A 72,089-nucleotide genomic window follows, 5' to 3' on the forward strand; every position below is an offset into this window, starting at 1 on the left:
CAAGATAAACTAATTTAAGCGTTTTTATAGCTATATATTTGTAGTTTTTTGAAGACCGGTCCGCGATAAAAATTTTAGTTTCAAAACGGTCCGCAGTGCAAAAAGGTTGCCGACCCCTGGTTTACATCATTGCTATTCTCAACACTAATTCATAGTGGTCCACCACAAAAAATTTTGTTTAAAGTTGGCTGTAAATTGCATAAGCTCGGAAAACACTGCTTATATAAGAAAGCAATGTAATTTGTAATGTGGTTTCAGCTGATTTGTGGACGTCGCATGACAAACAAATACATGGAAAAATGGATAAAAGAGGAAAAGGTATATAGCCAAACCCATTTTATCATTTCTTAACATCGTAATTCGTAACGATGTAACCAAAATGTCTGCTTTCTGTTTTTTTTCAAGGATGAGTCAATATTTTAAGTTTTGAACCAAATTATTACCCAGGTAGTGTTTAAAACAACTCTTTGGTTTTAAGGACGGAGCACTTCTTACGGTTGAAGGCGAAAAGAAGTTTTTGAGTCGAGCTAAAGATTTCATAATCGAGCTCAAAAGTAAAGTCACAAATAGAAAAACACGAAAGAAAATCATTAAAGAAATGGTTCAATACCTTTCAGGCTTTTGTTTTTCAAAACTGACTAAAGAAAAAAACGACCAAACCCTTCGGTACAAATGCCTTCAAAAATTTTACGAAATCTTTAACATGTACAAACAACTAGACGATTTGGATGAACAGAAAAAATTAACTTTTTTTAAAGAAAGCAATGTAGGGTCCCCGATTCAAATCGCAAAACAACTCTACCAAAAGGTAATTGAAATGGACGATGACATATAGAATAGTTCATTTGGTTAGACCAGTGTTCGGCAACCAGCGGGCCGCAGCCCCGTGCCGGTCGGTAAGGGGTTTGTTACAGGGCAGCAAAAAACTTGCTTAGGGTTCACATTGAATCAAAGTTGTAATAACTGTAGTTACTTTTATGTGCTGAACATTTGTGGGCTTTAAAGGACGGTATGTGATAAAAAAATTTAGTTTTAAAACGTTTCGCAATGCAAAAAAAGGTTGCTGACCCCTAGTTTAGACATGTTGTAATTTTAGATGTACTTGCTGCTTTCAAGGTGACTTAAGAATGTCTCTTCTGGCAAACTAAAATGCTTGCTTATAAAATATATATGTCTAAATGTAGAGATTTATAACCTTGCTTGTACATACTGAACAATACAGCATTTAAAGTCCAAGTGACTGAGAGAGATAAGTTTATTTCGCTTGTTCAACATAGCGACACAATATATTAGCACTGAAACAATCACCAAGCCGGAAATTCACAACGTTAAAACGTTATGGAGTGCAGAATAATTCTGTTGACATGAAGTAAATAATGTTGTTTTCAGAAATTGTGTGGTGTTGCACACTGCTGGGAGGTAACTAGCCATTATAAACTTAACTATGAACAGATAAATTTAATAGAGGTAGGAAGAGATCACTAGAACTTAAATGTTTGTGTGCTTTTATTCCCCACGTGTACTTAAAGCGGAAATTTCTCCGTAAAGTATTCTGTTTGTGGTCTTGTGGAAACCAACATTATCAATGCACCTTGTGTTGTATTTAGACTGATCGGCATTGACACATTTGTAGCGGTTGCGACATAGTTTGTGCAAATTCTGCAATAGTTGTTTACCGAAATAGCTCATTTTGACTCGCTAGCTCAAAGCTTGCGAGGAAGTTGAAATGTGTGGCAACCAAACCCAACCGTATTGACAAATCATTCGGACTTTGTAATATTTTCTGTCGCAGTTAAATAGGGTGCAGATAAGCTTTTACCGTATGTTTTTTTCTCGTGCTGTGATTGGACGCTGCTTTGTGTGGGAATTTGTGCAAGAGCAAATTGCGAGAGCATAGTTGTGCAGTTTTATGCCACATGTTATGAATTTATATAACGCACCGCTGATGTATTTGTTCACAGCAGTTTGCACCAAATAGCAGTTAACTTCTTTTGCTTGCTGCTCTAATTGTTTGCTTTACAGTAATGTGTTTGTTGCTAGTAAAACTTGAACTTATAAGTAAAGGTTGTTATTACTAATTTCTAACGATAAGCTTGTTGATTGAATAAGACAATAAACAAACTGAGGTGCAAAACCCTTGTTTATCGAGACTCATGACGTTGATTGACGAGGAAGACTCTGAAAGTGAGGACGAAAGTACAGGTCGCCTTTAACTACCACACATAACACCACTTGTCATGCCACCGCGCGGTTCGCTGGTTTTCTATTTCTACAGAAACGTGCACAGAGACTCGTGCGCTAGACTGCTTGGTGCCTATAGGGAAGAATTCATTGAAGATGTGTTGACTAGAGACATTGCCGTGCAAATAAGTTCATCAATACCGACAGAAGGTAAATCACCACAACGTATAGTTTCAATCAACTGATCATTCAAAATCCGGAAGAGGCTGATCATCATCACGATCTATATGCTATACGTAAATTTACCAACATAAGCACGGTGTTGTTAAGCAGGTTACTAAGGCCATTTACTACACCGCGCCATTTACTACACCTTTGTACCCACACATTGTTGGAAGTCAACAGCAATAAGTAAGTTTTTCCGTAACAGTTTTGGTCCTGTTTTTAAAATATTTGCTGGTTTCTACCCATGTAGTTTTGTGGTCATGCGTTTATTTTGCAAGGTTTGCGTTTATACGGCAGGGATCGGTACTCATTTTTGAATTTTTTTTATCCAAAATATTGGCAAAGTCGTTGTTTCAAACGTACGTTTATACTCACTTTCATTCTGTATTTCCAGCAAATGCTCCTGTTGTTGCAGAGGAATTGTCGACTCGCATGTTTTTTTATCGTACACTACGCGTCGCTAATCCAATATTTTGCAATTTTTCGGTCTTTGGCGGTTTGCAGATATACAACGCTATTTTAACGGTTTACGTTATTCAAAACTGTCTGTTTAATAATTTTTCTAGATATAGCTATCTTGTTTAAATGGATACAGTGGCGCACAACCTTTTCGATGTGACGGCCGCATCGCAGATCCTCATTTTACCAACAGCCGCCAAGTGTTTGTGTTCGTTTAAAAAATACGGAGGTAATCAAATGGATTTATCTCATAAATATATACCGTCTAATTTAGGGTTGCCATATTTTATGATACACAATCCCTGACAAAAATTATCTCGGTTACGTTAACCCAGTTTTTCTCAAACTTTTTCGTTATTTTTTCTAAACGGCCCCTTCGCCATTATTTCGAGGGCTCGCGGTGCGTAAGCTTGAACCCTTTGAGGTCCAAGCTTTTTCTTCAAAAAAACTCACAGAGATCCAAATTCTTTTTTTGCTTTTTCAAATACCACAATACATACAAAACACGATCTAAAAGGTTTTATTCCAAAGTTCAAACGATTTATTTTTTATAGACATTTTAAATATGGCTTATTTCTATGTAGCCAATGCTAAAACAGCCTTATTTTTTACCAAACCAAACAATTCTAAAATAAACAAAAACCATACGCCAAACAAAAAACATGAAGTTTATTGTTCAGTCAACACACGTAAATGATAATATTGCTTATAAAAAGTCACAGTTTGTAACTTTGAAGCGTTTGGTACAGCTCAAAACAATACCCAGGTTTCTGTTGCATAGATATCAGCAACATTTACCCCTTTGCAACGCTTGAGTTGCTCCGTTGCTCCGCGCCGTTGCTCCTCTCTGTTGCTCCGCGGTAGCTACGCTGGCGCAACTTATACCTCCAAGCGAGGCATTTGGACTTGTAAACGCCGTCGCAAACCGAGGACCTTCCAGGGAGGTACTTGGATCTTATTACATAAAACATAAGGACCTCCCAGGGAGGTCCTTGGACTTGAAAGGGTGAATGTGTATTTTAGAAAAATGACAGTTGATTGCAGGATTCATAACAATGATCCAATATGACATCACAGACAAGACAAAAACATTACGATTGTGCACGAACAATTTCATTTTTGTCAGTTGTCATGCTGCAATAAAGCTTATTGTTTAGCAATGGAGAAGGTCGTTTCTCACTCTCACTTTGATTTAAACTCATTCAATAGCACAAACTGACGCCAAATAAGAATATAAAACTACTTCCATCTTTTCGTGGTTCCCGCAAAATGCCCTAAAGCAGGGGTCACCAAACTACGGCCCGCGGGCCGGATCCGGCCCGCGAGGTCATTTCATCCGGCCCGCGACCACATTTTTTAGGTTGCCAAATTGTATTAATAACTTTGTAACATTGGAAGTTAATCTACTCTTTACAAAAGTTTTTCTGTGGGGATATTCAGAATTAATATTACTGCGTTTCATAGGATTTTAACGTCCAGGGTTGACCCAAAGCCAGTTTGTTACGTCACAGACAAGACTACAAGTGTTAATTGTGCACAAACAATTGCCTTCTTTTGTCACTTGTGACGTAATATACAAGCATTGCTCGTAACATGAGACTAATTATACAGTTTAACAGTCGCATTACCAGATTTTGAATAGGATTGTAGAAGGACCGTAACTTGGCGCCTCTATAAAAATTGCCTCGTTGGGTAGGGCATAAGCTATGCGGCCCGCGCGAATCATTGTTATCACTCATCCGGCCCGCAGTGAAAAAAGTTTGGTGACCCCTGCCCTAAAGGACCGCGGACCCCAGTTTGAGAACCGCTGTGTTAACCTTTTTTGGGATCTAAATACTTCTATTCCGCAATAAATTTAGAATATTCGGAAGTCATACGGACGGCGACACTAGAAAACGTTAGATACGATACACTGATCCTTGTCAAATATCTTTCTGCGTAGGCTTCTGTTTAGTTAAGTTCATCAGGCTAAGCTCACTACTCTTTTACTATCCTTGAAACAATAAGCACATATATCAGGGGTCGCCAACCTTTACCACTCTAAAATCCCATTCGGACCAATTTCACACAGAAAAAAGCAAAAAAATGGGAGCCACAAAACACCTTGAAAATAAAATGCCCCGTAAAAACGTTTTTATGTCTCACAATATTCGACTTTTTATTGTTAGTTAGTTCCTTGCATACTAGGTACACAGTTAAAGCAAATCAAATTTTCCACGTCCCCACGTAGCATCGAATGCTGTGTTTTCTTGGGACACGGATTTTTATTTGTGTATTTAACGCGTATTGTCAGGTATTGTTACGCGCGCACACACATTACAAAACGAAACCTTGTACGTTAACCGTCGCGCCTGTAGTTTGCCGCTTTACGTTTATGGAAGCGGTTGTAGCAAACTACTAGAAACTTTCTCCGTTAATACATTAATTTCATAGCATATGTATTTTTGACTTTTGTCTCAAATTCTTGACTTTTGAGTACATTTTAACATTTCTCCCTGATGCAGATTTAAACACTAAATTCCCTGACATGTCAGGGAAAATCCTGACGGATGGCAACCCTAGAATTGTGCCTAAAATGCCCCGATTCAATTTCTGTCTGAGGACCAGTCTTAAGTGTTTATGACGTGTCATGTATATTGTGATGCTAAAGAGGTGTCGGTTTTTTGAATTGTTTGCACACAATAGGCATACAAAAGTGTAACGCATTTGGTTTGCTAATCATACGAGTAGTCAAACCAGAAAGACTATGATCTCCCGTATTCTTCAGTAGGCCTACATTCTAAAGATTCAAGAAATTTTGTCGTGCCGATTACAATAAATAATTAATGTTTTTTTACTGGTTCGGTTCAGGTTCAACAACAAAATATGGTAAAGCTGCTAACACAGGAACTACTACTTTTGCCATCGCAAACACCTGGGAAATCTACTTACGCCATAATTTACGTCAGCCACACGGTGTAAGTAGCTCTACCCAAAGACCGATGCTTCGTTGCTTTTCGGAAATTAGCAGGCCTGTGCAGTGAGTTTACTGTGTTGGGGTTCAACTCCGGTTCGAGTTATGTTGAAATCGTAATTCACGGTTCGGGTGTAATAAAATAAACCGCTAAAACCTGTGTGCAGGTTCGAGTTCAGTTCCGATTTGTCATGAGAAAGCTCGAATTATTACATCATAGTCCAAGTCAGAAGCATGTGCAAGAACTTACGTTTCGTGCAAATAAGGCTGTCAATTTTTGTGTCGTATTTTTTGTTATTTGTGTTCGATCAAAAGCTGACCAATAGAGAATAAAAACAGTAACAAGAATGATCCCTTCTTTGGCATTTGAGTGTGGGGCGTTCGCATTAAACAACTAAAACAGACCGTTCAAAACATAGAAATTAAATTTACCTCACCACTTTTTAACTGTTATGTTCAATGAACCGTGACAGCTAAATTGCGCGCGTTTTGTTGCAATTTTTCACGAAGGTTAAGGATGTGAACATTTTTGTTTGTAGTGTTTTCAGTTCTGAACTTCTGACTGACTGACTGTTACCTTACTTTTGGTTTAAAGATATTCGTTTTATCGAAACATGCCCCAAACTGACACGTAAACATGAACTTTGTTATTCCGGAAAACAGGGAAGATTTGCAGAAATGTGCATCAGGTCAATATTACGTGGAGGCCCTTATTTCCAGCAGACACATTCCTATTAAACTTCAAGGTAAAATACGTACATGTTAATAATTATTCGTTTAGCTTGATGCCTTTAAAGAATGTAACGCACTTTAAATTTAAATGTGTTGCCTTTTGCCTATATTTCATTTGACTTTTTGTCAGGGAAAAACATACCTAATGACCTGGGAGCATGAAGACTCAACTGAAAGCCCAAAGTGTATCCAAAAATTTTATGTTGCTGTTTTGTTGCATTGTAGAGGCAAAAACAAATTTGCTTAGATCAGATGGAACAACGATTGACCAATATTTTGACGTCTTTTTTACCATCATTTCAAAGTTTCCTGAAATAGACAGCACAACAAAAGTATTGGCCTGGACTATTCTAAAAAAAGGTATGCATCTGTCACGACTTTTTATCATGCATTTACTTGATTTCAAATTCATGTGTTTAGGTTGTGAGACATTCAGTGGAGTTTTGGGAAAATACCTTTCCGACCTCTTGGCCAATGATGCCTCTAATTCCACAGACAAAAAAGTCCAATTGTGTGCTTTGAAGATGTATGTTTATTTGGTTGTGGAAATGATGCGTAGCTTTCAAAACCAATCTACCCAACACTCAGGAATGATGGCATCACCACCCAAGGGAAGAAAACAAACAAAACCAAAGTCCATTGCAAACTTAGGTATATACAATTTACAAATGAGAATTTCTGGTATAAGTGTCCTAATGTTTTTGGCTTCAATGTAACAGCGTACTCATAATAAAATGGTTGCAATTTAAATCTAATGTTGTTATTTTGTATTCTGCTTTGTGTAGTATTGTGTATATATATATATATATATATATATATATATGTATATAATAATGAATGTTTACAATATGTATAATAATGAATGTAACTGTTTAAAAATAGAACTACCGAAAGCCATGTCAAAGCGTAAAAGCTTGTGACTTTGATGGGGTGAAAACGAGCACAGGGCAGTGCTCAAAGTATTGGTTTCATTAGGCAAAAGTAATTGTTTACTGGCCCACCTGGGCATTATTAGTCTATCGCTAATATAAATAAATTACATCTGGTTAAATGATACAAAATAAAAATATGCATGTAGTTTACAATATATATACACAAAAAAAATTAGACGAATAATCCTACTTTTGTTTTCTTACTGAATAATGGGTTTACTGGCATTGTGATTTGTTTGTCTTTTATCTAGGTATGGATTGGGAAAAAGAATGTCAACATGGTTTACAGCTGATGATGAATTTTGTTGACTTGGACATTCATAGATTATGGGATTCACAAATTGTAGAAGACGAAGTTCCTAGGTCAGTTTCATTTTCCTCCTTTTGTTTCATTTTCCTGCATGACTTTATACTTCTCACATGCTGCTCTGCTATGATTTTGAATCGATTTAAAAAATCTAGTATAATAACAAGGTATATTTTTACAAACAAAAATATTTGCTTACACTTTTTTTACGTTTAGTTATGTTATGATTTACAGTCTAATTAGCAATCTTTGCTACAAACTGATGGAAGATCCTACTTTAATGAAGGCAAAACCACTGAAGAGTGTACTCTTTCACCTACTGGGATGCATAACAAAAAAGTACAAAAAATAGTATAAATATTTTGGTCACGTCTAAAACTGCGGCCCCACTTGGCCCGCTTGGCCCCTTTTTCCCTGCGAGAGACAGGCCAAGCAATGGATATTGTGGGGCAGCAGTTTTTCCTTGCAAGAGATGCGACAAGCACTGGATACAGCGGGCCCGCAGTTTTTATACTTGCGAGAGACGCGACAAGCACTGGATATATAGTGGCCCGCAGTTTTTCAATTGCATGAAGTGATCCAAGTGGGCCCGCAGTTTTAGACGTGACCGTAAATATTTATTTTATATTATATACATGATAATAGTAGCCTATTGAAGGCCTATTGAACACATCATACCAAATGATCCAGTCACCAAGCACTTTCCTATGACAAGATGTAGGCTAAAAAAGCCTGTGGTGGGATTGAAACTATGGGTTCGAATCCCACTACAGGCTAGTTTTATTCGCACTGCTATATGGGAATGTTAGGTGGCCAGCTGATATGAGTGTTCTATGATTGCTGGTGTGCATTATGCTCCAGTGCTATATGACATTCTATATAAAAGTACTACCAACAACAAAACTACCTTGCAACCAACAACAAATCTTAATATTTGCTATTACTAGGGATGAGCCGAGCCGAGCCAGAACCCGAGTACTCGGTACCGAGCATCACAGATTTTGATGCTCGGTGCTCGGCCGAGCAGTTGCACAAACTGACCCGAGCGTTAAATTTGCATATTCATGCCCTGTTAACATACGTAACTAGTGTTCTAAAGGGTATACAGGAAAAAAAAACGAATGATTTTTCAAATGTATTAGATGATGGAAAGCGTACTTTGTGAGCATGTACAGCGCAATAAAACACCGCCGGTGACATAAGAGACCTTGCAGAGCTAAAGCGTAGAAAGGGGATTTTTTTGTGATGTCATAATGTACCGAGCATGCTCGGCCGAGCACCGCGCATTAAAGTGAGATGCTCGGTGCTCGACCAAACAGAACATTTGCAGTTTTGGCACATCCCTAGCTATAACCTTATTTTGTTTGTTGCTTTTGTCATCTAGAGCAGTGTTTCCCATTTTAGTTTGTGCCTCACAGACAAACTACATTTTTCAATGTTTATATCACTAAGAAAACAATTGTTCTTTCCCACAGACACAACCAATCCCTTAGTGCAGCACTAAAGCTGTTACAATTGCTTCAACATTTTGAGCATGTAGCAGTTCCACTATCTGAAGCTGTACAACTGTGGGTAGAGAGCTTCAAATGTAAAACTTTGGTGTCTGAGATCATGAGGTTAGTAGTACTTGCATGCATGTATAGTGAAAATTGTCACATTTATTTTTCTACATATATGTGTGAACAAGTGGACCAAGAGCTTTTTTATTACCGACTTTTTTAATGCTTTTTGATACTCTAAGTGACGTAGGAACTAGTGATGGGACGAGCACTCGGTACTCGGTATCGATAGTATCGAACGATTTCAGTGGTATTGATACTCGCACTCGGTATCGAAATATTATGTCTCAGTTTTCGATACCAACAAGCGAGTACCAAAGGCTGATTTACACCATAAGAATATGGGCAACTTTTGGCCAATATTTGCTTCGGACAGCACAAAACCCCGACCATGGCAGATAAATTAGCAGGTGATATACAACTATGTACAACACTACACTTAAGTACTCGGTAATCGTACTCAGTACTTGGTATCGAAGGTATATACATGTGGTACTGGTACTCCTAAGCGATACTCGCTTCAAAACCTGGTATCGTCCCATCACGAGTAGGAACTGTCAAAACACTTTGTCAGATTACAAATGAAAATGATTTTTATACTGCAAAGAATTTAGTGATGGGACGATACCAGGTTTTGAAGCGAGTACCGATACCGAGTACGAGTACCACATGTATATACCTTCGATACCGAGTACTTAAGTTTGGTGTTGTACTTAGTTGTATATCATTGGCTAATTTATCTGCCATGGTCGGGGGCACACACACATGCCGAAAAATGTATCCACGTGATAGCGAAAAAGATTATACGCAAACTGGCGGAACTTTTTTCCAATTTTGTTCTGTCCGATGCAAATATTGGCATAAAGTTGCCCGTATTCTTATGGTGAAAATCGGCTTTCGGTACTCGCACGTTGGTATCGAAAACTGAGACAAAATATTTCGATACCGAGTACGAGTATCGATACCACTGAAATCGTTCGATACCGAGTACCGGGTACTCGTCCCATCACTAGCAAAGATACTGTTTTACAGAGATAGAGTTGGAATTCATTGGTTTAAAATGATTAATGAGCTACAGCATACCTGGCCTAATGTTATCTTAAATGGTGTTCTTTTTCAACACTTTTCCATACTATGTTTTTGTGGTGTAAATAAAAAATATTCATGCAATAATTTCCCCTAATCGACATATCAAACAACAGTTTTGTCCATAAAATTGTGGCAATGACCCTTAAAAGTGTTTTAGCTATTGCTTGCAATGAAAAACTTACTTCTACCCATAGATTATGTCTTTTTGTGGGTATGTTTGCATTAATATTTTTTATGTTACAGAGAAGTGAGCAACATTCCTGAACGTGAATTTACTAGGGATACAACAAGCACCAAGACCATGTGCACATTTATACTTGAGCTGGCTCGATTACTGCCTACAGAATTTCTCAGCAATATAAGTTTACTTTTGCAACGAATGGATGAAGAGGTAACAGCCTTTAAGTCCCATTAAACGCGGTCAGCAAAATTACAAAAGCATGACTTGTTTGATTGAATAATTATATTCAGAAGTATCCCATTTTGTGCCTTATTCCTACAAAAACGAATGTATTTTCAAATATTTAAAGAAATCATATATTAACTTGAATGGGACAAATCTTCTTAGCTTTTCTTTGTTAACATTAGTTAAAAAAAAATTGGGCACAAGTGGTCATTTTTTTGTTTACATTATTACCAGCTTAAATGGCCAACATACTGATTTGTAATGTGTGCGTCAAATATTGGAATTAGTTTTGCTACATAGCGTTGACAATGCTATATTTGTTACAGTCATATACCATGCGGAACACTGCACTGGGTGTCATGGGAGAAATCCTAGTTAGGTGTTTAAATGGTGAAGGCTTAGAGAAAAAAGCAAAAGCTGCAAGGTAAGAAACTGCTGGAATAGCAATATTCATAATGAAAGTTTGTTAACAATTATGTCAGTCTTGACATAATGTTTTGAATGCCTCTTGTTTTAAACAGGGTGTGTAAAGTGCATGCAGATAGTTCAAGTAAACATTTGGCTTTTGTAATTGATTTTTATAAAATTACCATAATATTTTCAGAGATCAATTTTTTGACATCCTTTACGATCATGCCAATCTTGACACGAATGCATTTGTCCGATCAAAAGCCATTCACATCTTTGTCAACCTTGTCAAAGAACAAAGTCTACCTGTAAAGAGGTATTTTATAATTGTTTAGTATTTGTATAGCTTGCACTGGGTATCTAACTTGCTAGGTAACCTGGTAGTCGGATTAACCTATATATCAGGGGTCACCAAACTACGGCCCGCGGGCCGGATCCGGCCAGCGAGGTCATTTCATCTGGCCCGCGACCCTTTTTTTGGTTTGCCAAATCGTATTGATAACTTTGTCACATTTAAAAATTAATCTACTCGTCACGAAAGTTTTCCTGTCGCGATATGTAGAATAACATTGCCTAGTTTCACAGGATTACAACGCCCAGGATTGTTCCAAGGCCAGTTTGTTACGTCACAGACAAGACTACAGGTGTCAATTGTGTGCAAACAAATGCCTTTTTTGTTACATGTGACGTAATATACAAGCATTGCTCGTTACTTACGAGTCGTAAGAGACGACCTATACAATTTAACCATTGCAGCACCAGATTTTAAATGAGATAGTAGAAACACCATATCTTGACGCACCTAGAAAAATCATCTCGCGGGCTAAATTTTGAAAAGGCGGGGCTAGGACATGTAAACTATGCGGCCCGCGCGAGTCATTTTTAAACTTATCCGACCCGCAGTGAAAAAAGTTTGTTGACCCCTGCTATATATGAAAGACATTTGTGTTTTGATACACTGCTTACCAAACTAGGGCAGCTTAAGAAACTATAGTGTGTCGAGTATATACCAACTATATGCAAGATGTACCATGAGAAACATGTCATCTTGTCATTATATTGTTGTTAGTTAAGCTGAGTAAAACAATGTATGAAACATAATGGGGTGCAGAAAAAAAAATTTTTAGGCGTTGAAACACACATTAAAATGAAGCCTAATTACACCTATTGGAACTTGCTGAGTTAAATTAAATTGGTCTGTTGGTTTTAGATACCCTGATGTTGTTGAGCTTGGAGTCAACCTTTTACTGGACAAAAGTAATCTTGTTCGCAAAACCACTGTACAACTTCTTGAAACACTGCTTCGATGCAATCCATTTGCTGCAACAGTAGGTTACTTGTATTGTTTATGATTTTAAAAATGTAAAGCAACAATACAGTGGTAAAATTGATGTATTGTTAGGTTTGTGCAACATCAAGTGAAATGTGTGTTAAACATGTACGTGGAAAGTTGCTAATGATTTCAGATGATCTTCCACCAAAGAATTTTTTATCTCTGTAAAAATTAATAAGCTTTGTTTTGTTTATGATGTTGTTGATTTATTTATTGTAGAAACAGTCATAAATTATTTCTATTGATTAGTGAACACTATTTGTTTGGAATCTGTTTGTGCATAGATAGAAGTGCTAGAACTGTTTGTTCAATTGTTTTTGGAATTATAATTTTATTTGGCTTGTTTTATTGTTTTGATACACTTCAAAAATGTTATTAAACTCATTGTTTCAGCTTCCGATATCAGTTCTTCAGCAGCAACACAAAGAAGCTATAGAACAACTGCTAGCCTTACAAGCTTCAGGTACTTTCGTCAAATATTGACAACTACTTCAATAGACGTCGATTTAGGGGTGACATGTGTAGTCTACTTGTAACCAATATATATCTTGTTGAGCCACTTTTTTATTGCTTGGCATTTAACATTGATAATATGATACTTTTTTTTTTTTAATTTAGCAAACTTATTTGTTGTAAAGTGACTTTTCAAAACACACATGTTCACCAGCACATTTTTTCTGAAACTGAAACTCTTGCTTTTATTTGCAGTCCCTGCTGCATCACGAACAGAACAGGAAAAAGAAAGTAATGACCAACAGGAGCCTTCTACTGTGGATCAAGATGTTGAAAGTTCAATGGATGCAACAGAAGAGATTGAAATTAATTCAGAAGAAAAGATTCCGGAAATGCAACATGAAAGTGAGGAGGTGGAAAAACAAAAGGTAAACATCAGTTTGTTATTTCTCGACCCCATGGACAAGTTTTGATATATAAATTATGAATGCAGTAAACCTCTGTTGAACCGATTCAGTTAATCTGGATCTTCGCCTAATTTGGACAACACTTGAGGTACAAATGAATTTCAATATGATAAGGCCAGAACTAACAGACATCGGCCAATCTGAAACTTTGTCTAATCCCGTAATTCAGACACTTCTTTTGGATGAAATGTGTCCGGATTAATCAAGATTTATCATAGCTTGGCAAAACCTGTGTGATATCATGAAGTTGTTTCTTTGTTGTGAGATGCCTTATTTTCCATACTTTTAAATGTTAATGGTTTGCAAAGTTGTTTATCACAAAAAAAGTTGTATTTGGTTTGTACCTATCTTGAGCCAATTTGAAAATGCCAATGACTAAAATCATCTTTGTCTTGCTTTTAACCGATATTGATTGGATGTTTTAGACTTTTTTCCTCTTTGCATAACCTATCCCTGCATTAGCACAATAAGTTAAAAATCCAGATTTAAAAAAAAACATCATCAGAAAGCTTTCACATTTTCGTGAATTTTGAGCAGTTTGTTGTGTCAGCCATTTGATAGTCATTGTACAAATATATATTATGGCTTTAGAGCGTAGTAACCTACTATGAGGAGTCCATACAATTTGTGGAAAAACTGCAAGAAGCAGTTCCTGTTTTGTGTCAACTTCTACATTCTCGAACCAACACTGATGTTCTGGAAGCAATCAACTTTTTTACCGCTGCATGGGAATTTAAGATGAACTTTGCTCTTCAAGGTATGTTATAGCCGAACAAAACAAACTGCTAAGTTTCTGACTGGTTTCTAATCATTACACCCAGTGGCATACAACCCTGGGTGAAGCACTTTGCCGCTTAACACACAGATTTAAATTAAAAAAATAGCACTGACAACAAATGGCTGTTTGATGTGCAAATTTAGCATGCCGCCTTGCACATTTGTAAGGGAAATTTCCCAAAGCAGAACAAATGACGTCTAGAATAGGGTTGCCATACGTCAGGATTTTCCCTGCCATGTCAGGGAATTTAGTGTTTAAATCTGCGTCAGGGAGAAATGTTAAGATGTACTTAAATGTCAGGAATTTAAGAAATATATATATATATATTTATCCTATGAAATTAATGTACCAACGGAGAAAGTTTCTAGTAGTTAGTTACAACCGTGTCTATGCCATGAAACGTAAAGAGGTAAACTGGCGGCGCACAAGTTAACGCACAAAGTTACTGTTGCGTTTTGCATTGGATCACAAAAATGGTTAACGCAGCGGTTCGCAAACTGGGATCCGCGGCCCTTTGGGGTATTTTGCGGGGACCGCGAAATGGTGGAAGTAATTTTATAATCTTATTTGGCATAAGTTTGTGCAACTGAATAAGTTTAAATCAAAGTGAAAGTGAGAATCGACCGTCTCCATTGCTAAACATTAAACAAGCTTTATTGCATGAATGCAATTGTTCGCGCACAATTGTAATGCTTTTTGTCTTGTCTGTGATGTCAGATTTGGATCATTGTTATGCGCAAATTTGCATAAAGCTAAAATCCTGCAATAAACTTTTGTTTTTCTGAAATACACATTCAGGCTTGCGGACCGCAAGCCCTCGAAATAATGGCAAAGGGATCGTTTGGAAAAAATAACGAAAATGTTTGAGAAAAACTGGGTTAACGCAACGGAGATAAATTTTGTCAGGGATTGTGTATCATAAAATATGGCAACTTCAGTCTAGAATAGAGCGTCATTAAGGAACTTTCCAAATCAAACTGTTGGAGCCCTGTGAATTTCTTGGTATGTCCCGGAATACACCAAAATGTAGATTAGAAATTAGGAACTTGTGTGATATTGAGTTAAAACTTGAGTGGTCTGTTAGCTGCCTTCACAAGTGTTGTTTTGTTAAAATGATTTTTTTATTCTTATCAAGATTGATGATAGTCGGAGTAAGTGTTCTAATTTTATGTTTACGTTATGCTTAATAATTTATTTGAGTTCCTGTTTTTGTGTTTTGAAAACTTTGGTTTTTAATGTGTATTTTTTGGTTTATAGGAATTGGTGAAATGTTGAATCAGATTTGGAATGAGGACAGCAGGATTCGTGAAGCTGTTGTTTATGCTTACAAAGAGCTGTACTTCAAACAGAAAACCTCGTCTAGGTGTGTAGAATGTTTGTCATACATCTTTTATGGATCTGTTGTCTTTTAAATCAAAGGAAACTATCAAAATGCCCAGTGCACTTTCTCAGTGGTTTTCAAACCAGAAGGAATTCTCCCAATGGAAGAATTTTAAACTGTAGAGGAGGAATTTACTTAAATTTTGGAATATAACATGTTAAAATAGGGGACCACTGCGTCTGAAGGTTGTAGCAATCAAATTGTTTTTTTATATTTTTTTTAATGTTTGAATTTGCAGTGTATCACACCCAGCTCAAGTGACAGACAACATGATTATGCTGGTAGCAAGTTCATCAGGAAGCAAACTTGGTGCTGTACAAGCATTAATCGGTGAAATGCAGAAAGCCGATGACATTTCGCGTAGAATTTTACCAGTAAGTTGCTTTTTTTTTTTAAAAAGGCACTATTGTATTTTAAGGAAAGTGCCAATTTTACCACAAGAATAATTATTTGTAAAACGGAGGCAGTTGGAGCCGGAGCTTTTGTCAAGCAGTGACCACAATAAATAAATATTTGTGTAAAATAATCACCGCCCCTCTTTTATCTGTGCGGCACCTAGTTCCATGCCTTCTGTTGCTTTTTAATTCTGACGACATGAGGATGACAATAGCACTTGTCAAAATGTAGTCATGTTTCATACACAAATAATGCCCGATTTTTTGCTCATATAATACAATAAATGTTTACACTAAAAGATAACATAGTGTCCCAAGGTTCATTTAACCATTATTTTCGATTTAATATTAACTGTTTTTGCCAACTTAGATTTTGTGGGAGAGATTGGCAGACCCACCAACATTTCTTACAATGGAAAAAGGAATAAGTGAACTGCAACAACAGAAAGTCATCACTCAACTTCTTGCAATGCTTAGCCAGTAAGTGTGCCTTTTTGGCATTTTGTGTGTGATTTTATTTTTTAACTAGTCCAAAAGTTGGCTCTATATGCTTTTACATAGTCCAAAAGTGTTTTAACAAATTTTGTGTGTGCAAGGCTCACCTAATTACCCAAAACATAAATCGCCTCATATTTAGCTTTACCATTTTCAACGTTTTGTTACACACCATTTTATATGTAAGGTGATTTTAACTTTTCGCGATCATTTTATAAAACCATGTTTAGTTGTATAAACTTCAGTTTTAGTTTTTTTGCAGTTTACAGTCTTTATGTCACGGCATGATACATTGGCATTTGCAGATTTTAGCTTGAAAATTACAAAAAGTTTCTGAATTGTGTCAATGAAACCGAAAACTGAAGCGCACATCACTAGGCATGTATTTCCTGCTGTAAACTACATGTTGTTCAGTTATAATGTCAAAAACCTCATTATTGACCAGTTCCTGTTTTTCACAACCAGCAACATGCTGTTTCCACTTATTGTTTTTCGAAAAGGCGTATTGTTTCAAATGAATGACAGATCAACATTATTTTAAGCAACATGTAATATGGCTTTGCACTGGTATTTTCTGCCTATCAGACATTGCCTCACAGGAACTCATTGTTTTAAGTGACAACCCAAGCATAATAAGATCAAAGCTGGATACTTTGGTTGACGTTGGTCTTAACGAAGCCACAACAATTGAAGGTTCCCGAGAAGTTTTTGATTATGAGCTGCCATACAACACTTGCGTTGCTCTATCAAAGTTGGGAACTCGCAAACAGGAGGCAGGAAAATATGAGAAACCCTTTAGACTTCCTGATGATCATGCAGCCATTGTAAAAATCAGCAGTTTGCTCACAGCAGGTAAAATATCTGTTTTGTAAATGTGTCAAATTATGTTTACATTTTAAAATGTTTCAAGTTTGGCTGATAATTAGCAAAAAAATGCTCTCAATTATAAGCTTTTCAACGAGTACAGTTTTTTCTTAACATTTAAAAATTAAATATTAAAAGAAAAAGCCTAGTTTATTGTTATGTCATAATTGGTTGATGCTATAACATCTATATTTGGAGCATGTTCTGTTGAGTATCACCATGTAATGATTAATTACTATGCTCAACCAAATGAAGCATATTACAATGCATCATTTTTTTTCTTTATTTTTTCTGCATGTAGCATTTTTAGCCTAAAACATAATTTTCCAGGTTTTGAAAAAGAGTCAAAAAGTTGGATACGATTTGCAATCCAAGCAGTTGGAAGTATTTTTCAGCTCGCTTCACACCCTGTTACCATTATCACATCCGTTTTAAAGCATATTAAAGCAACAATGCGAAAACACATGAGTAGTGCTGAATCAAGTAAGAATGCACTGTTGCTTGTCGTTTTCAGGTTGTCTGCTTTTGTGTATAAGTGATGGTTGGTTGCCTGTGGTATATATATACATGGCTGCCAATTGTTGTTTGGTTTTAGATTTAAATGAGATGGATTTTTTTTCTTTTTCTTAAATTCTCACTTTACTATATCATATAATACAGGGTGGTCCCAACACTGGCATGTAGCCTGCAAACACTTTCTCCGTGCAGTCATCTTGTGTATTGCGGTTGACATAGGCCCACATAAGACGCTAATCATCAAATTGCATGTTAATACACGTCTATTGGGTGGTATTGGGGGCTTCGATTTTTTTAATAACTTAAGGGTCTCAAAACATGAAGTCAAATAGGAAGTGCAAAATTCTCTCCTTTAGTACAAAAAAATTCAAACCCTAACATGGACCTCCATCCTCTTAGTCTTGGACCACCCTGATATAATTTCCTTTAATGACTTCTGTTGTAACACAATACAACTACAGTTGTAGGATTTTTCATAGCATAGGTTGTATACACTTGATACTTAGCAGTGTTCTTTATTAGTCCGTTTTGTATGCAGTTTGTTTGGTCACATAACAGTTTTTGTATGGCTAACTGGTAAAACTCTGAAACTGTTTTATTTACAGCAAGTTTGATGAAGCAGGAACTTCTTACTCGATTTTTCCACATCTGTGGCCAGAGTGCTTTGAAACTTCTCATTTTTGTTGATGGTGATGTCCAAGCTGAACTAAAGCAGCGAAGGTGTGTTTGTTTAATATAAGCTACTGCTGCCAGGCATAATATCAAGTTTGTAGAGCTCTTCTGGCAAATGCATTTTTTTGCCAGAAGAGCTGTACAAACTTGGGGTGTCTATTTTTCGGATATTAATGTTCTTATTATTTCACACAAACTGCAAGTGTGTATAATTATAGACAAGTCAAACTTGTTTAAATAATTTATTGTTGTTTATTTAGAAAACTGCAGGAGGAAAAAGAAGAAAAGGAAAAACAAGAAAAGCGAAGCAAAAAACAAGAGAAAACACCAGATAAGGTTGATAGTGCAAAGTCTTGTCTAGTTAAAAAACCTGTTTTCGCTTTAAACTTCTGTATCTTTCAACTTGTACGGTTTGTAAACTTAAAAATCAAATTGTTTAATGATAAATACGATTTTGCAGAATGAAAGCAACTTAGAGGAAGACATGGGTGTTGGTGGAGCCACAGTGGATGATGCCGATCAAGAATTCATCAAGAATATTCTAGAAACAGAGATAGTTGGTAAATTTCATGAAGTTTCATGATCCTACAACATTTTCCTTTTTTGTCAAGGCTATATAGGACAAAAATGATTATAAAAATTACAATTGAAACTTAGTGTAGTGAAACGGCAGATTGTTTGGCAAATAACGCTTCTAAATAATGCATAAATTTTCCTCAGGACCCGGAAGTTTACTAGGTGGCGCAACAGAGCTCATTGTGCGAACATCATTACTCACTGTCGAACCTGGTGACATCACAGGCATCAAAATGCAGCAGAGTGCAACACTTGCACTGGCTAAATACATGCTGGTGAGTAAAGGACAAATTATGGGAAATGTGAAGAAACGACTAGTCATAAAATACATTTATTTTTCGCAGCGTTTTTAGTAACTGCTATCAATCAAATATTAAAACAAAATAGTGGAACATGTCATTTAATGCCTGTGATCAGTGTTTTTTTTAAGGTGTTTTGGGGGACCGAAACGGTCCCCCAAATTTCTCCATCGGTTTCCCAAAATTTGGATTTGGCTATTTTTTGGTATTGAAATGAAACACTTGCGGTCTCTTAAAACTACTTAGCGGTCACCCAAACCAAACCTTAAAAAAAACCTGCCTGTGATAAAGTTGACCACAGGCGCTGTGAACAATAAACTGCGCAGAACCAACAAAAGTTTTCCTGCGATTTCGTTAAACAACAAAACATTTATATACTTAATTAAAACTAATGATTTCAACAGTTTGTTACAAAAAGACTAATTTTTTTTGAACTAAGCAAAAAAATGTTCGCAAATCTATGTATTTCGTTTGCTGCAGGTCAGTTGCGACTTTTGTGAACGTCATTTGCGAATCTTTTTCACAATCCTTGACACATCGCCGCACGAGGGCGTGAGAGCGAACCTGATTGTGGCGGCTGGTGATCTTTGTGTTAGGTTTCCGAACCTTTTGGAACCCTGGACTTCTAAAATTTACGCAAGGTAACTAATATCGATTTTATTTCATAAAAAACGGTTTAAGATTAAGATATATTTGCGTTTTTTTGTAATTAATGAAAAATAAAGGTTAAATCCATGCATGTATAACTTAATACGTGCCATTATATTTGCGAGACATTTATTTTGTGTTTTTGTTGCAAAGTGACTCCTATTGACTTAATCAGTGGTTCTTAACCAGGGAGAAATTTCTCCCAAGAATTATGAAACTTGAGGGGAGGAATTTACTTTAATTTGTACGTGTGAGTCACACGGTGTGACTTGTAAATAGACACTTTAGCTCTAAGAATATAACCTGCGAAGTTGATAAAATACTAATTTTTATGTCATCATTCTGTGGTTTGGCTTTAGAATATACCATGTAGTATATTGGAAAAGAATGAGCATGTTTTGATTTGTTAAGGGAGGATTTTATTGATAAAGATGGGGAACCAGTGTATGAAACAACAACATTTTTTAAAATTGTTTGAAAATATATTGAAGTATGTCTATTCAATTAAAAATATTTGGGATGGGCCAAAACTACAAATTTTCTGTTTGGTCGAACACCGAGCATCTCACGTTACTGTCCGATACTCGGCCAAGCACGCTCGGTGCATTGTGACGTCACAAACATTTTCAGTAGCGTGTTAGTTTCGTAGCTTTTCAAGGTTTCAACAGTCAAAACAGTCTTTCTTGTTCTTGGAGACCCTTTCGAACCCTAGTTTCGTACGTTTTCAGGGTAAAAGTATACAAATGTAATGCCGAGTACGGAGTTTTATAACAGCGACCCGCTATTAGTAGCCTTAAACCATTTATGAAACCGACTTTTAGCATCACAATTTGCAACTTTTTTGATATGGATTCCTTTCATATGTTTACTAGACTTCAGGACCACTCAGATATGGTTCGCATCTACGGGATAAAAGTGATCACGTCTCTCATTCTAAACGACATGATCAAGGTCAAAGGTTACGTGTCAGAGATGGCTCGATGTATTGTTGACATCAACGAACGTATCAGTATGTTGGCTCGAAGATTCTTTCAAGAACTCGCTAAAAAGGTATGGATGTACTTTTGGTTTCTGTTGCACAAATCTCTCTTTGAAAAATCTCAACATTTTTTAACCGTTAGCGTTGCAGAAATGGCCACCGCTTAGTACCGTAAAATGTAAAATGCCAAGGTTTTAATTGCAACATTGACGTTATTTTAGATTGTTACGACATAAGGAACATTTGATTGAAAATAGTGTCTCTCGGAAGTAAACAACAACCAATACCATACGATACAATAAAATTAAAATTAGATAAAAATCAAAGGACCTGATCGTAATCTTAAAAATGCCGAAACTGGAACAAATTGTGAAGCGAAACCTAACATAGTTTATTAAAAAAGATACAATGAAATTCACCTACACTGATGATGACAACAGAGACTGTCGAAAGATGTATTCTATATACACCAGTATCTTGGCAGTAATGTTTATGATTAAATTACAAAAAAAAAGCTATAGCTATAGACATAGACAAGTTACCATTTTAGTAAAATAAAACGCAGTCAACTTGCTACATTACGCTAAAGTGTAAGGAACATTTTGGTTTTATTTGATGTTTTTCTCCAGGGCAATTCTGTGTACAACGTCATGCCTGACATCATCAGTCGATTATCAGACCGTGAAAACAGCCACGTCGATTCGGTCGATTTCAAATCAATCATGCGATTCTTGTTTGATTACATTCAGAAAGATCGTCAGACCGAAAGCTTGGTGGAAAAACTGTGTCATCGTTTCAAAACTACCAGGTAAAAGATAACAAGCATTTTTGTGCTTCTGTATCTGTAATCTAAAAAGTTTTACAAATATTTTACGGTCTCTATAAGTTACCCTTAAGTGTACAGACATATATACTCGCTAGCTGAAAAAATCATATTTTTTGCAATCGAAATATGGCTGACTGCCAGTATTTTTCAAGGGTAAAGTCAAAAAGAACACTCAAAAATGTATACTAGAAAGTTGAGTTTATGCTAAAACAAGTTCAGAGCGCTCTGAGCATGTCTGAATTTAAGATCAAGATTCTTTATTCTTCGAAATTGTAAACTGAAAAGTTAAACATGCTCTTTTAAATACATTTGTATGAAAACCTTCATTTAACATTTGACCGAATATGCTTTAGTGTAGCAAAAACAGGGAATAAACAACATGATTTTGCACTTCTAGCAGCTTTTATCTTTTCTGTCCTTACATCCTACTCAATATTTAATTAAACACAACCTTACGAACAGGGAGTTGGAACATTGGCGCGATTTGGCATTTTGTCTCACTCTTCTCAACTACTCGGAGAGAGGATCCAAGCGGATCATAGAGAACTACTCGTTTTATGCCGAAACCCTTCGCGATGAGACGGTTTATTTCGCATTTAACACTGTTCTTTCCAAGTGCAAGAAATCGGCCAAGGATGACCTCAAAGTATGTTATTTTATTTTAAATAAAAACAACTAGGGGTAGACCGATTATCGGCACCGATATTTTGCATACTACCGATTAATTTATCGATATCGGCCTTTTCGTCGTCGGACGGCTGATAAACGGCACGTTTGTAACTATGTTATTTTTGCTCTGACGGTCTTTCACTAATTTCGTTTTTATATGATTACGTTTGTATGCGTATAGCGAAGGCCCAGATCGCCCTACCTCTAACCAAAACAGGAAAAAAATCACTCCTAAACTCGAGTAGAAGGATTAGGCGTTCAATGGTCCACCTTATTGCGTTTAGGCCTCTTACCTGCACTAAATATGTTTAGCCAAACTCAACTTATGTTCACAATGTTACATTGCTATTCAAAACCAAAGATTTATTGCCATTAATTAGCATAATCCAAACATAAATGAGGTATTATATATCAGATAAACAAACCACCCACCTATAGATTTACAAAACACCGACTGTTTTGCCAAATTTATTGTTGCGCAAAACACGCCAATACATTTAGCTAGCGTGAGTAATGTTGAAAGTCTTAAACTAGCAAGTACAATAGCGTCCAATAGTTGCATTCTTTGCGCGATAAAACTTCATGATTGTGTTGTTTATTCAGAACCAGCTCGAGGAGTTGGAAGGGAAAATAATCGATGCTCACGCTCAAGGAGTAAGCGAAGACGAATCTGCAGCAAAAGCGGCCCAAGCCAGCAAACAATACAAGATTGTTCCACAATCACCCTCTGTCAGTCAAACTCCAAGTAAGTTACTTTTATCATCTTTATGCTTTTCACCGTTTTGTTTGTATTTGCGAGAATTTTTTTGCGCTTTTGTGTTATATTTCCTTTTTTCAGGCTTTACATTTGCACAACAGAAATGTTTGGCGTTACGTTTTGTTGTCAATGTAAATTGTATGCTAGACCTGAATACAATAGTGGATCGTGATAATTCAGTCACCTCACTGCACAAAAGCAATATTAAACTGCAAAATATTTAGAATTATGACACGAAACTGTAAAATATGAAATGAAAGAGAAACTCCATGCATAGCTAACTATTGTTAATCGACACAAATAAATTATTAGGTCTGGGTTTCGTTCGAAATGTCACAATTAAAGAAATTTAGGTGATCATGTTTTTCGGAAAAGCGTTGTATTGACACTCTGAAACACCAAACGTTTTCCAAACTTTTTTTACATCGGGCCGGACACAAAAGAAATTACAGGGCCACATAGCATGCAAGCCCTAACACAGCGCTCTTCCAAAACCGTGGTCCGCCACACGCTTTTGCGGGACTAGAAAGAGTACAATCTTATTTAGAGTCAGATAGTGGTACTGTCAAATAGTAAAATTGTGTAGAATAATATTCTCCCCTACTGGAATATTCATTTGGTAATCACAATTAATAAACGAATAGCCTTTGTTCGCACACAATAACGAAGGCATTGATATACATTGAAGCCAAAATCTTTGCAGGTCCTGCTCCAAAAAAGACTATTTTTGAAAAAAAGACTATATATATATAGATATTTTTTGCTGGTTTTTATGTGTGTATGATTTTTGTAATCGCATTTTGTACTAACGTATCCGTCGAGTTGTTTGCTTGTTGTTAAATTATATTCTCTAAACCGGTACATCGCAAATTATCCAGAACAGAAAAAAAAACATTGTGCAGTAATAACCGTGTGCAGCTAGTACTGTATGAATATGCAAAGTATGCCTTATGCTTCTATATCAACCAAGTGTTTTTTCACGAGACCGAAACATTCACATGAAAAGATTTGTGATTCGACTCTCACGGCGCGTGAACGGTGAGCGTGTTGTGTTATCACGGCACTAAATATGTTGACTGAGTTTCTTCTTTCTTGCGCAGGTTCGTCAACACGGAAGCGGAAATTCTCACTCATCCGTGAAGTGTCGGTGTCATGTGACAAACTGAAACTTGATGACGTGTCGTGGTGCTCGCAAGAGGTCAGTTTATATTTGTTTAAAAAATGTTTTATTTGGGCTAGTTTTAATAATAATTTTCACATTTTTTGTGTTTGAAATTTCATTTTGTATTCAATTCCTGTTTGAATTGCTAAACTTGCACGTTGCATTTATTTATTTCGTCGAAAACAAATTATTGTTTATGCATTAAAGTGCTTGCTTATGAAACCTAATACCACTGGTTTCTGCACTGGTAAAAAGGTGCAAATTGTGTTTGATTAACAGTAGTTTGGTTTGTATTGCTGACAAATCCACATAAGCGTCTGGTGACAAAAAATATGCATATTTAGAAAAATATGAATTAGAACCATTTAGGATATTATCTGTCTAAGATTTGAGGATCTTTTACTTGATGTCGGTTACATTATCAGAAGTAACATAAAATTCTGTTGCAAGGGGTAAATTCGGTGCCCAACGTCGTTACTTGATACCCTTGAGATCACCACGGCCCTAAAATAAAATTTTAGTTATAACCGTAATTTAAACCCATGTGTGGTCCGTTACAAGATTAGCCGTTTTTTCTTTCAGAACCTCGAAACATTTGATGCCTCATTTCCACGTTTTAGAAGCATGTCGGAATGAATGATTTTCATTTTCTTTTGTTCTAAGTTGCCTTTGTTGGTGGGTCAACTTTTTAAACAGCGCTTCAAAAATCCTTTGCTCACCTTGTAACTTATTATTTTGCAGCAAACAAGCAAAGAAGACCAAACAGTGTTCACCTTCTAACAAGTCGATTCTATTCTTTTCTGTTTTATGTTTTAGTACGCGAAATCGTGCCTTGCCTTTTCTTCAACCAAATCGTTGTTTCTTTTCATTTTCAATAAACAGAACGTACGAGTCTGCTTCTTTTAAAAAATATGCTGTTGTTTTTTGTTTGCCGTTTTCAGAGTGTTTTGTCCCGACGTTATAACAAAAACACTTGTGAAAATCGCTTAGAATAAAATTTCTGCCCCACAGAACCTTGAACCAACACAGATATTAAAAATATAATCCGAATTTGTTCTTTGCCGCGTCTTGCGTTTCGATAATTTGAATCTCATGCAAATCGCTTATGTTGACAATAGATAGGTTTAAAATTATGTTCTTCTGACAAAAGTATGACTTTATTCAAGTACTGCAATATAAAATGTATGGCAGTGACGGAACATTTTAGATTTTGTAAAAATGTACTGCTCATTGAACGTCCGTAAGTCGCTTTTTATTGTTTTATTTTAATTTGTGTGTGGATAAAGGGTAATTTTGTTGAAGCCAAAAATGTTATTTTTTAAAAATTGCTATAAATGTCGTACTAATCATTAGCCGTTCTGCATTTTAGTGTCACTCAATTCAACTAATATTAAATATCTGTATTTTTATTTAATTTGACGATTCTTCAGGCGTGCGTCGCACAGCAAAGAAAAAGAAATCGCGCAAGCCTCGTGTAGTTGCTGACGTCAGTGATGATGACGTAGACGTGAAGAAGTCACCTCGTCCAACTCGCCGAATCACTCGTAAACAAACAGCTCTTCAGTTTTCCAGTGATGATGACGATTTCTCGGATGACGTCAAGGGTAACATTTCATGTTTATTGTAAATTAAATTTCAAAAAAACGCAACTTTACTAAAGTGCACTAAAAAGTTTTTATTCCCAAAGCTTTTTATGCAATGTCGATACGAGCAGCTGCCACTTGTAGTAGACATTTTCAACAGGTTTCTTTTTTAGACTCCGGAAAAATGGAGTTTATATCATATTTATTTTTACATTAGGGGCCTCGCGGAATATCAGAATAAAAGCTAATTGAAAGCAAATGCGTTAGAAAGTTACACATCGTCTTAATTGCCTGTACGACCTTAACAAGTAACTTTGCTGAATGGAGGTTACTTAGAATATTTGGCAAAACGATTTTCGTAACGGTACGAAGTGTTTGTTTTGTTTTTGTGGTATGCGAGAACTTAGTGTACTTTTGGAGTCAAAAATAATTGTTTGCGGCAGTAACTTATATACTTCTTGTAGTTTAAGAGAGGGAAAAGCACGACATTATTCGTCTAACTAAAGTATTTCCTTCATCGTGCTACAAACATCACGCTTTGCACCATCGTAAACTTACTTGGGTATTATTAAACACTGGTTGTGTTCATGGACCTAATCACAGCATATTTGCAGAGAACATCGGTGACACTTTGTTGGATCCAACCGAAAACGTTTCTACTCCTATCAGACGCGTAAAAACGCCCAAGAGAACACCGCAAAGGTCTGTCATAAGAGTGTAAACAAGAACCAATTCGATACTCGCCAGACTTAAAAAGTTCAACGTAGCTGTGGATGTATTTACTGCTGTCTGGAACCTATCATTCATTCCAAAGCAAGGAGTTTGTAAATAACGGAATTCTGTAGATAGCAGGGCGTGATTTTCGGTTTCTAATCGTAGAGTTTGTAGTACAAAAAGCGGTTATCTCAGTGCTATTAAACTGGAACTAACAGAAAATTTGTTTTTGTGAGAAACGCCTTGTTTGCGTAAAAGATTCGGTCCTGTCAATCATCTTCGCAACAATTGACTACCAAGCTATTGTATTGGTGACATTGTTTTAGGTATTACATTGCAAAGGAAATTCTCCATGGTTTACCTTATGATATTAACAGGTGCCTTCCTGTTTGCGGTGCTTTTTATGTTAGAAAATTAATAGGGTATAATTAAATAATTAATTTGAGTACGCTATGTATTTAACAACCAATTTAAATTGTTTTTGCTAAACAGCCACGTCAAAATCAGTTGCATGCTTTCACTGCCGAATTTGTTATTGTTTCTATTTCTTTGTGTAGTTACGCATGGTTTCTGCCATGCTTCCAAAATAAATCACCTATCAGATAAAAATTGCACTTCTTAGTCCGACAGTAGTAGTAACATTTTAATGTACGACAAGGATTCACAGAGGTGTGTTTAAATATTTTTGGCAACCAACAGATTTACACGTAACATTTGTTTGGCTTCCTAACGTTTTGCAAGTTGTTGAATTTAGCAATCTACCAAAACGGATGTACACAGGGAACATAGTTTTGAAAAGGCTCTTTTAGCAATAAAAATATATAGATCGAATAATTACTGACCAAATGCATCATTTTCGTTTCTGTTAGCACCAACCAGTACATCATGGAAACCAATTACCATCTTATATTTTGCTGACACACATAAACATCAGTAAGCGCTATTTTAAAAGGTTTTTTGTCAAAGCTTTGCACTTCGATAATGGGTATTGTTTAAGAAATCGTTTTCCAAATACCGGTATGTTTCAGCGTTGTGTGGGCGTGGTGAAAGCACGTTGACTTTTTTGCTTCATGCAAGCGTAGGTGCATGGTTTTGACTACTTTACAGGCGTCACTTTTCCGCGACGAGAAACAAAAAACTGTTGCGGTGCAAAGATTTGGTTGTAGCAAATACAGCAGACCTGTTTAGGCAGTTGCTTAAAATCTGTTTGCAACCATTGTTGTGCTTTGAAAAGGTAATTAGGCCTGTGTAGTTGCCTAATTTATAACGAGGAAATCGAATCGTATTAATCAGTTGTTTTTTTCAGGTATTTAGTATTTAAATAGCGTTATTTGCATGTATGTGATTACACATTCATCACATTTACATGCACGTTAAGTATGCGGCCGCAGGGTCAAAACTGACAGTGGGCTACAAAAAACGAAAAGAAAAGATCTAGCTGTGCTTGTAGCGTGTTACGTGCACTACAACTTTCTTTTGCCTGCAGGCAGCGGTTGATAAGGGTTGAAAGCTTTTTAACAGAACATTGCTGCAGTGTTATTGGCCTTGTGCAAGACGTAAAAAAATGGTGCAAGACGTAAGTAATAAACTATTTAAAATGGCTATTATTAGGCAAACAATTATTATCTTAGCGCCCGTGTTGTAATTGTCAAAAACGTCCTTCTGTTTTAATTGCGCTACTGCCGTAACTTCATGCACGAAAAATTGGTCTATATTTATCATCGAAGAAACCGAGCAAAAGATAATAAAACGAAATGAATGAATACAAAGTTGTAATTAGCCATTCTTTACTTTTTGTTATGTTTTCATTGACAGCAATGCGAATTGTTTTGGTTATTTATTAGCGCCTGGGCCATTTGTTTTAAACTAAAAGATAAAAGGCCAACAACTTTGCATTACCTATACTTTTGGCCTGAGTTTACGCCCCAAGCCCTGAAATATATGTGACCAGTTACTAAACTCATTGGACAATAATACCAACCTTCTTCGTTCCTCCTTTCTTGCAAAACGACTACTTCTCAGACTATACGCGATCAAGCGTGATTAATACATTGTGATGTCATAGGGCGATATGATGGTCAATGAAAAAGATGAAAATCAGGAGCGCGGGAATTGGGATAGTAAAGCTGATTATCTGCTATCTTGTATTGGTTATGCTGTAGGATTAGGAAACGTGTGGAGGTTTCCTTTTCTGGCATTTCGCAACGGTGGAGGTGAGGCGTTTCTTTCTTTTCTAACTGGGTCAAGACGGTACTTAACCGCCGCTGGTGTTTTTACTGCCATTTGATGTTTGCTCGTGGTTTCACCAAAATGTTGTAACCTGGTGCACATTGCGTTTGTTGGCTATTATTGCCTGTTCTACAAGTGGTTTTCATCTTGTAAACTTTTGTAGAATTATTTTGTGATAATTTCAAAACGCGGAAATAAAGTAAGGCTGTAAAATCGACAGAAATACTTTTACCAGAATGTGCACAATGACTAACAAATTGAAAAATCGTTGTAAAACAAACTCTTTATATAAGATGTTGCTGCCAGACATAATATCAACTACATAGAGCTCTTCTGGCAATTGTATTTTTGTACCGACGTTTCGATGAAAGCGACCTGTATAGGACGTCGAAACGTCGGTACAGTTGCCAAAAGAGTTTTTTTTAGTTGATAAGTCATATTTGTTGGTGACTCATATGTTGAAATTAAAGCTAACGAATTTTGCATTTAGCCGTTTAAGAAACACACGCCCTCTGCTAGATTCTAAATCACATTTTTCAACCACGTTTGTTTTGCATTTTAGGTGCGTTTCTCATCCCTTACTTCATCATGTTAGCTTTAGCCGGTCTTCCAGTGTTTTTCTTGGAATGTGCCTTGGGCCAATTTTCCAGTCTCGGGCCGATTTCGGTTTTCAAATTCAGTCCTATATTGAAAGGTATATTAGCCCCGTTTGGCAGACAAAGAAAATATGACCAACATATTTTGATTTTAGGAATCGGAATTTGCATGGTGATTTTAAATATCATCGTCTCAATCTATTACAACATCATCATCGCTTATACAGTGTTTTACTTTTTCTCATCGTTTACTTCAACGTTGCCATGGGAAACGTGTAACAATTGGTGGAACAATAACGCAACATGCAGCACAACTTTCAGTAAGACCTGAATTTATTGCTTTCGCTATGTTTAGATTTTTTTCTTTGAATCGTTTTTTCACAGAACAAGTTTGCAACGTCACAGTTTCGTCATTCCCCAATAACTCCATAGTCCAGAGGTGGATAAACAACTTTAAATTGGGGACTGACAACGATACCACCTTCAATTCTGGCAAGTTCAAGCTTTTTTATGTGAATTTGTCTTTTATAATTTGAATGTATAGCACCTACATTAGTGTAGAATTTGGCGGTAACCCTTTATTTCGTTGATACAGTCTTTCGCACCACCGCCCTTAATCTTACCACCGATCTTGGGGTAAATCTTACCGATGTCGGATGCGTTAACTTCACCACGGCTCGTGGAACCAGTGCCAGTGAGGAATACTGGGAGTAAGTAAAGCTCTGATCTGCCTAATACTCTATGGCATAGAGTCTATGCGGTAATGACTAATGATTTCGCGTGCTAAAGTTTTTCTGAGTAATAATGGTTTGTGCAACCTGATCGTAGTAGAGGAAGATTTGTGCGTGAGGGCTGGATTTTAAGACTATTAAATGATTAACAACTGAAAACAAGCAATGTAACTGTTCTAATTATGGTACTTCAATATAAAATTGTTTTTCATACCATAAAAATCACCTTGAGTGCCAACCCTGGCACGCGTTGCCGACCCCTGCACTAGAGAAACAAGATTTAAAGTTTAAATTTTAAACGATGCATGATTATGTTGAAAATAAAACGTTGGGTCATACCTCAATAAACTAATACGACCTAAAATATTTACAATATATTTCACGAAGCTTTGTTTGCTGCATTGATATTTGAGCCATTTTTGATTGTCTGTTCAATGGTTTGTAGATCTTATGCCCTTCAACGTTCAGTAGACATTGATCACACCGGTTCAGTCGTTACTCCCCTTGCCTTGTCACTTCTTCTTGCGTGGGTCGTTGTGTACTTCAGTATGATCCGTGGCATCAAGTCATCAGGAAAGGTAATTTGGTGTAATGACTTATGGCTGCATGTACTGCACATTTTCTAATGTCACCTAAAAGAACATATTTAATATTCTACGGAAAAGGGTTTTGTACGGAAAAGGATAGTTAATCTTGAAAAGAGTAAATTTAAAATAATTGTCAGCGAAAAATGCTTTTAGGTAGTTTACTTTACTGCAATATTCCCCTACGTGGTTCTGCTGATTTTGCTAATTCGTGGTGCCACGCTGGAGGGCGCTATTGATGGAATTCAATTTTACATCGGGAACCAAACTGATCTCACCAAACTCTCAGATGCTGATGTAAGAAAAAAATAAGTGTTTTGCTGATTAAAACAAAGTGTATTGACTATATTCAAGACAACTACAGTGATTCTTTTTTTTTGAAAATACACCTTTGCGATGTTTTTCACGTTAAACGAGATTTACACGTTAAAAACAACGTTTGCAAGAGTAAAGTATTGTTTTTTCATGAAACTGTTTGCTGTGTGCCACTGAACCAGCATTTCAAGCATTCTTACGCCTTTTTATCACTCGTGCACACATTACAGGTTTGGAAAGATGCTGCAACACAGATTTTTTTTTCACTGAGCGCTGCTTGGGGAGGTTTGATCGCTCTCTCATCTTACAACAAGTTCCACAACAATTGTTTTCATGACGCCATCATAGTTTGCTCAACCAATTGCCTTACTTCGCTTTTTGCTGGATTCTCCATATTTACTGTAGTGGGACATATGGCAAAAACTCTGGGCAAACAGGTTGACGAAGTTGTCAATTCAGGTAAGTGTTTTATTTCGATTTTTTGCAGCATTATGTTGATATTATGTGATGATACGGTTTTAAAAACATAGGTTTTTTTTTTGGCCCTTGCGATCAAATGGGTGTTGTTTTACCGTAAATTTGTCTACTTAACTACTTAATTCCCACCAAATCGGTAACTGTTCATTGTTTGTTACACGAAAAGATAAGAGAGTGTTTATTGAAAACGGTAACTATCATTTTCACCTTTCAAAAATACTTTTTCCCTTTTTTTCTACTAAAATAACTTTTAAAACGCAAGTTAAATTGGTCAAATATTGCTTGAAATTGGTGCACTATACTTACTTGCAATCGAAAAATGTTAAGATAGTATAGAAATGTTTTCTAAGCCAAAGAAATATCGAACACGGTCCTGTTTCGTTTCGACCAACAGTTTCGAAAACCTGTTTGTAAGAGAAATTTATAGGATGAAGTTTTTTAGGTTGAAGTTTAGCCGTTTTTATAGTGACTGTTTATTAGACTAAAGCGACTCCTTCTTTTCTTGAGCCCAAAGCAAGGTATCTTGCAATACATTTTCACAAAAAACAAGAAACCCAATTTTTGTTTTTGAGGCTACCCGTCCACTCCTTGTTTTTTAGGGTACAACTCCACCTCATACACATTCTCTGTAACCTGTGTGTATATCTTGTATTTAGGGTTCAGTCTTGCTTTCGTGGCTTACCCGGAGGCGATTGCGCAACTTCCTGTCTCCCCTCTTTGGGCGATTCTATTCTTCCTCATGCTTTTCACCCTGGGACTTGACAGTCAGTTTACAGGAGTTGAAGCGATTCTGACGGCATTTATTGATTTGTTTCCAAGGCAACTCCGACATAGGAGAGCTGTACTTACACTAGCGACCATGATTGTATTGTTTTTACTGGGAATACCATGTGTTACAGAGGTTAGCTGTGTTGTGACTTTCATCAAGGCCCTTCTTTAATGTTACTTCTATATGCGTTTTTTTTTCTTGGCCAAGACCTGTTTGTTTTCACATTTTGTTAAAGGTCTTACCTGTTTTGGATTGTGTATCTAAAGAAATCCACTGACAATTAAACGACTAGGGCGATTCCAATTATTGAAATTACCAGGTCCTTAAAATCCTATTCACCAAATTACATTTGAGTATACGATTCGCGAACACTTAAGTTTAGAAATATTTAGGTAGGCGTCCTCCCATTTTACAGGTTTTAAAATCTGTTGCTAAACATCAAAATGGTAGAAATAGTCAAAGAACCACAGAGTTTAATGCAAGGTATGTTGTAAAGACTACTTTAGAAGTAGTATTATTTTAACATATGCGCTTAGTGTAATTTGCTCATATTCAAATCTGTGCATCTGTACCCTAGACCTAGAATTCCTTCATGTTGTTTTATATGTGATGCTGATATCCAAAACTATTTTTGCTTTAGGCTGGAATATATTGGCTGAATTTGATCGATCACTACTCGGCTGGTTGGGGTCTAATCTTCATAGCTGTTTTGGAGTTGGTTGGTGTATCATGGGTGTATGGTGGAAATCGCTTCATCGAAGATATTGAAATGATGATTGGCAAAAAGAATTGGGTATTTTGGCTTTACTGGAGAGCTTGCTGGTTTTTTATATCGCCTCTGTTGTTGTTGGTAAGAGAAACACAAGCTATATGTTTATTTTCACTTGTTTTAATTTGTTTGTTGAACGATTATTTACTTTACTTTATGAAATTAACTTAAGTAATGGCTTCGATTTAAAGGGCTCGAGTCCAGCTTGTTTTAGTTTGGTTTTACCAATGACTGACCATTACTCTCAGCTTTCAGGTACCCCATTATATATTTAAAACCTTTACAATATGACCCAACGTACTTTTGCTGTATCACGTAAGGCCAACCGATTTGTTTAAATGTTAAATAATTGAATCTCCGAACTTGGCAATCTAAAGGTAACCTACGCTTTTATCCTACAATTGATTCGGAAATGTAAAACAGGTTTTATGCTAAATAAACTTGGAACAACTCATTTTGCACTCAAAACAGCAAAATTTCGAATGGTTTTATTTTTGTTACACACGTAACCAGAACAAGTTTGTTATTGTGCCTGGATGCAAGAAATGTATATTTGATACGATTTTAGAGTACCACATTAGCCTGGTTGGGCTTCCAAGATAACTTCATATTAGCTGTATTTCTTTTTCTTGGTAAACCATTTTGTTGCAGGCTGTATTGATTTGGTCGTTGGTTACTTTCACTCCACCCGATTATGCTGGTGTTCCGTATCCGGAGTGGGCAAACGCTATTGGTTGGTGCTCGGTGATATTTGGTCTCGCTTTTATCCCAGTCATGGCAATTGTAGCGATCATCAAACATGGAGGATTTTTTCAAGTATGTTCTGCATTTATATTAAAAATAGATGCTGCCTTTAAGTCAAAAATAGCAGCATTGTTTTTGAAGCGTCGGTACGTCTTGTCGTGTCGTATTAATTTGTGTTTGAAATCTCTTGTTATTGCCAATGTTCTAAATATTCACTGCTCCGCCATAAATGCGTTGACTATTTATTTGTAAATCAATACCAACAATGTGCAAACTATGTTCCTTAAGATGTATTAGTATTTCTCTTAAAACTTTATGGCAACAAAAAATATATTCAACCTATCTTACCACACACTAACCTTGTACTTTAGTTTAGTTAACCAATAGTGCAAGGACGTATTCGGTTAACACCTGTGTTACCTTTAAGCTAAGTTTTTGTGAAGATGCACACTGCTTTAACATTCCCAGCGCAAGTAAATATATTCAAAACAATTTAAACATTCCACATCACCTATAAAATTCCACATCACCTATATGTGAAAGTTACAATATGTAAAAACTGTAACTGACGGTTTATACCACAGTTATAAGCCGGCCTGAAATTATGGTCTGAACCAGACCAATAACGATTAAAAAAACAAAACCTGAAACAGACCCGAAAGTGGGTGTAATGTAGAAATGATGACGAGTATAAAGTCTGGTTATGTCCGTTTTATTTTAACTCAAGCCGAAACCCGACCTAAAAAGCCGGCCTGACTTCCAACTTTCGTTTTTGATTACGGGGGACATAAGTGAAAAACTAAAAAAAATATCATAAACATTGGCTGCTTTTTATCACTTCGGGTAAGAGTAAACATACGTTTGCTTATGTACACAGGCATGTTCTCCCGCTTCGGACTGGGGTCCGTTTCTGAAAAAGTTTCGAGGTGACCGCTACGCGAATATGGACGAACCCGAGGAGTCTTTGGCAGTGAAGGAAGGCACTAATGGAGTGGAAATGAAGGGAGAGCCCAACCCCGGTTACCATGAAGACATAGACGAAAGTCAAACAAAAATGTAATGAGCATATGTTAACGCACATATTGCACGTCCAAAAATTTGAAATGTTTATCATGACGTATGTCGTCCCAAAAATATTGGATGAAAACTTTTAATGTAATGATTGTAATTAACATACAAAAGATATGAGCTCAGATGATTACAAAATATCGTTTCGATAGGCCAAAAACACGCCTAATGTAAACGTGATGTAAGTGAAGCAGCAACGTTTGTGTAAGGTCTACATCTACATGCTAATTAAGTTGACCTTTCGAATCAGATTAACCCGTAACTTTACTACAGTATACTTATGTCGACTAACGCTGTGTCTTGTAATTGCGCAATGAACTCATTCGGGAAAAATCACCCTATTGATGAGAAGCGTTATACAGCATGATAAAATCTGTGTCTAGGAATTGTGCTAATTTTTTTGCATAAACATCAGTTTGGCGTCCCTCGACTAACTATCATTGTAAAACGTTATGGTCATATATGCTAATGTTTAAACTTTCGCAACGAATTGCAAATTGTCGATTCTTTAAAACTCTTTTTTTTATCCAACTCATTTCTCTAACTTTTTATACGTTTGTAACGATATTAACATGAAAATTCACAAGAAATTGTCAAAAAAGCATTGGAGAAGAAAAGTATGTTCTATTTTGTCGAAATGCAATTTATGAAAAAAAAGATATGGTGTATAACCCTTTATTGCGAGTCTTGCTAATCACGTAGTCAGTCAGTGCATCGGATTCATCATACACACAACAATATCTTGCCACAGGTCATATAGAAGGTCGGACCGATGTTTCAATTGTTTTGAGCATCGGTAGAATTTATGATACGCCGCAAGGCATGTTATTTGACCGGCCAAACCTGGTTTCTGACACAAGCATCACCGTTTTTGCTTGTCGCCTGTAATGCCCTAATCGCCCTCCTATAAACACAATAATATGTTGGTAAAATTGCATTTGCTTTACTCATTGCAACCGTCATGCTTTTGTTAGAACTTCTTGCGATTTGAAATCAAAGAGCATTGCGATGACTTCAAAATTAGAACTGCTTTTTGACATATGCTGGTGTACATTTGCAGCAACGTTAGAGTTTTACTAAATTTGTTTTACTTCGTTTTTTTGGCACTGATGGCATATTTTGTTGCTGTTTTGTTTACCTTTAAAAAAATGATTGGTTATTTTTTTGGCTTTACCTTGCAATAATTGTGTTGATGCGTAACTGCTTACATTAAATACATTTTCGTTTTACAATATTTAGTAGGTGGGAAAATTGCATTTGCATGCTGTCTCACTGTTTAAGTTTTTCTGAGATAAAAATCCAATTTTGAGCTGTTATTGCCAAAAACTTATTATAAGTCACTTTTAATATATGTTAGCAGTTTTAAGAAAACATTTTTTCTAGGATGTTGTTTTCGGATTCTTGTATTAAACATATAAATTTAAAGTTAGTAACAGTTCAGTAACGTTAAACTGAAGTATTGATCATACTTTGCGTGTTACTGTTTACGTGACCCGTTCCCAATAGAATCAACCGAGCGACACCTCACAACGACTTCAACGTCTTATCAGGCAACACAAATGGCCTTATCAAGCACCACAGCAACAACAATATTGCTGAAGAGGTCTTAAGTTTCAGTGAAAAAGCATTGAAGTGTCGGTTTAACTTGCGCAAGATAGTAGATTCAGTTCACTGGAAAAAAATGTTGTCAGCGTGCCTATGGCTGTGCAAAAAGTTGGTGTAAGTTATAAAAAGAGCTAAGATAAGAAATTGGCGGCTTGGACCATATCAGCCCAAGGCGCTCCAGTCGTAGTAAAAAAAAGTTGATATCATTGAGTTACCTGAGGGAAAAGAAAAAAAGGCCTTCGTTCAGCAAGACACTGGTAGGTTGGGCGTTGTCATTCGATTTTCTGCGCTAATAATGAAGAGACTGATATATCGTAAACAGAATAAATGTGTAGAGAATGTTAAGACTAAACCCGTACTACAAACGTATTGCTACACTTACTCTAAGTGGGACTAGGGCTTGTTTTAACGTTATTTCAGCATTTCAGTGTGCGAAAGTTAAAACTATTGTGGGTAGAACCTGTTTTGTACTGAATCTAGAAACTCTGAAGCATAATCAGTATAAAACTGAGGAATACAAATTTTACCCAAAAAAGTGCATCTTAAGATCTTTTGAAAACACAGAGTAGAACGACAGTCATTATCAGTTAGATCATGTATTTGTTAATCAATTTAGAATTTTCTGACAGAATTTAAAGATTAAATTTACTTTAGATATTTCACTTATTTGTATGAATGTATATTTCGTCTAAAATTTGTCTTTTAAAGTCACACAATAATACAATGAGTTACTTTCGGCATTGTACTTATTCCAGTGCGCTAGCGCCAAGAATGGCAAGCTTGGTAAACATGTAGCTTAGTTCAAAACACTCCAATACATCGTAAACCGTAACGAAGTAATGAAAAGTTTTTGAAGTGGTTGAGTCGAATAGAGTCATTCAAACCACACAATACTCAGCAAGAGAAAACCTCCCATTCATAAAATTGTGTTGGGATTGTCACTGTGCTATAATTCAGTTTTCTTGCCGCTTTACCAGTGTATATTCTAATTTGTCAGGAACTAAGATTATTTATGGTTTTGTATCAGAACAATAGTTATTATGATGAGCAAGTTTTTGAAGATGTTTAAAGACTTTATGATATATGTGATGTATTTATGCAGAAAGCGAACTACAAATGTTTTAAAAAACAGCGTTTTCGGCACAATAAAGTACTTACACCTAAAATGACTATTAAATGAGTCGCTTTTACGTCCTACATCGGGTCTAAGCTACTGTAAAAACAAACAACCAAAAGTAATGCCTCAAATGTATAACCTGTAAAGACCAAAGGTTCTGCGCTTTTTGACGCATTGTTAGTATGATTTGTGCCCTATTGTTTGTTTTCGCCGCCGGCTGATTACCGCAGAAGACGATCCGACAATTAATGTGCAACTTTTGAACGACGTAAATTAACGACTGTGCCGGTGTAACCAGCCACGTAATCTGAAGGCAGCGACGCTTGTGCAAATCGCATTGATAATTTCAGACTGTTATAAGATTAGCATGCTTACTGGGAACTACAGTTTTAGACCAGTTGACCAGGTTTAAAAAATCCACAACTTTAAATTTGTAGCTAGATTTATGTATAAATGTACTTTGCACTGGAAACTAAATAGCAAAAGTTTGGTTTTGTATTGTTTTCAACGTGAATATTACACCTAATTGATATTTTTGAATGTATGGAAATCAGAAATTTAATGCGTTCATTCCAGTTCTGAAATACCATCAAGAATTTAGTACTTGTTTCCTAATTGAAAAGTGTTTGTTTCTGACCTCATTAACATTTCTGTTTTAGACGTAGTTAATCTAGTTTTTTTTGCTGATTTATGTAAAGCATCGACTTTGAATTGAGAAATGCCAAAAGAGGTAGGAGTGTAGGCCCACTTATTAACCTTTTTATATCCTTATCGTCCGGCGAATATGTACGAAAGCTTAACCGTAGATTTATCATTTGCCTTCGGGCATTAGATCAATGACTTCACTTCGACCGGTTAGCGACGATTTATATTTTACACGCTTGCGGCACGAACGTCGGTGTAAACAAGTTTGCCTGGTTGAACAAAGTTAAAGATGCTACTGTGTTTTAGCATATCAAATTACGAGACGCATAACAGTAACAGAGCTACATTTCAGTACATTTCATGTATGTCATACTTGCATTACAAACTCCCCGGGCAACAATCACAAAATTTAAGAAAATAACTTCCTTTTAAATGCATAAAATTAAAATAAACCTCTTTGCGACATAAATTACTTAAATAATTGTAAACGTGTTCAATATAAACTTTTATGAAACCCTGTGTGCTTATGAAGGAAGTGAAAGCAATCTATTTTTCCACTACTTGGACCTTTCTTTTTTGAGGACGAATGAGAAAACATAGCACTTAACAGCACGAGTCATTGTGAAGCCTTGTTAGTTTTGTGGAATGACGTGATTGTAACTAAGTTATGATTCATGTTTTACGTCACCTGTGTGACACACGTTTCTGCTGTCGAGGCCAGTAATACGAGAAGAGGACTAATTGCTAAATTTTCGTTCGTTTGTTGATTTGTTTGTTTGTGTTTAATTTGTTGAAATTCTCTGCTTTCTTTTATCAAATATCAAAAGTTAAATTAGAACACTTAAGTGCCGCTTCCTGCATAAAAAGCATTTAGATGATAATTACATATTTATTAGAAAAAATTTGGTAATTCTTTTTTACTTTACAACAGAGCAATGACGAGAATACGGACAGGGGGAACTGGGACAACAAAGCAGATTACTTACTCTCGTGCATCGGATATGCTGTAGGATTGGGAAATGTTTGGAGATTTCCCTACTTGGCTTACGAAAACGGAGGAGGTATGATAGCAAAAACACCTGTTTCTGTAAAATTTTAACAAAAACTTTCCGAAAGTTGCGAGATGTGAAATAGTTTTAAATAAGCTGTTGCTGTCAGGCATAATATCAACTTTATAGAGCTCTGCTGGCAATTGTCGGAAGAGTTCTATAAAGCTTAAATAGTTTTTTCGGCCTAAGGGATCATGTGATTTCGTGTGTCACGAGACGAACTAAGAAATGTGGTTGGAGTTTTCTGAAAGGACATTTTATCGCCAATTGTGGCTTTACTTCCCTTTTTGTATTCGAGAAAGGTTTTGGTTTGAAGCCTTTGACCTAGCCTTAAAAAGCCCCTTTGAATCGATTTTTCACCATCACAAACCAAAAGTTGTTTTGCATTTTATAGTTGATAATAATGTACAAAAACTAAATGGTTGGGCATTACTTTACAGGAGCTTTCATCATTCCGTATGTTGTCATGTTGGTGTTTGCTGGACTGCCAATCTTTTTCATGGAAGTAGCATTGGGTCAGTTTTCAAGTCTTGGTCCAACTGCTGTTTGGAAGTTCAGCCCCATTTTCAAAGGTAAAAACAGTTCTTTTAAATTCTGTTTGCAAACGTTACACCTTATACAACACTGTTTTCCGTTTTTGCTCTGTCTGTTTTTGTAGAAAGTCGATAACCATTTTTTGTTTGTACAATGTTTGTGCAATGACATATAAAGTGTGTGCAATGCTAGTTACATGTGTAAAAACAAATGTGCAAAGCAAAACTCCGACAAAACAGTGATTTTGCGAACGTGAAAAAAAATATGGGTCAAAATACACTTTAGTTTGGAAGTGTTGGTTCTTTCGTTTTTACCACTTCAACATACACCACAGTGTGTAGCCCTCGGGCCAGAACACAAACCAAATACCTTCGTGCATTGCGGCAAAAACGACATGTTTTAACGTTTAATTTTAGAAGAGCAATAGTTACGCATCACAAAACATGTGCCCGCATTGCGTTGAAACGCTTCCAAGCAACTTGCAAACTTGTCATTTGCGATGCGTTTTATTTTGGCGTTAACCACTTTTGGACTGATTTTGTGGTGTTTTTTTCAGGTGTCGGAGTTTGCATGGTTGTTCTTAGTGCGATGGTCGGTATTTACTACAACGTCATCATTGCCTACACCGTGTTTTATTTCTTTTCGTCCCTGACGTCACTGTTGCCATGGGAATCCTGCAAAAACTGGTGGAACAATGCAACTACCTGCAGTGCTAAATTTAGTAAGTATCCATTCGTTCAAATAAGTATATTTTTGTAAGAAGTCTTTTACATTTAGGTTTATTGTTTGATACATTTCATGGCCATTTGTATTAAATTTGTTTTTTAAATTAGTTGATTAAGTTGTTCACTTTTTACAAATTAAGTTTAGTTAAGCCTATTTGCTTAGCTCCTGTAGCAATCGTGCCTATCATTTTCAATTTTGCGTAACAATTCTTTCTGGGTAACATTACCACACCGTTACGCTATGTCACCCAGTTTAAGATTGACTTCAGAATCTAACTAACAGTGTTTTCATTATGTTGTTCTTTGCACAAAAACTATGTTATATGTTAAACTTATCTTTCTTCTGGCCACGTACAAGAAAATATATTTTTAAAGTTTGTAAGATTCCGATGTTTTATTTTCCAGTTCCCGTTTGCAACATTAATCTTACTGGCGTAGCTCTGACTCCAGATGAACTTCAGTTTGTTAATTTTTCCAACAACTCGTTTATTGGAGGTTCAATGGATTTCATGGACGGTAAGGACCAATATATTAGAATGCTAAGTAAATTTTGACCAAGTTGTGAAGAACACATAATGGCACATTTACACCTTTTTATTTATACCTTAGTAAACATTGGTTAATGCAGTCTGTTTGTTGCTTAGTTAACGTTAAAAGATCCGGGTCTTTGATAACAAACCTTTCGATTCTCAACCATCGTTGCCCATTCTCTAAATCTCTGTCAGAAATGTTGTATAAAAATTTAGTTCTAAACCCTTCGTATTCACAGTATTGCAAGTCGATGCTGAGAGTTTCTTTGTAATCACAAGTAGGAATGGAAGTGAGTACGGATGTGAAAAGTTTATTGGACGCAGACAAACCAGTCCTTCGGAAGAATATTGGAAGTAAGTGTTCGGCGATAAAGCTAATGTCAGTTTTAGTGCTTCTACCATTTTGGCAAAAAAATACGAATTTCAAAGTTTGCACGATCTGTTATGTGATTCAGAACTTGCTTTCTGAATACTGTCTCTTTTCTTTTCGCCTTTTGTACCGAAGAAATGCTAAATTATGTCAGCAAAAATATATTACCAGTAGAAAAATAATATGTGACACTAAGTTCTCTTTGACATTAGTTCAACAAACTTAGTCTTATTTAGAAACAACCTTTAAACTATTACTCTCGTTTAAATGTGATTTTGCCTATAATGAACTGAAACCAAGCATCATTTTTGCCCCGCAGCTTCTATGCATTGAACAAAGCACCAGGAATCGATACCGAGTACACTGGAAATGTTAACTCGCATCTTGCCCTGTCTCTTCTTGTCGCATGGATTGTGGTTTTCTACAGTTTGATTAAAGGAGTCAAATCATCCGGAAAGGTACAAATTCAATCGAACATCACTTTTAATTATTAGCAAATGATGTACAGCTTAAGATACATTTATAGTATTATAACGAATAATAATGTACATGCAACTGTAGCGTTTTACAAGTATAACCTGAGAATTAATTGAGTCTTTTTGTCTCTAAGTGCTTGCCACAGGCGACAGATCAATTATTTGTACAATATATTATAGAAGTTTGCATCTATTCTACAGTGTGATTTTCATATTTTCTGTTACCTTAACATTGAGGCGCTCAATCAAACCTTTCCTCTCAAGGTCGTATATTTCACTGCTCTCTTTCCTTACCTGGTTCTGCTTATTCTTTTAATCCGTGGGGCGACACTTGAGGGCGCATATGACGGAGTGCAATATTACATCGGAGTCAACTCTGATCTGGAACGTCTGAAGGACGCAAATGTACGTATCCATAAACATTCGTGTTTGCTCAAAACACAATTATATATGACGCATCCAACGTTTTGACGTGTCAGTCGGGGCCTTTTCATAAGGGTTATATGGCACTCTACCCAAAGCAATCGTTATCATAACTCTACACAGGGTGTCAACAAAAAGAAAACCGGCTTAAACTAAGTGCCAAAACGCTGATAAAAAATGTAGTTTAGAGGTGTACGTATCCACAGTGTACAACTAACAAACATATCAGTGGTGGAATTCAGCCGGTTCGCACAGATTGTATAGAACCGTCTCACGGAACTTTATGAGATCAGCGAACCGGTTAGAATTACTGGTTACTGTCAATAGACTTTTTGCAACAGTACCGGCTGAAAAATGTGACTTTTGTGATAGAACAGGCTGACAAAAAATTGAAACCCCAACACTACATGCAACCAACGTTTTAATTCTTAACGAATAGTAAAATTCTCTTTCAGGTCTGGAAAGCTGCTGCAACTCAGATTTTCTTTTCACTGAGCGCAGCTTGGGGAGGTTTGATCGCTCTTTCATCTTACAACAAGTTCAACAACAACTGCTTTTACGACGCCGTGCTAGTTTGCTCAGTAAATTGCGCTACTTCGCTTTTTGCCGGGTTTGCCATTTTTACGGTGGTCGGTCACATGGCTCATGTTTTAGGCAAACCAGTTCCAGACGTCGTTGATTCAGGTAGGCAGTTTGCAACAGAAAAATAAAAAAAAAGATATAAAACATCTTTCTGAAAACTTTTTTTCAATTTTTTTCTCTTTTTAGTTGCTGTAAAATGTAAATGGTTAACTTACCACTTAATCAAACTTTAGGTTCAGTTTGATAAGCATAATACTTTCTATATGGTGGGAAAGTATTATTATTTTTGTCTACATTATTATTTTACAAAGGCATTTTGATTATGTAATAAATGGAGCAAAAAATGGTTTACAATTACCTCAAACTATCCTGCATTTGGTATCAGGTTTCGGTCTTGCTTTTGTGGCTTACCCGGAGGCGATTGCGCAACTTCCAGTATCACCTCTTTGGGCGATTCTCTTCTTCCTCATGCTTTTCACCCTGGGACTGGACAGTCAGTTTACTATCCTGGAAACAGTAAGCACTGCTATTATTGATGCGTATCCAAGGCAACTGCGATCCCGAAGATGGCAACTTATGCTGGTGTTGTCTGTCGTCATGTTCCTGTTGGGCTTGGTTTGTGTCACAAATGTAAGTACAGATTTATTTTATGACAACTCAATAATCTATTTTCCAAAGTCGTAAAACAATGATTGATTTTGATTTTTACCTATATTTTAGGGCACAACCCCCCAAAAAATTGCTTGTTGGTAGTGTATTTTGTTTCTCTGTGTGATGAAAGTAATCGACCAATCTAACTAAATTTATTTAGCTCAATATAATTAGCAACGACTAACTGAGAATTTCAAATATTTTCGTAACAGAATCAGTCAATGAATTTACATGGAATATAACTTATATATATATATTTCACCTAAAGCTAAATGGCACTTCAGTTCGTTTTAAATAGAATCATAAATAAACAGTGATCGCCAATAGCTATGCTGTCTGTTATAGGGTCTGATGCTGTTTAATATAATCACTCTCAGTTAATTTTCGATTAAAATCAAAAATGTCAAAACAATAACGTTTTGTAGATTTATCGACATCAATTTTGTTCATTATAAACAAATTGCAGGAAATTATTAATATCTTTATGGAAAAATGCGTAAATGTTTAAGTTGATATCTTTTTCATGATTCATTTTGTAGACTGGAATCTATTGGGTTGATTTGATTGATCATTATGCGGCTGGTTGGGGACTTCTCATTGTGGCTGTAATGGAACTGTTTGGTGTTTGTTACATCTACGGGGGAAACCGTTTTATTGAAGATATTGAGATGATGATTGGCAAAAAGCACTGGGCTTTCTGGATCTTCTGGAGAGCTTGCTGGTTTTTCATTTCACCTCTGCTTCTAACGGTATGTTCCAATCCTTATTTTTTTAATTTTTACTTTGGGAGACAATTCCTGTGTCTGTTTATGATAGTTGGAAATGTTTTAACAAATGTTTTTTGTGTTCTCAGGCTATTCTGGTTTGGTCGTTGGTGACCTTCAAAGGCAAAGCATATGGGTCTGGTGAATCGTACCCGGAATGGGCAAACGCTATTGGTTGGCTTATCATTGCGTTTGGAATTGTGTTTATTCCTTTGTTTGCAATCATTGCAATTATTCAGAAGAAAGGAAACATCTTTAAAGTAAGTTCATCGGAAATGCAAACAAATTGAATACTTTATGTTTTAAAGATCGAAATGCACGTATTTACGTATTGAAATATCACGTTCCATTAAAACTCTCAAATAACCAGTATTCATTGAATAAATAGTATACATAACAAGTTATTTTTATTATAAAATTTTTAACTAAGAAAGATACTTTGATTCATTTTTTTCTCTTCAGTTGTTGTTAAATCAGAAATAAAAATCAAGCAATACTGTTTTGCACACCAAGTAGACAAAAAAAAAGCAGTTGTTATATTGCAATTGTATTACAAAAAACGTTGCGACAAGTTTTTACCTCCTTAAGTTAAAGATTCATTGAAAAATTTGGAAACCAATAATAATAATTGGTCTGTTTTTCTAGGCTGCCTCACCATCCTCTGACTGGGGACCATACCTCAAGCAACATCGTGGACAACGATACGCCAATATTGACGAGCCACGCGAGGCGATAGAGATTGCCAAAGCCATCAATGACACCAAAACACCAGGGGCAGAAAATCCTGTATACGAGGACGAGGAAAATTATGGTCAAACAAAAATGTAAACAAATTGTCTTTAAAAGCAATTTACTCGGGTGACCTGACTGATTGATCACGATTGCCTATATTTACTCTTTGTTTGGAAAATTAGATTGTGCCGTTTGTACATAGAAAGCCTTGTACCGTATGCTGCCAATAAATTCCAATCACTAACTGAAAACAGATGAGTATATGAAGTGTTGAATTCAGAGGAAGCTAGAAACACAAGCTAGAAAGATTTCGTTTGAGTCTTTTGCAAGAAGCAAGTCATGCGCATTACAAAAATTGATATTGCGTTCCTAATTTCCATGTCATGTTTAAACAACCAAATTGGATCGTTTGGTTTTTGGTCCTCAAGCTTTCAAATTGCCATGTCGGATTTAAACGGTCTTTCTAGCTTTGACATGAAGTGAAGCGAATGTCGGAAAAATGATCCTGTTGATATAGGGTCTGTCAAACACGTCATAGCATACGCGCTTGTAATACTGAGTAATTGCGTGTTATTGTGCTCATCATAGCATGACACTGCTCAAGATTTCATCGCGTGCTTGTCCCACCGATGTGTCTGCCGGACAGGTATGTTATCATCAAAATACAACAAACTGACTTGAGAAATACACTTCTTTTTTTGGAAAGTGTTTTCGGGGTATAGGTAAAACTTTTGCATTATCTTACTGCATAATATGTTAAGCTGTTTCACACACATTCACAACTACAGGAATGTAATAGTTCAACGTAAAGAAAACCATCAAAAAGAACATCAAAAAATATTAGCTACATTATATAAAACACATAAAACGAGCAATTTGCACACGTACAAAGCACCAGCACAAAAACAATACAAAGTAGAGATTCTATCATTCATACCAATATTGCATGTATAATTTTAACTGTCTATAATTAATCAGAGGTTCCTACCGAAAGTAAATTTTCACTAAGGGGTACTTTGCATGCGTTGGGGATAATTTAATGTCAGCAAATTTTTTTCAAGTATGCGAAATTATGATGTTAATGAATCTTTAACTATGGAAGTCGACAAACGGACTATTTAGAAAAAAACGGTGTCTTAAACTAATCAAAGCTTGCCTAAATAAACCCAATTTTACCTTTATCGGCTTTATAAAGTGTATTATTCAACCTGTTGCGATGTAACACCTGAACACAGAATAACTTTTTTTCACGTGTATCCTTTGGTGGCACGTTATCTTTTGCGACAACTTTGCATTTAAACGAAAAGCACCTTAAACTTACAGTGTATACACCACAAACAGCAATCCACTCAAGGTACCACATTTAGTCTGGCATGTTATATACGGAACCAGTGGCGTCGTCACCAAACGTGTACGGATGTGACGTTAATGTCACGTGGTTGTAAAGTTGATTAGGAACAACTTCCTTTTCCAAGCTCGTATCGACATGATAAATTGAGTTTTCTACCATTTCGCGGCCGTACACAGTTTCGTCGTAGACGTGACCATCGTAATGGTCAGTTGCGTTGACGTAGGTTGCTGACGTCATGGTGTCGTCATGATTTACGCCAAGCTTCTCAACCGAGTCGCCCGTTGACTTTATTCGCCGTTTTATCACACAGAATAAGGCAATCACCCCGATTACATATAATGCGATTAAGGGTATGGTTATTCCCTGAGAATAAAAATAATTTTTAATTATATCTGTAGATAAATTAAGTCATAAAAAGTACCAATCAAATTGGTATATTATGTATTGGGACATTTATGTTTTTCTAAAAAAATTTTTATTATTATTGTTTTGTTACACTTAATTTTAATATTTTAAACTTACAGAAAAAATGAAAACTAAGTTTGTTACTTACCAAAATAAGTCCCACATTAATGTTTTTTTCTTTTTTTGATATTTTTGTTGTCACAAGTACTGCTGTCGTGTTTCTGTCCCACTCTTGAATCGTGGCTGTTATTTCCGGTAAATTTGTTGTTGTAGGTGCTTCTATTTTTGTTGTTGTCCTTTTTGTCGATAGCGTCGTGGTTGCTTCTGTAGTTTGTACAGTAGGCTCTGTAGATTGTATAGTTATTGTTGTTACTGATGTAGTTGATATAACTAACAAACAAAAATGCTAGTTTGCCCTGTGGGTCAATCTTACAACTTTTGGTTTTCTTACGTACCGATGCAGGTATAAGTAACATCTATGTATTTGCCTATTCCTCTGCACGGGTCTCCAAAAACTCTGTTTGACGGATTCAGTTCGCAAGACGATTCTCCATTACATAGATCCTGAATAATTTGTCGAGACCCGTCAGCAATACAGTTCCTCTCGTTTCGGGCGTTGGAACAACTGCAAAATATTTGAACTCGTTACGTGTTTGCCGAAAGCCTTGCATAGCACTCAATGCATAGCACTCAATGCATAGCATAGCATAGCATGCAATTTACGGTCCAGAGTATTTGCCACAACCATTTCTGAGTTCATGATTTAATATTTATTTGTTATTTTTTACATACCAATTAAATCTGTTAAATATTCCAGGAGGAGAAGCGAAACTAAGGACTATACGCATTTTAATTATCATACACATCAGAAAATATCTGCGGTGAAAATATTAACTGGCAGTAAAGTATAATGGTTGAGAAATAGAGTACAAAATCAACGAAAATATATAGTAATGATTGTAAATAAATTCATTATCTTGTAATAATTTTAGCACTGTTTTAAAAACTTGTTTATTAATAAAGGGCAGTTGTACTATTCCGAATTGAAAACAAGCTTTGTTTTAAACTCGCGTGTAATTTGTGTTTGTTCCAAAGTCGGTAAGAGTTAAATAACTTACTGTTTGGTTTCTGTCCTTCCGTAATATGCGCCAACAATACGGATTTTTCCGGCCTGGCAAAATATAACTCGTGTGGCCCCGTGTTCACATATAATAAAATTCCTTGTTTCTGCGCCTAATAAATGAAAAAAATATAATGTCGAGCACCCGCGTATAAAAATAAGATTTAATTTTGATAGTAACTTTTTACTCTGCGCACTTTTAACATTGCTTTTTTTAAGCAACAAGTTATATATTTTATTAATGTATTCGATTGTATTGTATCACAAGAGTGCGTATCGCCTAATGCGTTTACATAACGGTTAAAGGTTTGCAGGTTCGCCAATGTTAAAGGCGCTGATCTAGCAAGCAAACAACTACCGGAAGCTAACGCAAAGTTTTGACACAACTTCACATAACTATCAAATGCGGGCGGTTTAGCTTCGATTGTGAAGCATTGATACATAGATAAACAACTATAATTAATAGAAGGCCCGTGGAAAGTTTGACTGTCAGTCTTTCATAACGCGCTTTCGTTAGAGTAAATTTTATATTTTACCACGATATCCTCTTGTAATGCCGGTAAAATACTATATAAGGACTGATTCTACCTCTCTGTACCAAACTTAATGGTCTACAGCAGGGGTCCGCAAAAAGTGGGTCGCGAGACCTTCCAGTCTGGGTCGCAAAATATTTTTAAATTTCACATGAATATAAGCATCGCATCATTAATGAACTTTCAGCTTTTGCAATCTAATTTTTATTGCATTGTTACAGGAATACGTAACTGTTACATACAGTCTATGTAACAATGCAATAAGTTAAGCGTACCTGCGCAAGCAGTCATGCTTTTCTGTTACCATTTTGCTGAATAAATACTTACGTTTACCTACTGTTTTATGTGCTGAGTTTCGCTTTGTTTTGTGCAAGAAAATAGCAACTGACAAAAGCATAATAGCAGTCTTTGTATTGATATTTGTATTGATATTTAGTATTTTCCACAAACTTGCATGCTAACAAAATGCTTGGGTCTCGATAATTTAGAGCAATTTTTTCAGGATCGCACCAAAAAGTATTTGCGGACCCCTGGTCTACAGTGTAGACACTACTGAATAAACTACTGGCAAACAAAACGTTAATTAATTTATTAAATAGAGTAAAATAAAATGCCGTTTCCAATGCAAAATATTTGCGTCATTTTTTCCTTCAAAGGGCGACTTTCCACAGTTATGCGGCCAGTCGCTTTTCGTTTGAAATTCTTTTCATTTGATTTTATTGTGAGTTCCCCAAACATGATAAATTTATCACAAACCTAAACTGGTTAAGCACCATTCTCTAAAATATAGAAAGCGGAACAACAGGACAAAACTACCCTAAAATATACGAAAATGCTATGCACGTATACACATATCAACAAAATAAAAACTACTTACCACAAAATACGACGAAACAAGCCAAGAACAAACTTGTCATAAGCTTTTCCATTTCACGCTTTTTTAAATTCGCATGTAAAGAACCTAATCTTTCTGTTGATATTGATACGCCGCCTGTAAACTTAACACTGTTTCCTGATTCCAACACGCGTTGTTAATATCCTGTTACGTGCACGTCATTTCATAATCAACGCACACTGAGTCACAATTATATAGGATGACTGACAAGCCATCAAAATAGAATGACTAAAACAGCGTTGAGAATATTTTCCGATTCTAAATACCACTGTTTGAAAAGTTCTAGTAAAACAGAGCAATCATAAAATGTGAATCGCCAACTGAACTATGATACTCGTCGTAATTCTGATAAAAACAACTTTGAAAAACGTTTGATAGATTACCATCATTGCCGCATGTACAGTAACGGAAGCACGTCTTTAATTGCAATCTTGTAACACGTCAGAGCTCCCTGGCGCAAACAGTTGACGCAAAGCTCGTTGAACATTTCGTTCAACTATATACGATGCATGCGTAATTTCTAATAATACCACGTTTACATCTTCCTGTATTCACACATCGTTCACTGACTTACTTTGTGGTTTATATTATATCCCATGAGCTGCAATTTATTAGCACTGTGTCCACATGCGTTTAAAAAAAATAAACGAACAGATGCAAAAATAACCTGATCACAGCTATCTTATTTATATTTGCTTTTATTGGCCAGTATTTTTATTTCAAAATGATTTAAAATGTAAATAAAGAAAATTATGTAGTGTAAGTGATTTCAAGATACATGCCAAGGTTAGGACCACATTTATGGGTTCTTTCAGTTTGGGCTTTTAGAAGAAAAAAATTCTTGGTGCAACAACGTAACCCACGCAATTTTTTCATTTTTTTACCCATAGTTCACCATAGCTTTCCACTATTCCACTAAACAGATCTGTAATAAAATTGTCATTTAGTTTGGCAAGTTTAATCATTTGCAAGTATTAAAAACCTATAACTTGCATGTATATTGTTTTAGCATCCACTAAAAGCATAACAATAAACTGATGTTGTGTTTGAGTTTTTTTACGATTCCCCTTTTATGCCTGTATAACTAGTTTTCACTAAAAAACTTTCACTAAAAAGCAAAAGACTAAAGACTCAACATAATCCACATTTTCGAAATAGCACATTCACGGTTCATTTTTATTCACTTGCGACAAGCGGTTTAAACTCCATACGTTAAAAGCAAAACAAATCTGTAATATGCTGTAATCATTACAACTGATCTATTGTTGCAAAAAGTTACAAAATGAATAAAATTCTGCTGTTTTTTAAAATACCATCACAAAAATTTTTTTGTGGCATAACCAACAAAAAAGTGTTGATAGTGCCCTAGAACAAAATCTTGCACAGTCATATCACCTAGTTTTAAATAAAGTATGAGTTGAAATCCTCACACAAACGTCTTAATTCGCAGAGAAAAACGCACCAAAGAATTTTTATTTTTGTTTATATGGGTAACTAATCAGGAAGATTGTGTTGACGAAACTTCCGGGCGAAGAATAAATGTCTTTACATTAATCCCAAAACGATCCAAGGACTAAATTATCCGACACATCTGGCAACAATCAATGATACAGAAAATTCGGCTAAACATGCAGTGAACTAGAATTAACAGTAACACAAAACAACATTAAGTGAAAATATGCAGTTATGTGGCAACGATTAAAAGATATAGTTGAATTTTAAAAAGCAAAATAAGTGAGTCATTTTAAGATAAACATAAGTAAAACTTGTATCCTAAACGAATAACGTGCAGAACAAACAAATAGTAAGCAATGCTTTAACAAGAAACGTGTAAATATTTTAGCCACACTTGCGTATATTATTTTTTCATGGTTAAATTGTTCTGTGGATCTGCACGAGATTTTATACATTGTTTTTATACGTTCAAATAAACCGAAAAACGATCAGGACGGGTAAAATAAAGCCGAGGGTCGGATGCAACCAGCGGGCCGTAGTTTGGTCACCCCTGCATTAAACTGATAAAACCCCGCTTTAATAAATCCACTTTTAACTTCATTTGCTTTATTAACTCATTTAGTCAAAGCAAAAGATAAGCTTCCCGGTTGTGATGCAACATCTGATACTGAACGCGGTGTCCAAAATGTTTTGTGCACAGTTTCTTTTATGACACCTCTGCAATTGAATGAAATTAACCAGAGCTTGGCAAAGTTAAACTTCCACCACAACCTACTCACAAGGTGTCGCAATTAATCTGGCATATTATAAACTGCACCAGTAGCCTCGTCACCAAACGTGTACGGGTGTGACGTAAGTGTCACGTGGTTGTAACATTGATTTGAAACAACTTCCTTTGTTTCCAAGTTCGCCTCGACATGATAAATAGAGTTTTCTACCATTTCGCGACCGTACACAGTTTCGTCGTAGACGTGACCCTCGTACTGGTCAGTTGCGTTGACGTAGGTTGCTGACGTCGCGGTGTCGTCATGATTTACGCTAAGCTTTTCAATCGAGTCGCCCGTTGACTTTCTTCGCCGTTTTATCACACAGAATAAGGCAATCACCCCGATTACACATAATGCTATTAGGGGTAGGGTTATTCCCTGAAAATAAAAATAAATTTTAATTAAATCTGTAAATTACTTAATCCAAAAAAAAGTACCAATAAAAGTTGTTGTTCTCTATTGGCACATTTATGTTTCTAATGATTTTTTTTATTGTATTGTTACACTTGATGTTAATATTTCAAACTCACAGGAAGAATATAAACTATGTTGGTTACTTACCAAAATAAGTCCTGCATTAATTTTTTCTTCCGTTTTTGATATTTTTGTTGTCACAAGTACTGCTGTCGTGTTTCCATCCCACTGTTGGATCGTGGCTGTTGTTTCCGGTAAGTTTGTTGTTGTTGGTGCCGCTGTTTTTATTGTTGTACTTCTTTTTGTTGTTGTCCTTTTTGTCGATAGCGTCGTGGTCGCTTCTGTTGTTTGTACAGTAGGCTCTGTCGATTGTATAGTTCTTGTTGTTACTGCTGTCGTTGATTTAACTAACACCAAACGAAATTTGCTAATTTTCCACTGTTGGGCAATCTTACAACTTTTGATTTTCTTACGTACCGATGCAGATATAAGTAACATCTATGTATTTGCCAATTTCTCTGCACGGGTCTCCAAAAACATTGTTTGATGGGTCTAGTTTGCAGGACGATTCTCCATTACATAGATCTTGAATAATTTGTTGAGACCCGTCAGCAATACAGTTTCTCTCGTTTTTAGCGTTGGAACAACTGCAAAATTTTTGAAGTCGTAATGTACTGAATTTGCCGTAAACCTTTAATGCATAGGCCAACCGCATTGGTTTATGGTCCAGAGTATTTGCCACAAACAAATTTCAGCTTCACAATTTAATATTATTTTGTGATATTTTTTACATAATAATAAAAACTGTCAAATATTCCAGGAGATTACTGGAAAACCTTGCAATAGGGACAATAAGCACTTCAGTTATACTATACATCAGAAAATATATCTGGGAAAAATGGCCAGTAAAGTATAATATTTGAGAAATAGAGTAAAAGCAACGAAAACATGTAACTTAGTAAGTGATTAAAAAAATTTATTAGCTCTCATACTAATTTTAGCGCTGTTTTACAAACTTATTTAGAGATAACTAAACACGCGTGTTTGTTCAAAAGTCGATAAAATTTAAATAACTTACTGTTTGGTTTCTGTCCTTCCGTAATATGCGACAACAATACGGATTTTTCCCGCCGGGCAAGATATAACTCGTGTGCCCCGGTGTTCACATATGATGAAATTCTTTACTTCTGCACCTGGTATATCACAATTTGTAATGTCAGGTATCCACGTACAAATATGTGTAAACTATGGGTCAGCTTTTTTATCTTGCGCACTTTTTGCTTTTTTTAAGGAACAAGTTATTTTGCACTTTTTGTTATTCAGTTATTTTGTTATTCAGTTATTTTGATCAATGTATTCCATGGTATTGTATGACAAGACTACGTATCGCCTACCTGAATTACATAACGGTTAAAAATTTGCAGGTTCTCCAAGATTACAAGGCCCTGATATAGCTGAAGCAACCATAGAAAGTTAACGGAAAGTTTTGACACATAACTTCACACAACTTTTAGATGTGGGCGGTTCAGCTTCGATTGTAAAGCATTGATACGAAGATAAACAACTATAATAGAAGGCCTGTGGAGAGTTTGAATGTCAGTCATAACGCACTTCCGTTAGAGTTTTTTTGTGTTCACCAGGTTATCTCTTATAATGCCGGGGTATAATGTCATATAATACTCAATGACTTTCAAAATGCAGTTTCTACTTCACTGTCCCGAATAAAAGGATCTACACCACTCAGTAAACTACTTGTAAACAAAATTTAATGTATAATTTTAAGAACTGAAGTAATGTCGTTTTTAATGCAGAGTATTTACGCTAATGTTATACATTTTGTTTGTTTTAGGACCATTCACGTGAATGTACATAATTTCGGACGTTTCTTTCAAAGGAAGATTTTCCATGTTTATATAGTTCCTCGTTTTTCGTTTTAAATTCTTTTCATTTGATTTTATTGGGACCCAAACATGACAAATTTCGTACAAATCTATTTAAGTTAGTTAATCTAGGAAGAAGAACAATGGCATACAAAAACCATAAAGGTGTGAAAATTGTATGTACGTACATACATCAACAAATAACAAAAATACTTACCACAAAATACAACGCATAAGATCAAAAACAAACTTGTCATAAGCTTTTCCATTACAAACTGTTTTAAATTCGTATATTGAAGCACTTTTCTATCCTGTTAATTTTGATACGCCGCCTGCACTTGGTAAACTTAACACTGTTTCCTGATTCCAATACGCGTTGTTAATATCCTGTTACGTGTACGTCGTTTCATCATCAACGCACACTGAGTCACAATTTTGTAGGATGACTGACAAGCCATCAAAATAAGATGACTAAAACGACGTTGAGAATGTTTTCGGATTCTGTATACCACGGTTTGAAAAGTTCTAACTTACTAAAACAGAGCAATCATAAAATGTTAATCACCAACTGAACTTAATTGATACCAGTTGTTATTCTGAAGAAAACAACTTTCAAAAACGTTTAATAGATGAAAATCACTGTCGCATGTAGAGTAACGGAAGCACGTACTTAATTGCGAGCTTGTAACACGTCAGAGCTTCCTGGCACAAACAGCTGACGCAAATCTCCATGAACATTTTATGCCACTATATACGATGCATAGCCTAATTTCTAATAATACCACGTTTACATCTCCCTGTATTCACACATCGTTCACTGATTTACTTTGTGGTTTATATTATATCCCCTGAGCTGCAATTTCGCAGCACTATGCCCACATGCGTTTAAAACAGATGAAAATTGTAACTTGATCACGGGTATCTTATTTATATTTGCTTTTATTGGCCAGTATTTTTATTTCAAAATGAATTAAAATGTTGATAAATTACGATGTAAGTGGTGTCAAGATACGTGCCAAGGATAGGACCTCATAGTAGGGTATTGCTTTCAGTTTGGGCTTTTAGAAGAAAAAAATCCTTGGTGCAACAACGTAACCCACGCATTCCCCTTTTATGCCCGTATAACTAGTTTGTACTAAAAAACTTAACTAACTTCCATTTCTCGAGGCCATGAGAAGTTGCCGCGTATTGCCAAAATGTAAAAATCAGTTTTGTCCAAGCATCAGCGCCAGGGTAAGCTTTGCCTTGAACATATAGCAACCGCAATTTGGATATTTTCGCCGTTTTAAATCTTGTAAAAGGTCACATCTGTGAAAAGGTATTGGAAAGAGAATTTGCAATGGTTGAAATATTTGTGTAATAAAACGGCTAAATTATTCACATAGCAGTTTGCTTGACGTGATAGGAGATGCAAAAGCATACGCAAGCGCAACGATGGTCACGTGCACGACGTAACTGCGCAGTCGCAAAATAAAGTATGAGTTGAAATCCTCACGCAAACGTCTTAATTCGCAGAGAAAAACGCACCAAAGAATTTTTATTTTTGTTTATATGGGTAACTAATCAGGAAGATTGTGTTGACGAAACTTCCGGGCGAAGAATAAATGTCTTTACATAAATCCCAAAACGATCCAAGCACTAAATTATACGACACATCCGGCAACAATCAATGATACAGAAAATTCGGCTAAACATGCAGTGAACTAGAATTAACAGTAACACAAAACAACATTAAGTGAAAATATGCAGTTATGTGGCAACGATTAAAAGATATAGTTGAATTTTAAAAAGCAAAATAAGTGAGTCATTTTAAGATAAACATAAGTAAAACTTGTATCCTAAACGAATAACGTGCAGAACAAACAAATAGTAAGCTAAGCTTTAACAAGAAACGTGTAAATATTTTAGCCACACTTGCGTATATTATTTTTTCATGGTTAACTTGTTCTGTGGATCTGCACGAGATTTTATGCATTGTTTTTATACGTTCAAATAAACCGAAAAACGATCAGGACGGGTAAAATAAAGCCGAGGGTCGGATGCAACCAGCGGGCCGTAGTTTGGTCACTCCTGCATTAAACTGATAAAACCCCGCTTTAATAAATCCACTTTTAACTTCATTTGCTTTATTAACTCATTTAGTCAAAGCAAAAGATAAGCTTCCCGGTTGTGATGCAACATCTGATACTGAACGCGGTGTTTAAAATGTTTTGTGCACAGTTTCTTTTATGACACCTCTGCAATTGAATGAAATTAACCAGAGCTTGGCAAAGTTAAACTTCCACCACAACCTACTCACAAGGTGTCGCAATTAATCTGGCATATTATAAACTGCACCAGTAGCCTCGTCACCAAACGTGTACGGATGTGACGTAAGTGTCACGTGGTTGTAACATTGATTTAAAACAACTTCCTTTGTTTCCAAGTGATAAATTGAGTTTTCTACCATTTCACGGCCGTGCGAAGTTTCGTTGTGCACGTGGCCATCGTAATTGCCAGTTGCGTTGACGTAGGTTGCTGACGTCACGATGCCGTCATGATTTACGCCAAGCTTCTCAACCGAGTCGCTCGTTGACTTTCTTCGCCGTTTTATGATGCAGAATAAGGTAATTACCCCGATTATACATAAAGCGATTATAGGTAGGATTATTCCCTGAAAAGATAAATGATTTGTAATATAAATTTGTAAACAACTTTTAGCAAAAACATACATTTAAATAGTTATTTTGGTTGTTATGTTTCTGAAAGTGTTTTAAACGTTTGGCAATTCTTATTTCCCCAGTTTCAAACTAATGAAATAGGCTATAACAAAAAAAAATAAAAAATAAAAAAAACAGCAAACAAAGTTAGGCTACTTACCAAAATTAGTCCTGTGTTTACGTTTTTCCCGTTTTTTGATATTTTTGTTGTCACAAGTACTGATGTTGTGTTTCCGTCCCACTGTTGGGTTGTTACTGTTTGTAAATTAAGTAAATTTGTTGTTGTTGCGGCTGCTGCTGTCGTGGTTAATACGGTTGTCGTAGATGTTATTGTTGCCGTTGATTTAACTAACACAAAACAAACCAAAATTAAAATTTTGTAATTTTTGCATCAATCTTGCAGTATGTTGTTTTGTTACGTACCGATGCAGGTGTAGGTTACATTAATGTATTTGCCTACGTTCTGGCAAGGGTCTCCAAAATCTGTGTTTGACGGATTTAATTTGCAAGACGACTTTCCGTTACATAGATTTTGAATAGTTTGTTGAGACCCGACTGCAACACAATTTTTCTCGTTGTTTGGAACGAAACATCTATCAAATATTGAAAATTGATATTCACTCGTGTTAAACATTAGGTTGCGCTAGTTGGCAAAACTGTTTAACTTATGCAAGGGCTTTGAATTTCTTATGAATGCAAAATCAATTGCAGAATATTTTTTTACATTTACCGAATTCGCTGACCAACTTTGTCAAAGCTTTATGACACTTTTTGCACTGTTTGAAAACCTAAAAAATTTTGGTCATGGAAAGATTTTTATTCTTGTTACTATTGTGTAAAACACTGTAAATGGTTGAAAAAAAGTCAAATAACTTACGGTTCGATCTGTGTTCTTCCGTAATATGCGTCAACGATACTGATTTTTCCTGCCGGGCAAGAAATTGTTTTAGAGCCTTCATGCTCACATAAAATGTCATTCATTATTTCTGCACCTAGTATAGCAATATTTGTATTGTTAGACATTTGCGTACAATAATGTATAATTGCCGACTCAACATTTTTACTCCATTATATTGTACCTTAATAAAAGCAGAAGCATTTTTGCCAACCTATATAACTATTGTATTGTAGAACATCAATGTGATGCCGTCCACTTAAGTTTATAGAATGAGTCAAGTTTAATAGTTTAGTTCAGGTTAAAGCGCTGATGTACGTGACGTCGATAAAAAGATTACACGAGAATACTTTTAAAGCACCATTAGCTCGGTGGAAAAGGGTCGTCACCATACCAATTAATTATAAGAAGTGGCTTCTCGTTTTTCATTTGAAATTGGTTTTTATTGGATATAATTTATCTATTCAGGGCACACAAGAAAAATTTTTGTCGGCATAGTTAAAGTATATTTGCAGTAAAAAAAGACTTATATAGAAGCGATTAATAAGTTACGCTGTTAAAACAAAAAAGTGGCGTATTAAAATTGAAAATACATTTACAGAAAAATAAAAAAATTTACAACACTTTCTACACGAATGTAATTTTTGAACATCAGTAAATAAGAATAACTTTTCTATTAGGAGAATTTACAGTACATCAGGCCCATTGAAGGTATCATATATGGCAAGACGTAGGCTAAGCTAGAAAAATCTAGCTTGCGATGTTATAAAGGGTTGCTAATAATTAACCCCTGTACGCAGTATAAGTAATCTTACTAGGCAAAACTGAACACAAAAGTACAAAAATGGGGTACACGAACACAACGACAAAAAAACAAAAAAAACTTACCACATAAGGTAACACCGAAGATCAACAAACAGATCGTTGCCAGCTTTTCCATTGTCAGCGGATTTTTGTCTTCTGGCACTTGGTAATTTGAATCTTGTTTCCTGATTTCAATACGCGTGGGTTTTCACTGTTAGGTGTACGTCATTTTAGCAACGACTCACACTGATAGATGTAAGTTCAGAAAAACCACTTAGTCGTTCACCTAGATATATATATATTTCGCTATTACAGCATCGTCAGTATCTACGAACAAGCAGAAAGATTCATAAAAAATTAATGAAAACAGTATGCATAAAAGACCTACTAATAAAAGTGTAAAATGGAATGTTAAAAAACGTTAAAAAACGTTCCTCAAGCTGCAGCGACTCACACTGAGTCATAGTTTTATATTGCGATATCCCACGGGATACTGACAATTCATCCAAGTAAGATGACTCAAAAAGCGTTGGAAATGTTTTTCGCTCCGCTGTGGTGTTTTATACCGCGTTGTTTTAAACGAGCCCACTATAAACTTACCAATAATTCAACCAATCAGTTAATTACTTCTATTGATAAACTGTAAAACCACAACGATAGAAATGCAAATGACCTACAAACTGCCTTTTTGTTGCTTATCACTACCTTTATGGAAAAAAAAACAACCAAAACATATTATAGATTAGAATCAATTCTGTGTAGAAAGCACTAAAGCCTGATTACATCGTAAGCTTGAATCACGTCAGAGTTTCCTTCCACAAACAGCTGACGTAGAGGACGTTGAACATTTGTGACCCTACAAAAATCACAGGGTAAGGGCTACACCACGTTTACACCTTCCTGTTCAATGGCTAACACTTCTGGTTTAAAAACGTTCATGCTACAATAGCCCTGGTAAAATGTGCATTGGATTTATTAACTCTTTTCACTTAGCAAATGAATTGTTCATTGGGATCGCAAATAAAATGTTAAGTATTGATGTTTTGCAAATGTTAGTCCAAAAGTCTAACTTTCATGAGCTTATACTAACATGCACTTAAGTATAACAACAAACTTATCATGTGTCCGTGTACTTCAAACGATGCCTTCCCGAAACTGAAGTCAAGTTTTACGCCAGTTATGAGGAAGCAATTAACACAAACTGTAAAATTATCTTGTATTACTAACATTTTATACCTGCACCCCATTGAACTCTGTGTGTCGGTTTTGCAATCCTAACGCATTATCTACAACAATTTGTAGCATTGGTCTGAAACTTCGATCAGCGATTTCTGGGGTTTTCGTGAAGCGATATCGACGGAACTACTGCGATGTCAGATCGTGCAATTGTATTTGTGTGAAGACGAAACAGAATCAGCAGAAGTAATCAAGGTGTTGTCTGCCACTATATGTTGGAACCTAATGGGTTACACATATTTGAATAACTATTTGAACTTTGATACACAGTTTTCTCTATCCAGCCGAATATGCTCGTCTCTGCGGCCGCAGGTTGTGCACCCTTGATCTAGAACTAGCAAGTTTTATTTCGTACGTGAAAGCAGTTCGTCTTTCGCAGCAAAGTTCTCATCGATTTGCCTCCTGTATTTGACGTCAATGAAAAGCGTCATATGACACTCCGTATTCAGGCCTAAGCTCAAAGCAGTGACTTTCAACCTGAGTTTCGCAAACCTTCGCGTCCGTCTGTGCTTAAGGGTCCGTAAATACGTAAATGTTTGAGGGCAATGCACATGCCTGAAAAATATAAAAATACTACACTGCATATTGTTTTTATCCTTTGCATACTTATTAAACGCTTAAGGGTTTTACAATATGCTTGGTGATTTGTCAAAAGAGCTTCAGGCACATTTACGTATAGATCGAGCAAGCACGATGCAAGGGGGCCTTATATGACATCGAGTGCCAATAAAGATTTGAAATAGTTTGTGATTTTATACTATTTACGAACGTCGGTGCGAAATATTTCGCATATTTCAACTATGAAATTATATACAGCTTTGATGTAGAATGAAATCTCTACTTTTCGTGTACAACACTGATGTTTGCGCAGAAAAACAACCAGCTCCTGTAGGAAGTTTGTCACTACACGCTTTAGTTACGTCAAAGCTGTAATCTACATCTGTCACCGTGTATTACCGGAAAACTCATCAGTAACACTAAAAGTTACAGAATAATTGCATATTTTGTTACTTCCTATTAAAGCATTTTTGAAAGCGTTTTTACTCCCAATTGAGGTGCATTTGCATTTGCATTTGCAGTTATTAAAAAAATTGCATCATTTTTTAATTTAAGCAATTATTTTTTGTCCATTTGCCAATTGGAATTCGCACCACAGTTTAAATTTCTTTTGTTATTAATAACAAAAACATTAACCTAAAATCTTACCATTAATGATTTTATGTATACGATTGTCGATTTGGGTCCAATTCACCAATGGTTGGGGTCCGATCGGCCTAGGTTGACCTTGCTCACCCTTATGGCCAGGAGGTCCGCGTTTGCCTGGCCGACCTGGAGGTCCTCTTAGTGTTGACTGATTCAAAGAACATGAAGGTTGTTGCTCAAACAAACTGTCAAGCGGCCGACAAACCAAATATTTTTGCTGGTGGTGACAATATGACACACTAATGATTGCCAAGAGGAAAACCAGCATAGGTAGCACGAACATTGTCTGAAAACTAAAGCAACTGATTTGTGTGTGTGACTTTGGGGCATACATTAAGGCAGTGGTTCTTAACCTGTGGGAAATTTCCCACTAGTGGGAAATTTAATGTTTTTAGAGCAGTGATTCTTAACCTTTTGATAACGGCCGAACCCCTACGATATTCTTCAGCCTTTGGTCGAACCCCAACAAGTTACATCCTAGGTTTCTAACCCACTTTGTTTGGTGGGTCATAATTAGTTTTTGTTTTTTTGTCAAACGTAGTGGCAACAGTTACTGTTTGTCATTTTGTTAAATTCTGACATCATAATACAAGCAACTTGTTTCAGGATTGCTTTAATTCCGGCAATTTTTAGTTTTTACCAAAATAAAGCATTGTATTTTTAGCATCTCTACACTAACATGAAAACGATGAAGCAATAAGTTTTTGCTGCCAACAAAATTTCGTTGTTTTTCTGTTTACGAACAATGCTCTTTGTTACGTCAAAAAAAGAAAGAAAATAAAACCTTAGTGCAGGGTTGCACAACCATTTTGCTAGGACGGCCGCGTCGCAGATTCTTATTTTACCAACAGCCGCCATTTACCTAGCTGCTTATTTCTGTTTTAAAATACTTGGTTTATATCAAGCATTTACCATCTAATAGGGCCCAAAAAGCCCAGATTAATTTCTAGCTCGGTGCATAGATTGAACTGCACAGCGAGGAGATCAGTCTTAAGTGTTTATGATGTCATAATCTATATTGTGATGCTTGTGGTACCTGTTTTGTTCGCATTGTTGGCACACAATAGGCGTACAAAAAGTCTGACACATATGGTTATTAGGTTGGTAATACTCTTTTTAGTACCACAAAAATTGTTTAGAGTAGTTTAAAACACCCCTGCCTAAGTTTGACCTTCCAGTGTTTTGATATTGAGCAAATACAAATTGCCGTTTTCAGCGACTATAGACCCTAAAGTTTGACAAAAACGAGTATTTGTATTGTACTTCAAAAAGACCTTCGTCGAACCCCTGATTCGGCGTTGCCGAACCCCTGGGGTTCGATCGAACACCGGTTAAGAACCACTGTTTTAGAGGGAAATTATGTAAGTCAGTTAGTCACCACACTCGGGCCCGAGGGTCGAATCCGGCTTTGAATTAACCGTTGAAAGTTACTTTACCAATTTTTTTCTGCAACAACATGTAAGAGATTCATTTCACCAAAGTTTACAAGACACATACAAATCCAATAGCCGTTTGTTATATCACAGACAATACTAAAACCATCAATGACTTTGCTATTGTGCGCGAATAAAAGCCTTTCCTTTGTTGATTGTGATGCAATAAACGACTAATGCAAGCAGAGGAGACTCTTTAATATTCCAAAGAGTTTATATCTTTCATAGAAGCACTATTTAAACTAAAAAAGATTGCAGTATACCTTTAGGGTCCAGACCAAATCGCTCCACTAACTTATTTCATTTAAAGAATATTTTTTTTGTTAACATAGGGCACAAAACATCATTATAAAAATAACAGAGGGAAAACTCGAAGTTGATGGTTGACTTTAGTGGAAAACCACACCAAAAAGGTTAAGAACCACTGCATTAAGGGCAGAAAAACGTCTTTTTTTCTAAAAAGGCTCTCCTGCTGGTACCAGATGCTGAAATAAATCGCCTATTCTATTAACTACTCGTTTTATCGGGTCTTTCTTTCATGTCCTTAGTAGCCTACATTTGGCAATAGTGGCTTCAAATAACTTCGACAAAGCGAAGTCAGTCTTTCACACTGCAAACAGCGCCAAATGGTGCTTCTTGGTATTTTTGTGCTTCTTGGTATTTTGCAAACAAACACTACTTCAAGCTAAAATGTCATAATGTCTGCCGTCGAAATAAGTGATGGTGTCGCAAATGTCAAAAGTGTGTGAGTCAAATTTTTGAGCGGATGCCATGCATTGTCAGACAACTTGTGACGTCATAAACAAAAACAGCGTTACCACGTTGATTATTTATTAAATATCTTTACGCAACAGGTCAAAGTCATGTGGAAAAAACAAAGGCTACAAATCAAAGTTAAAAAGATGATGTCTTTGTTACAACCTAAAGGCGATCCAACGGAATTTTCAGGCAACCAAACTTTGGAAAACACTGTCATACGTGTATCGCGAGATTATTGTAAAGTTAACAAATATTTATCATCAACACAGTTCAAGCACATCGCCTGTTAACTGGATTACCAGAAAAAGACCCCGCATGCAGTTAAAATTACAACGATAATTAAGCAAAAGCTTCCTCCTGGTTTCTGTATTTCAGCAGCCAAAATGTAAATATACCAGGAAGTATTATACTACTTGAAACGTGTGGGTAAACATGACCGTATCGAACAGTATCTTGCTTTATAACAGATTGACACGTAATGACATCACGGTAACCGATAATTTGTTGCAAGACAATCGGTTATTCATATATCTGCCTGAGTATGGGCGGTTTGTTCATCTCAGTGGGACGGGGTGAGCATGTAAACTACGCGTAGACAAAGCACCAGTGTTCCACCGTAAATGTCACACAAAACTGCTTTGTTGCCGTCAGTGCATTTGCAGCTAAACACTGGTTTAAACTAGCAATGACGTAATGTATATCGTGTGTGCTGATATGTCTGATGGATTCAAATCTGCATCTGAATATGCTTTGCTTTGTTTGTAACACCAACACGTTTGTAAAACTAATAAGCTAGGCTTTTCTTCTTCTATACACCTGGTAAAAATAAGTTTTGTGAAACAATTTAATGAAGGTTATCAAAAACTTTAAAGCAGTGGTTCAACCTGTAGGTCGCGACACCCATGGGAGTCGTTTGACGTTTACTGGGGGTCACAAAGGCTTTTCATAAACACTAAGAAAAAAAAATATGAACACTATAAACCAAAACATTTGAAAGCCATAAAAAAAAATTTTTTTGACGGGGGTCGTCAGTTCCATCGGGTTGCTGACACTGGCGTAGCCAGGGAGGAGCCAGAGGGGCCATGGACCCACGCAATTTTTTTAAGTTCGGTGCAGTTTGGTATCGCTTCATGACTAAATTATTATCAAAGGAATATATAAATTGCCAAAATTGACTGTTATTGAGTTGTAAGCCGAAGTCCAAATATATTTATATTCATAGAGAATCGAAATAAGTAAGTTTAAATAAAGCGTTTGGTGGCCCCGTCGAACCCCAGTTTGGAAAATCACGGGTAAAACACACCCCAGCAATAAAATAGAACGGTTTGGGACAACAAAATTTTTTGGCCCCTCCCAAAATTTTCGGCTGCCTACGCCACTGGTTGCTGAAATGGCCCGCCGGTGAAAAAGGTTGAAAAACACAGCTTCAAACAAACACATAAACAAACAATACATTTTGCGTTTGTTTCTCATCGCCATTATCTCTAAAAAAAATCCCTGTAATATTTTGCAAGTTTGTGTTTTAAGTGCATTTGCGAGCACGTTGCAATTTTTCTTCAAGTTAAATATAAGTCGTTGACAGAAGGCAAAAATACCAAGACATTTAGAATAGTTGCTTACAACGCGCAAAAAAACATCGATTTATTTATCAACTAAGTTAGTTACATAACAAAAAATTAAGAAAACCCCACCAACGAATTTTTTATTGGCAATTATTTAGGAAGATTATGTTCACAATGCTTATAAACCTGCTTATAAATGGGCCTGCTTATAAACACAAAGAAAACAAAAGTTATGGTGGTAGCAAAACATCCCACAACAAGTGCTATTGTAACATCCTCTGGAAGTGTTTTAGAACAAGTCAGCAGTTACACCTACTTGGGAGCAAGCATAAGTGATTCAGGAAGTGACTCCCCTGAAATCAGCCGGAGGCTGGCTATGGCAAGAGCAGCCACACAGAATCTCCGCTCTATCTGGAAAGATATGACTATCAGCAACAGCCTAAAGGTTTATCTAATTAAATCTTTGGTTTGGCCTGTTGCTACCTATGCTTGCGAATCGTGGCACTTACGAGCGACCGATAGCGCAAAGCTACAAAGTTTTGAAATGTACTGCTATCGTCGCTTGCTAAGAATTTCATGGAAAGAACATAGGACCAACAACTCCATATTAAAAGAACTAAAAGTACAACATCAATTCATTAGATTCATGCAAAAACAATCTCTAAAATATTATGGACACATTAATCGACACCCTGAAACGTTGGAATATTTGTGCCTACATGGACGGCCCCACGGCAAGAGATCAAGGGGAAGGCAAAGACTGCAATATATAGAGGGAATTAAACATGCAGTGAATGCCACATCACTTGTGGACCTCACTCGATGCTGCTCAAACCGACAGAGCTGGAAAGAAATAAGTGACAACGTCTAACCGCTAAGCGGATGACACGTTATATATATATATGTTCACAAACGAGCAGTTTTTAGTGTTATCAAGTTTTATTCCCTTTGCTAGTGTGAAAATAAATTCATAGCGTTTGCCAAACAATATAAATCACTGATACGGTGACATATTTAAAACAACAATTAAAATTACAACAACAATGAACTGCATATATATCTGAGCGAATAATGTTATTACATTTTAGGCGTAATCTTTTGGTGTTTTTTTTACTTTTGTAAGCTTAAGTGCTTGCGACACAAATAATTGGGTTAGTCATCCAAATTTGCGTTTAATCCATTGACGTTAATCAGTTTATAGCCAAATTCAGAAAACTGTCATAAATCGTGCATTGGCGTTATCTGTTTGCGTCAACGCAACGGATCTGTATATTACGACTACGTTTGTTTCAATGCCACTATGAAATCGGAGCTAAAACTTGAAACAGTCCAAGTTGATAAAAAAACTTATAAAAACGGCACCTCGAGGCCCAACCATGGTTGGATGCATCTGCTTACGTTAGGAATGAGGCCGTTGCAACGTGAAACACTAAAGGCCACTTTTAGTAACCTAAATCTTCTGTCTTGTATTCCCGTTTCATAGCACAAATATATTTCTATTTATATTACACTAATAAAACTACACTGTTTTTCGCGCTAATTTTCTGTTTATTTTTCCGGTCTGCGTCAAAACGTGCATAAACCAGTGACTAGAAGTTTTCGGTCCATTCAATTTACTTATTGTACCATAGCTTCTACTGCTAATCACTTTTAGGTACATTGGATCAGTAGCTGTTACAACTGCTTGGCTGTTAAATTAATGCTGTTGTTTTACTACACTTTTTTATTGCCCTAACAATAATTTCTAGATAATATAAAATCTGTTATCTATTTTCTTACTAGTGATTTCATTAAATAATCTCGACCAACTGGATAAAATACTTTAAACCAGCTGCGTCGGGCCAAAATTTGTGTTGCAAAAGACACGTGGTGGTAAAAGTGGTAGAACTAAAAAATTAAGATATGACAAAACAACATGCAACATGACATACGCTCCAACGATATCATTTAGTTCAATGAAAACTTTTGCGTTGGTGTTCCAGAAAGCTGGTAATATTTTCAGTACTTCTCCAAGAAAAATTCTAGCGAACAAAGATATGCATTACTAAAAAAATTACAAAAAAAATACACCGTGTTCTTGCTACGTTTAGCACATAGCAGCTATGTTTATGCCGAATTTTATGCCGAGACAATATTTTCGCAAGCAGTTGACAAGGTTTTTCGCAAGAAGTGAACAGTTTTAAGTTTGATCTAGTTAACAAATTACACTTTGTAATATGCTTTTTAAACTTAATTTAAACATGCACCCACCGCTTTTTTAGTCTGGATCAATAGCTTCTTAATGCATTAAAAACATCAAATCTAAACAACTGCTGTTTACATTTTCATTTTATTGGGAAACCTAAAGCGCAGTTTATTCCCAACACGTAAATGAAGCAAACAATGCTAAAAAACTGCTTGTAGCCAAACGCGCAAACCTACTGCACGTTGCCTGCGTTTGTGCATTCAGCAAAAAGTGCTTTTCGAATAAAAGCGCTTTTGTTCAAAACTCCAGTGGCGACAGCTTTGTGTAAGTTACGTGTTGACTTGAACATCTCAATACTAAGGCGCGGCGTCGGCAACGGTTTTTGCACTGCGGACAGTTTTTGAAAGTGAAATTTTATCGCTGACCGGTCTTCCAAAAATTACAAATATTCAGCAATAAAACGCTTAAATTAGTTTATTGTCCCCGGGATGCATGGGGAAATTGTTTCATAGAATTTAACCTGAAAAAGTATACGGCCCGGTAATGAACTCCTCGCGGACCGGTACCGGGCCGCGGACCGGCGGTTGCGGACCACTGCTCTAGTTTGACCACTATTATATATATATAATAGTGGTCAAAATAAAAATAACTACACATTTTATAATAGGTACGATAAAGAACAGATTCAAAATATACTTTTTTGCTTTGTTTTACCTTCCAGTAGCATGTATATTCATCAAACAATGTGCCAAACCGTTTGCAGTGGTATATGACAGTAAAGACCTTGATATCAGACATTGCAAAGAACGAAAAGATAAAATTATTTTTTTGAAAGGTTTGAAAATGGATAAATTTAGTTGGTTTGGTTAAAAAAAGTTGACGGAAAATTATTTGCCTTGAGGGATAGCAAGCAATCAACGCAGGCACTTGGTATTTCTTGCAGGTTCTGGTTGCTTCCAGTAAGTTTTTAGCGACGTTCCAATGTAACATATTCTTATACTGACCCATTTACCTTGCCAGTTTCCGTTTGCAAGAAACTCCGTTCGAGCTAAGAATGCAAGCTATTAAAATCATACCAAGATTTATACTTTAAATGTATTTGATTAGTTTATACTCGTAAGTACGGATCTTTTGCAAGCTAACACTGCTTATTTTTCACATATCGTTGTTGGTTTCGTTACTTCAGTGCAAATTTTTGTAAGATTTATGCCCTCCTATGAAGTATTTAAACAATTATTTGTGAAACGGTCATGTTTGGCAAGAAACACGCATAAGCACAACAATCCAGGCTTGGACGACTCGACCCCCGTTAATCAAACTTACGTAGACCAGTACATCAAAGTCTAATTGCGGTGAAGGGTTTATGACACGGTGGCGTTACAAGTCAACTATACAAGCCCAGAGAAACAGGTAGGTTAAAAACAGTGGAGGGATTCAGCCGGTTCGCACCGGTTCTATAGAACCGTCTCACGAAATTTAATGAGATCAGCGAACCGGTTAGCATTACTGGTTACTGTCAATGGACTTTTTGTAACCGAACCGGCTGAAAAATATAACGTTATTGATAGAACCGGCTGACAAAAGATTTTAATCCCACCACTGGTGGTAAACAATAAACAAATGTGTTTAGTGCAAAATATGTTCTACTGTACAACTTCCAAATATACAAAACGTGTGATTTTAGTCCTCTTTTTGGCCAGCCACAACTCACTTAGTACCGTTACTGCAATTTACGTGCTATCTACTACACCAGGGGTGGGCAACCTGCGGCCCGCGGGCCGCATGCGGCCATTTATTAAAGCTTGTGCGGCCCGCACAGACGCTTGGATTTCAAAAGTACTGGCAAACGAGTCCATATTTTTTATGGATTATTACATATTTTTAAACTGATTAATGTGTCTGATGCTAGTTTTCTGCGATCTGGCAAAATGTGCCTAGAATCAAATACGAATTATACTTGTAGTTAAGCATATTTGGTAAGAATCACTTTGTGTAATGCACATGTGCGGCCCTCGATCCACTTTTGACATTTATAATTGGCCCTACAGTAACAAAGGTTGCCCACCCCTGTACTACACCCTATTATCGCCGTATCTCCACTGTGGTGTTTGCATTAATATGCGGAAATGTAGTGCAGAACAATTATGACCTCATTGCAACGAAACAATGATCTGCTGCTTGGGGATTAGTGAACAATCAGAATTAGCGACAGCAAATCGTTACTGCTGTGTTGACTGATCCAGTTAGGGATTACTAGACCCCCTAAGTATGAACAGCGTCTCACAAATTATTTAAATAGGACTAAACCGAGAATACCAGTTTACTTTTTATGTTTGACAGAATGAGTTGTTTAAAAAATAATTTTAAAGAGTACTGTATAAATTTGAGTTGGCAACAAGGTTAGTAGATTTGTGTAGTGTTCGAAAAATGAAAAAGCACAGGCTTCCATTGAATAACTTTGTTTTGCTTCAGTCTACGTAGATTAGAGCAAAATATAATATACGTCTAAAGTGTTTTATTCGACAGGAGTTTTATAATTTAGAGGAATTTGATAGAGATTTACTATGAAGATCCATCTTTTCGTGCTCTTTACCTGCTTTAGCGTCGGTCAATGCCAGTTACCTGCAGGTAACAAGGCCCCTTCTATTCTATTTGCGTATAACTGAAAAACCATTTAAGAGTTCCAGGCCAAATTTGGCATGATGGTTGCAGAGGTGGATATTAAACATCCCTCAGATTTTAAAGACGTTAGCAAGTTTGGTTTTTGTAGGACGACAGTTTAAAAAAAATTAAAACTTGGGCCTTAATACATACCTATGCTGCTAATAAAGCCCAACATTTTCATGTTTTTAAAAATAGTCTAGAAACCAATCAGACTGATTTATACTTTGTTACGGTCAAAATAAAGTTCAAACAAGCAACGTTATTAACTTATATAAGACATGTACTGTTAACTAAGACACTAACTGTTAATCTGAAGGTACTAACAACAAGGAATAAACGACCACTTATTGACAGTCGATAACTAAAACAATTAAATGAAAAATTATTACCACAAACATCTTATTTGGACTTTTTATCTCCCTAAGAAAGCAAAAAAGCAAATTTTGTGCATATCCGTCGCATTTACTATAAAAGACACTTTAGAAAATAACAAAAAATGTTGGGCCTTATTGCAAGAAATGGCTGACATAGAAAACCGTAATAAAATTTATTTGAAGTAATTCTTTTTTCCAGATGGGATAATGCTTCAATTAAAATGATCCCATTACTAATATATCTTAATAAGTTTTCATTTCGACAACACAACCTTTCCAGTTTTGTTACCAATTTTTTAAAAAAAGATTGTAAAACGTTGAAAACAAACACTTCTGAATTTGGATAGGTCATAATAAAAAATACACACAACTTGCAGAACTAAAACTTCGTAAATCATTGTACGTAAGTATGTTTTTTTAAATTTCCATCAAAACAGAAGCATATATATAAAAAAAATATGAGCAGTGGGCCTTATTACCTTCCGGGCCTATATACCTTCAGGTACCTCATATATATTGTTTCTTAAATGATATATGACTTATATTATATACTATACAACGTTTTCAAAGAAAGTCGCTGGTTCTTACTGATTTTTTCTAAACAAAATCTGCAAGCAAGAGCTTGTTTAAAGATTTTTGCGAAATTAAAATCGGCAGGAAGATGACCATTGTCATAAAAACAGCTTTAAAGTTTATTGGTCCACCCTAAACTAAGGTTTATTTGGAATGACAGATTTGCGTTATATTTCGATGTAAAGTGGCACTAAATATATTTTTATTATTTTAGTCCACTTATATTTTTTAATTCAAATCTTCTTTATTGCAGTACTGAAAATAGCAATTAACATTTCGTTCGCGATGTTGTAATAGAGATTCGATAACATGTTAGCTGTTAGGATCCTTGAATTTAGAAAACATTGTAATCTAACTAATTTATAGAGCTCTTCTCGCAATTGTGTTTTTATACCGACGTTTCGGCGTCCTATACGGGTACGCCTTTATCACGATAAATAACATTGGGCGTAGTGGTTATCCAAATGAAGGCGACCGGTGTCGAATGTCGAAACGTACCTAGCAGCAACAGCTTATATTTTGTAATTTAACGTAGAAGCAAATGATTTTCAGAGTGCGTAGATGTCCTGGGAGAAAGTCCTTGCTCGATTTATTCTGCCCAAGGATTTTGCATCCAAGCTAACATCGTGAGCGTTTGCTACAAAACATGTAACCCAGTAATTTGCGATGGTAAGTTAAATTTTGCTCTTGTGTTTTAGACTGTGTTAGTTTACCTTCGTTCTTTCAATCGGAGCTCATTTAAAGTTTATAACTTTCGAAGGGAAGTTTCTGACCAGCTTTACACATGCAAATGTGCCGCTAGTTTCAAATATGTACTAGGCCATACCGACATACATTGACTATAGGAAATGTTTTACATTTTACGCGTAACACATGACCCAGAAACCCAGAAACACGGACCTAAAGTAATGTACTTTTTTGACTTTTTTTAATTTACTAAGCATGTACAGAAAATTACAATGACTGTGAGCCGATTGTAGTTAGGTTTTTGGACATATTACCCAAATCTGATTATTTTCGCACATACTTATCGCAAATCTAACGTAGAACTTTCTTCACAGTCACTAATTGTACTGGAATGCCCACGATCGCCTCTAACGGTGGAAACGACCCAAGCGGAACAACCCACCAAGCAGGTGTCACTGTGACATATACGTGTGATTCTAACTACATTCTGGATGGTCCTGATTCCAATACTTGTCAGGCGAACGGCTCCTGGACTGTAGACACTGCACCAAACTGCAAACTACGTACGGTAATGTAACAAATAGTGTATGGATATTTTTAAATGTGCTATTCGTAGCAATGATTTAGGCATAGTGCTTGGGCATTTTATGTACATAAAGGAAAAGTATTATACAGCTAGCCACAAGGTTGATTTTGGGTTGGCAGTAATTTCATTTCATTTCCACAGAATGTCCAGATCCACCGACTGATGCCTCTTTGTACATCACCCCGGATGGACCTTACAAGGTGGGTGACACGATCACGTACGAATGCGTCAACACATCTGCTGAGGAGATAGGCGGTAAAGAGAGCACTTGCATGGTATATGGAACCCCTTTCTGGACATTGAATT

General features: G+C 36.1%; 4 protein-coding genes across 7 annotated transcripts in view; all 4 read left to right on the forward strand.

The window, feature by feature from the left end:
- The first annotated feature begins 6,319 nt into the window (after positions 1–6,319).
- LOC145229422 (condensin complex subunit 1-like) lies at positions 6,320–27,432 on the forward strand. Of its 3 annotated transcripts, XM_080094760.1 has the most exons (30): positions 6,320–6,564; positions 6,776–6,910; positions 6,971–7,201; positions 7,734–7,845; positions 8,024–8,128; positions 9,265–9,405; positions 10,681–10,828; positions 11,170–11,267; positions 11,448–11,567; positions 12,462–12,579; positions 12,978–13,047; positions 13,293–13,465; positions 14,096–14,261; positions 15,540–15,645; positions 15,902–16,037; positions 16,429–16,538; positions 17,170–17,405; positions 17,748–17,900; positions 18,539–18,653; positions 18,866–18,941; positions 19,066–19,165; positions 19,326–19,456; positions 19,961–20,121; positions 21,001–21,178; positions 21,737–21,915; positions 22,396–22,579; positions 23,206–23,347; positions 24,460–24,557; positions 25,104–25,196; positions 25,263–25,417. In XM_080094760.1, exons 1-29 carry the CDS (start codon positions 6,456–6,458, stop codon positions 25,155–25,157), a joined length of 3,885 nt encoding a protein of 1,294 aa, XP_079950886.1. In that variant the 5' UTR covers positions 6,320–6,455; the 3' UTR covers positions 25,158–25,196; positions 25,263–25,417. The 3 variants fall into 3 exon arrangements, with proteins under 3 accessions (XP_079950886.1, XP_079950885.1, XP_079950887.1); XM_080094759.1 differs by lacking the exons at positions 24,460–24,557; positions 25,104–25,196; positions 25,263–25,417 and adding exons at positions 25,952–26,125; positions 26,719–27,432; XM_080094761.1 differs by lacking the exon at positions 25,104–25,196.
- A 719-nt stretch (positions 27,433–28,151) lies between these two features.
- On the forward strand, positions 28,152–36,409 carry LOC145229423 (sodium- and chloride-dependent neutral and basic amino acid transporter B(0+)-like). The gene is made up of 13 exons (XM_080094762.1): positions 28,152–28,394; positions 28,884–29,031; positions 29,610–29,741; positions 29,799–29,963; positions 30,028–30,135; positions 30,239–30,353; positions 30,820–30,952; positions 31,115–31,255; positions 31,504–31,732; positions 32,407–32,651; positions 33,160–33,369; positions 33,940–34,104; positions 34,910–36,409. The coding sequence occupies exons 1-13, from the start codon at positions 28,383–28,385 to the stop codon at positions 35,090–35,092; spliced, it is 1,986 nt and encodes a 661-aa protein (XP_079950888.1). The 5' UTR covers positions 28,152–28,382; the 3' UTR covers positions 35,093–36,409.
- Positions 36,410–38,447: 2,038 nt separating this feature from the next.
- Positions 38,448–45,554, forward strand: LOC145229425 (sodium- and chloride-dependent neutral and basic amino acid transporter B(0+)-like). Its single transcript, XM_080094763.1, has 13 exons — positions 38,448–38,552; positions 39,399–39,528; positions 39,957–40,088; positions 40,607–40,771; positions 41,181–41,291; positions 41,545–41,659; positions 41,995–42,133; positions 42,416–42,556; positions 43,030–43,258; positions 43,542–43,786; positions 44,347–44,556; positions 44,661–44,831; positions 45,217–45,554. Exons 1-13 carry the CDS (start codon positions 38,541–38,543, stop codon positions 45,397–45,399), a joined length of 1,983 nt encoding a protein of 660 aa, XP_079950889.1. The 5' UTR covers positions 38,448–38,540; the 3' UTR covers positions 45,400–45,554.
- A 23,660-nt stretch (positions 45,555–69,214) lies between these two features.
- The window catches only part of LOC145230496 (coagulation factor XIII B chain-like), a 6,331-nt gene continuing 3,456 nt past the window's right edge, over positions 69,215–72,089 (forward strand). Inside the window, exons 1-5 of one of the 2 annotated variants that reach the window (XM_080095931.1) lie at positions 69,215–69,298; positions 69,426–69,527; positions 71,063–71,179; positions 71,572–71,760; positions 71,925–72,089. The exon at positions 71,925–72,089 is cut by the window's right edge and continues 21 nt beyond it. In XM_080095931.1, the coding sequence (XP_079952057.1) occupies positions 69,464–69,527; positions 71,063–71,179; positions 71,572–71,760; positions 71,925–72,089 (535 nt within the window). In that variant the 5' untranslated portion in view covers positions 69,215–69,298; positions 69,426–69,463. The remainder of the gene's footprint in view (positions 69,299–69,425; positions 69,528–71,062; positions 71,180–71,571; positions 71,761–71,924) is intronic. The other variant, XM_080095930.1, reaches the window with a different exon arrangement.

This window comes from Phallusia mammillata, chromosome 5 (genome assembly GCF_965637545.1).
Source record: "Phallusia mammillata chromosome 5, kaPhaMamm4.hap1.1, whole genome shotgun sequence".
NCBI lineage: Eukaryota > Metazoa > Chordata > Ascidiacea > Phlebobranchia > Ascidiidae > Phallusia > Phallusia mammillata.

Bases quoted from the DNA above. Each gene is read 5' to 3' on its own strand.
- LOC145229422 (XM_080094759.1), top strand. From the start codon at position 6,456: ATGAACTTTGTTATTCCGGAAAACAGGGAAGATTTGCAGAAATGTGCA. The intron at 16,539-17,169 runs GTAAGTGTGCCT...CATTGTTTTAAG, and splicing joins CTTCTTGCAATGCTTAGCCA to TGACAACCCAAGCATAATAA. The intron at 23,348-25,951 runs GTAAGTTACTTT...ACGATTCTTCAG, and splicing joins CTCTGTCAGTCAAACTCCAA to GCGTGCGTCGCACAGCAAAG.
- LOC145229423 (XM_080094762.1), top strand. The intron at 29,032-29,609 runs GTGAGGCGTTTC...TTTGCATTTTAG, and splicing joins GGCATTTCGCAACGGTGGAG to GTGCGTTTCTCATCCCTTAC. The intron at 30,354-30,819 runs GTAAGTAAAGCT...AATGGTTTGTAG, and splicing joins GCCAGTGAGGAATACTGGGA to ATCTTATGCCCTTCAACGTT.
- LOC145229425 (XM_080094763.1), top strand. The intron at 40,772-41,180 runs GTAAGTATCCAT...TTTATTTTCCAG, and splicing joins TACCTGCAGTGCTAAATTTA to TTCCCGTTTGCAACATTAAT. The intron at 41,292-41,544 runs GTAAGGACCAAT...TCGTATTCACAG, and splicing joins TTCAATGGATTTCATGGACG to TATTGCAAGTCGATGCTGAG.